The following is a 71821-nucleotide window of genomic DNA, read 5'->3' as shown; positions in this document are numbered from 1 at the left end:
TTGGTTTAGCCTGCTCAAGCCTTAGATTCACTTGGTTAACTTTTGATTTAGCTGTGATTATTATACTCAGGCATACAATCATCGTTAAGCCAGGTATGACGGCTGTGCCTAGGTCGGTGGTTAGACATGAATGCGATTGTGCTTGTTTAGACACGCACCATTCGATGGTGCGACGTCTCTTGTGTCACAGGGAAAGCGCAAGCGCTAGACGTGCAAAGAGACGCCGCGAACAGCGCCGAAGAACAAACGGACAGGGCGCAAACGCGGTTGCTACGTTGATCTCGACGGTGTGACGCCTGTTGCATTCCGGACCTTCTCCAGTGAAGCAACTCGCCGGGCGATATCCGCGGGGTGGTCAGACGCCGCTTGGCGACGACGGCACAAAGCCTCCCGCGCAACGCTCGCGGCGAGTCACGTAGTCAGGCGGCGGCTAGCCCACGCGGCGACGCTGGAGCTGGGTGTGGGGAGTCACGTGATGCGTTGCCAAGGCGACGGCGCAGCTGCGGTCAAGTGAAGGTCAAATTCGCGGCGACGGCGAAACTCGGCTCGGCTCGGCTAGGTTAGTAAAGCTTTTGCTTTAGAAAATGAATGGGGGGGGGGGACGACAGTACGCATAGAATTGCGTAGACGTTAAGCGTAGTTGTAAACGTCAGTAGGTAAGGTGGGCGAGTCACCGAAGAATTCGCGAGGGACTCGTAGTGGTGCCAGACCTAAGCTCAGTGGCGCTGGTGGAAGAGTCACTGCGAAGAGTGGTGCGGATGCCAGGCATACCTAAAGGAAGGCGCTCGATCCGTGATGAAGGAAGAGTCGAAGCCATGAGTGAAGTCTTCAGTTGGCGGCGAAAACGTTCGATGATACCATTATATATCGAGTGGTAAGAAATTGTCTTGATGTGATTGATTCCGAGTAGCCAAGGTATATTGGCGAACAAGGCTGAGCCGAATTGAAAACCACGGTTAGTCGTAACGGTGGAAGGGACACTTTAGCGGCTAATCCAGAGTATGATGAGTGCTGGAACAATCGACTCCGCCATTGTGTCCAGGAGACGCATCGCTTCAGGCCATCCGGTGGGTCACCACCATCCCGCCCGGGTGACCAAAGTGTGCGAGGAGGAAAACCAGACAGACCCTGGTGCCTGGCGTCCACAAATTATATTTTAGCCGATCCCGTTCAATGAGACCGAAGCCTGATTCCGCCGATTCCTCTGCTTGCGCACCGTCAGTGTGCTGGGCGCGTCTACGTCGTCTTTCGTGACCGCACCATTGTGTCAAGTAGTAGTGCGCTACATCGTCAATCAAAGCAAACACCATAAAGAGGTTTTGCGCAGATTGATTCCCACAGTGCGTGGGAACCGCAAATATATTATAAATAATATAATTATAGATCGGGTTACGAAGGTTAACGGGCGGAGGCACCCTGGGGCGACGAGATTGGATGAAACGGCACATTTAGACGCCCCGGTGCGATTCGACGAATTCACCATTAGTTTCCCCTTCACCTTTTTTTAAAGCGAAAGCTTTACGGGCCGCAAACTTGCGATTTCGCCGTGTCAGTGCTCCGAGGAGGCGCATGACGTCACAACGCGCGCTTCGCCGCGGATATTTTTTTCTCTCACTCGCTACCTATTCACTACTGCGCATGCGCCACTAGTAGCACCGAGCCACAGGTGTTCCGCTACTGCGCAGCGCCGCGCCTTTCCGGTGCCACCATTTGGTATGACGTCACACGTGTTCCTTGTCGTTGCCCTCGCCTCCGCTTGCTTCACCAGCTGCGTCGCATGCCTCGTAACGTGTCCGAGGATTGAAAAGGAGATCTCGCGTGCGCCACAACCTCAGTTGAGGCGGCAGTATGGACGGCGACAATTCTGATAAGCAGGAGGAGGCCTGGAATCGACACTGGAACGAGATGTCGAGGAAACGAATCGCCCAGGAAACAGACGAACAGTGCGTCAAACGATTGGCTAAACGCCGAAAGATAGCTAGACAACCAGACTAACCTGAGCTTGCAATCAAGATTAACCAAGGCTAACCATGCTATGCCTTCGGTTTCGCTACGTATATCCTGGCATAGCCGAGCTAAGCCACTGCCAATTTTTTTTTACAGCGGAGCTGCACATGTCTACATTCTCGTACATTTTTTAAATCTCCGTCCCTCAAGGCTTCCACGTCCTTATGAGGACGTGAAGCGAAACAGTAAGGCATGTGCTGACACCTGGCGCAGCAATAGAAAAGCTAAGAAGCGACCCAATGCAGTTTCATACAATAATTACAAGAGGGAACTCTGCCGCTAGTGTCTACGGCAGCTGCTATCGGGGCGGATCAGGCAGCCATAGCGGCCAGCATGGGAACTGTGGGAAGTGCTTGGATTTGCCTAAGCTTTGTCCTTCTGCCTTTAAACGTCTGTCTCTTCGACTGCGTAAATTGGTCATTTTCAGCCAAGTACTGTGTAATGAAGAATTAAATAACCATTGTTAGGGTCACCCGCCAGCACGATTTGAAGGATGCGCCTATAGCACAGAGGCGCTACATTGAAACCACTGCACCCTGGACGCATGCATCGACAAGGGGCAAAGAACGCCCTGGTGAATTTCTTGCGGGCAAGCAGCGTATTGATGCGCTTGGCGCGGTTCAAGTTGGACATCTCGAGAGGTTGAGTTGCTATATGTAGCGAGTGTACGTGTTCGCAGAGTATCCTACAGACGCGGAAGAGAAAAGCCCCAAAATAAGCAAAATTTACATCCAGTGTAAATTCGTGGGCTTTCTCTTTTTTTTTAACAGCTCCGCTGGTAGCCTGCCTTCACAAAGTGAAACGGCTGCGCATTCTTGTGCAGTTTTTCGGTTAGCCCGCGTTAGAACATCGCGGATGAGACACACGGGACTGCAACTGATACTGTTCCCGCAGTTATGACAGTATAAATCTTCTTCAAAATGCAGGAAGAAGAGGCTTTCTGTTCGCCTTACCTGGCCTCCTTGTCCAAGTTTCTGCACCTACACCAGCCGGCTATTTTTCCACATGTCGAGAGCTTCGCACGCTCTGTGCTCGACGTGCGTCGCACCATCTCCGACGAGCCGGAGGAAGTGCTGGACGCCTTGTGCACTCAAAGCAAGCAAGCATATTGCTGGCTCCTGGCTTACCAGGTTAGCCTGAATCGATCGATTGCCCCTTACGGCGTTGAAGTTGTCCAGGTGCAGCCGGGATCCTACACCCTGCGCCACCTCGGCGGCACATTTCCCAAGCAGGCCACTGCAGAGTCGATCCGCCAGAAAGCGCGAGGAATGTTCATAGATAATGAACGTAAGTATTGTGTCGCGGATTTCTAACTAAGTCCTTAAAACATTACATCTAATAGGCAAGCTTCATACATTCAACGTATATGTTTGAATCTGTGGGGAGCGAAGATTTAACGGCATTTGATGGTGTTTATTTTTACTGTACGCAACGTGCAACCTTATGAAATGATTTCTGACACACAGCGAAAGTGGCGAATTGAATTTTATGCTACAATGCCAGGCACAGCGCAAACATTTTCATACCTGAGCGGTTTAGTGCCTAAATTGGGATCACCCACACTGAGGCGTGTAGGCATGGATGCCATCGCCACTAAGCCCCGTATTCTAGAATGCTCCTCCACCCATGATTCCACCTTGACTCAATAATGATGACGGTGATTTATTGGCATTTTCGTTTAAACCGTTTTCGCTAAAGCAGGCTACGTGATCGCGTAGGCTGCTTGAGCTAACCCGGTGGTTTGTGCATGCTTATCCGTGTAGTGTTCTGCTTACTGCTATGATGTACTGAAATGGGGCAGTGTGTCGTGCATATAGCAAAACAACAGGAGAACTGGGGACGCTTTTGCGATGACGCCACCGGACAGGCGTTGCGATCGACTGGTGGGCTAGCACTCGAAATATATGTTGTGCAGAACTTCCTGCATTTATAAACTAAAACGCTGTCAAAACCCCTATGAAATGAGTTGCAGAAGGCAAACAAGCGATCATCTGCTGGTTCATTTGGGTAAGAACGCAGGTGTTCTGTTATCAAAGTTAAGAAAGTCCACGACAACCATAACTGCTGATCCCGGAGGCCCCTTTGTTGCCTCATTGTGGCTCCACCTTCCAGCACTAACTTCAGGCTGCAGCGAATCATGACGCTGCAGTATATCGGAGTGCTTTGGCACCCAGGCCATCACTGCAAAAAAAGCCACGTTTTGGCCCCGGGGAGACACACTGCGCTATTCCAATACAACATGCTACTCCTAGCTAATCTTTTTTTCTTTATTGAGAGCTCTAAATTTACCTATGCCTACAAGAGATCTGGACCTATCGATCTCCTTCCTTTCTTTTCTGCCAATACTTTAAACATTGCTTCTCTTCGCTTTAAATCCCTGTGCGTCTTGAAGGTGAATGTTACCTAAGGGTCTCCTTGGGCAAGTACCTTCGCAATAAATTAGGATACACTGAGTTGTCTCCCGATTTGAATGCGATTCGCATTTTTGGGGTATTTCAGACTCTTTGCGGGGCTAACTGCTTTTACATCGACCTATCTATCAACCTCTCTCTAACCGTCTTCCCAGAAGCCTGGGTCTCTGGGCAGTTTGTGGCAAAATGTGTAGCGTGTCGGGCCACTGTGCTGAGGGAACAGGGTAGAACCAACCGTCAGGCCCACTGGGGTTACTGCGTGCGTGGCACTGTGTACCGAACAGCTCTTCAACGAACCTCTTTGATGCCAACGTGGGTCGCAGGGTACGCGGTATGACCGCCCTTGAATGCGTCTCTAGCTCCGTCTTGGAGCACTGTGTAGGTGCCACTCTGTGTGTGCTGCTCTTTCTTGAACCTCTTTGATGCCAGCTTGGTTCACAACGAATGTGCCAGGTGTGTGCCGCTCCTCATTGAACGCCTGAATGACGACATAAAAACGTCATAAGCCTCAAGCATGAAGGGTAGACCAATCCACGTACAGTCGCATGCAATGTGACTTGCAACACCCTTGTTCGTGGTCCAAGGGGCTCCAGGGCTGCGCGGCGGCTCTGACATGCGAAATAACGGTTTGGTAAATGCTACTAATCGAAGCTGTGTTTAGGTCTGGAACTTACCCTGTGTATGCGCACCCATACAGCCCCATCCACCACGGGCACTGGTGTTGCAGGTCATATTGCGCGTGGCTGTACATCCTACAACTACCGTGGTAGGTTAACAATCGCAGCACCACCCGCCGTGTTAGCGCAGTGGCTTTTGCATTGCGCGGCTAAGCCCGAGGGTGCGGAATCAAATTGCGGCCAGTAGGCGAGACTCCCATGTACCGTGTATTGAGGGCCCGTTGGAGAATCTATTTGGTCAAAATTATTTGGGAGCCCCCGTACAACGTCGTGCCTAATAATATTAACGTGATTTTGTCCCGTAAAACTGTACAATATAATTTTTTGATCGCAGCGTTAATGTTCCCTTTCATAAGTTTTGTAGAAACCTTTACGCAGGTGGCGAAGCCAAGCGCATGACTATAGAGATAATAGCGTGTGGTGCGTTGTCGAAAGATACATATATTCCTACATAAATTACGAGAGAGAAGTTTGACACTGGCGTTTGCGGGAGCGGTAAGTATAGCGGTCAATCGAGCATTGCAATTATGGTTATTGGAATCGTGTACTGGCGGCTCACGGCTACCTTTGAAAGGCGTACAATCATTACATTATACCGGTACTAACATATGATGGAGGAATGGGTCGGTATAACGAAGAAGCTCGGGAAGAAAACTGACGGATCGCACGCCAGGTGGGAATCGATGTTATGCGAAGCAGTGTGCTGGGAGCCTACCAAGACGTAGGCGGCTGTTTCATGACCTACATAACACGCCTGTCTTGACATTCATGTCATGACCTGTCATCTATGTTCATCATACACTCTTGTCATACTGTGCCAGCTCAAGAGACAGGAAGATGTATGGCGAGTGTTGCAGTGTTTCCCGCTTGAACTTTGCCAGTTTTATGTTAACGACATCAGCGACGTGGGGACAAGCATTAGTGGAGCAAGATGACCCCATTCCTCAATTTCCGCGTCATTTCTTTTTGATTGCAACACACAGCCGACACGACGTTTTACAATATCCGAAACGATTGAGTCTCTCTAGGTTTAGCGAATTCGATCAGTTATGGTCCCTGACGACCGAAAAAAAGTCAACAACTTTTCGGCAGAAATGACGGCCTTCAGTTTTCTTGGGGGTTATGAATTGAAATGTTTCCTCTGTAAGCTTTGCCGTCGTCTTTTAGGCTCGTGGTAGTGGCACCACGATTCGTTCCCGTTCACAATTGCGCCATAGTAAAGTGGCGGATCGCACATGAGAAGGGTAATTGGAGATCACTGGGAGGAGCCTTCGTCTTAGCAGTGGAGGTAAACAGTGGCAGTTTCGCCCGAAAAGCGAAGCATGGATTGCGATAGCAAATTAGTAGACAGCTATACGAAGTAAGGACAGTAGTTTTATTGCATGGCCGTATACACTTGTAACGGTTAGCTTACTATTTAACTTAAGAAGCATCTCGTCACGCGTGCACAAGCAAACATGAACACATCTCATCCGATGACCACGTACACTCTGTGACAAGACGCTGAAGTGAGGAAGCGCCGCAGCATCTGCGAGCGAAGTGACATTCGTGCCGTCTATCGCTTCAACCCAAAGTGAGCGCCAAAAACACACAACACGCACAAAGCTACGAGCCGCCGACACATTTAGACTCCGCCCACAACGCGGATGGCTCTCAAGATGCGGTCACGCGACCGCGCACAACTGCCACATGCGCAGTCGCAGCCGGAGTAGAACGCCTCCTCCTCTCTCTCGTTGAAAGCGAGAGGAAGCACCTTCGTGCTTCCTCTCGCTTCAGCGCGAACCAAGCGGCGAGAACAAAGCGCACACGAAGCTATCAGCAGTCCGCGCACTTAGTCCCCATCGCAGGTGGCTTTCAAGACGGGTTCTACTAGACGCGTGGCTAGACGCGTGACGCGTGGCCTAGACGGTACTAGACGGTAGATGGTACTAGACGCGTGGCCGCACTAGACGCAGCCACCACCGGTGTAGAACCTGCGCCGCCCCTCCCCCCCCACCCTCGGTGCCTTACGCACGACGGTGTCGATCCACCATCGTCAGCTCACCCTCCCACGCTTTCACTCGCACATAGAGACTACGGCGCACGGCTACGATGTTATCGTCTTTGAACTTTATGCGGAACATCACGGCGACGCCGACGCCGACGGCGCAGGCAGAAATGCGCTTGGAGTGCCCATATAATTGCTATCATAATGATAGGCTGAGGATGACGACATAGGTTAAAAAGGCAGTAAGAGAGGACCTTCTCTACCGAAAGTGTTCCTTCCGCTCATACGTCCGTACCGTGGCGCCGCTCTTAGCGCACATGGAAAGCGTTTGCACAACCCGCTATGCGCTTCCTTGCAGAGTTTACCCTGGAGCGAGAATGTCTGGTCACGTGGATGTTGCGAGTGCATTGCTGCATTCGGCGGCTGCACCTTGACCTGACTGCGGTGGCAGAGTCGCCCGGTGAGTTCTGCCGACGGTTTCGACTGCGCGAATGCTACAGAGCCATCGAACTTGGTGTCAGCGGAAGAGCGTCACCCAGAGGCCGCTTCTTTTTCCCCTTCCTTGGTCGCGTGACCTACCTCACCGAGCTGTCGCTCTTCGGGCTGCAACTGCTCCACCCGGATGACAACTTCCGCCTCGCCGCTCTCGTCGCATCTAATGTGTTGCTCAGGAAGCTCTCCTTGAGGCGGTGCCACATAGCCGACAGGTAACACAATTTATTCCCTGGGGTAGTGCATGTTAATACGTGCAGGACCTATGCGCTCAGGTGTTGTCGCTCTGATGAAGTTACCACTGAGAAGCGACGACTGCTAGCACCAGAAACACGTATTCGTTGCAAGCAACAAGAAATGAAGGAGAAAAGCGTAAACAATGAGATTTAGTAAAAATTCAATGAATTCATATGGTTAGGAACGACAGAACATCCGAATAAATCAAGTGTCGCAATCATGTAATTTTGTCACGGCATATGTTTTCTGCCGCAGACACAACGGCCTTTGTCGTAACGAGAGTTAAGGCTGGCTCAAGGCACAAATCGCGTTCGCTACGTTAGTATCTAATTCCTGGGAGAGCAGCGCTTCAAACCCCGTAATAAAATTTGTGGTCGCGATGAACGTAAAAACGACTGTAACAGCTTTACAGGCCGAGATTAGGGGCCCTTTGGGAGGGAATGATTTCTGCTCTCCTTTTGGAAAATCTTACATGTAGTCCAGCTTTGTTGACGAAGCAAAACGAAGTAAATTTTTCCGATCTTCCCTTGCATGAAGGATGCAAAAAAGTGCTGCCATCTTCTTGCGTGTATACGGCAACACTCAATATTATCGTGGTAACAGTGTATATATTAAAACATCTCAACGGCATCTAAAAAGTTCGAAATATAGCCATTACTCATTTACGTCTTCCCGCAGAAGCCGATGCTAAGCTTAAGTGTATAACGTAATAAGGAAGATATACAAACCTCAGATAAGTGCACTGGCTTATAACTGCCTTACAACTTACAACTTTACGTTGTTAGGCACAGGTACCTACACACCATCAATATTTTTGTCTCCTGCCAGTGCATCGCTATTTATTTCGGCACTGATACTCAAGTATACCCAACATTAGCCAGCTTGACGTAAAATATATGGAAGTAGACGCAGTAGTCATGGCTCATGCAAGAATAATTTATATTTAGGTTGGCTCGCCAGGTGAATGAAAGTGGACCAACGTCTCAACGTTTGCATTCTTTTCACTTTCAGCAACTTGGCCGGACTGATCGATGCGGCTATGGGTCTACCTTTCCTAGAATATTTCTCGCTTTCTCTGCGCAACGCTGGATTATGGTTCAAACGAAGCCAACAGCTGGCGCTGCTGCTGGCAAGCGCTGGCTGTAAGCGACTAAGACGAGTTCAACTCCGAGTTGCCTGCGACCTGAAGCCAATCTTGGAGCACCTAAGTGAAAACAAAAACGTCGTTGAAGTTAAGATTAGTCAAGAGCTTGCCACTCCTTCCGAGCTCGTGAAACTCTGCGACCTAGCCGAAGTCAACACTTCTCTGAGGCGCCTTGTTCTTTCTGTGGACCTGGAGTCAGCCCTTCCCAGCCGCTACTACCAATTTATACTGGCCAAGTTCATAGAAAACGCGAAAATGGGGTTTTTAATGCTGGAAAATTCTTTCTTCACGACACGAGGTGCTAAAGCAATTGCAGGAGGTCTGAAGAAAAATGGCATTCAGGAACGAGCGCGCCCCCCTTTCGAAGAACTTCCTGCTATGAAAGACAAGTCTGAATCACGGTTCCTAAAGGCGCTCTACCTCAGAAGTTACAACTTTACTTGCGAGCACCTGAGTATTCTTGTGGAAGCACTAAATGCCAACGACACCCTCGAAGTGCTTGATGTGGGACAAGTTCGGGCTTCGCCATCCGTCAGTCACACAGACGTGACGCAGAAAATCATCGATGACGCCATCTGGCAGCATCAGCGGAAAACTATTTTCCAGAAAAACTGCTCTGCGCCTATTGTACGTGTCAACAAAGTGCACTATGCGGAAGAGATCCCGCTTCTGACCTCCGCCATTCGCAAGGACGTAACATTCCGCAAGTTGAATCTCGCATTTTGCGATGTTCCCAGAGATTCCTTAGAAGCTCGCTCCCTCCAGTTCAGCTACTTTATCGCCGTGCTACCCTTTTTTCGAGCATCGGACGCGCTCCAGTCATTGGAGATAGACGTGCGTTTGCCCGGGATCCGTACCCACAGCTTTCTGGGACTGTCTCTGCTCGCTGCCACCAGCAAAACCCTGACTGAACTGAGCATCAGTTTGGCGGACACGTGCTGCGAATTCACCTCCGTCCTACTATTCCAAGGTCTCGCCTCGAGCGTTTCGATTCGCTCTCTCACGATGGGCGGCTGGGGACTGAACCATCCGGCGTTAGTCTGGTTCTGGTATTTCAGCCGCATGAACCAGACCCTCCAGAAGCTCCACATTCACGTTACCAGTGCGCAAGGCGAAGAAAGCGAAAGCCTTGTGAAATGCCTGCCCAGTATTATCAAGGAATGTCGCTGGATCGTAGACTTCAGACTAACGCAGGGAATGCTGAAAGAGCCAATCGTCATTCCCGAAGTGCTCGCTCTTGTCAGGAAGAACCAGAAACTGGAACCTGTAGCAGTTGTACAGACCATAACGGCTGCCACGGCACCCCGCCTGGTCATGCGGGCTTTTGACGAGAAGCTAACGGTAGACCTAGGTGTTAGACTCCGTCGTTCGTTGGACATGTCAGGATTTAAGGAGGCCCTCCTGGAACGGACAAACTGGTACACGGAGAAGATTGACAAAGTGATAAAGTTCACCAAGGGCTTGATTTCTCACACTTTGGGCCACCGTGCTAAAGTTCAACGCCGAGGCAGCGCATTGGGGCCCAATGTGGAGGGAAAGGACCGGTGCACGCTTGGGGAACTGGACGAAGTCACTCAGGAACGGATTTTTAAAAGCCTCAAAATTCCCGACGCTTCTGCATGGCATTGCTCAGATATCAATGCCGCTGAATACGAAATGCGTCTCTCCGAGGTGAGCCATGCCGTCAGGACCATTTACGACGAAGAGCACCAATATTATGCCTCCGCCTGCAACGAACTGCAAGAATTCATTAGAGGTTTTAGCATATAATGTCGCTTTGAAAGCCCCGTCGGCTTCCTTATTGGGTCCATCAGCGACGACTGATAATAATGTGTCTTTTGTATCGTATTTCTGAGGATTTATCACTCGCAACGTGTCGGAGTGTAACTTCACTCTGTCGAATTTTTATCGGCCGCATCCTCCTAAATTTACATAAGCATAAGCCTATGGACAATAACGCTATTTATGAAAATGTCATATGAATTCATGACGCTGCAGTAAGGCATCAAAGAACATCCTATCTCCGCCCATTTACTATTTTAAGAACGAAACTCTGTTTCCACGCCCGACGGCTTTTTATAGTGTAGCAGCGCTGTGTTGTATGCTAAGCTGCGAAGATTTTAACTGTTTTTATGAAATGGTCAAGTCAGTGTTTACCACTGTAAAGCACTTTAAAGAATTAGATTGCTTTTGTAGTGCATTTATGAGATCGTGTATGCGTGTAACTGTGTTTATAAATCACATTGACCATCGACTTGACGCACACCTTGTTGTGAGAAGTGAATTGAGAATGTGTATTGGCGCTTTTGGTACGCCAACTTCTTGGCATTCAATCCGTCTATGCCATTCGCTGTTCGGCCTGAGTAGAAATAAAAACCAAGGAAGACTCCTTGTTTGTCATCTACATTGACACGTGTACATGTTTATCTTTATCGGGTGACCACGTTTCACTGCCTAACAGATGTTATCGCACAGCGCAGGACGCGCCTGTATGTATAGGAAGTTTCTGGAATGTTATCGATGGTTATATCCGCTGTCTGTCACCGAACCTCGTGTAATCTGATTGCATGTATGCGCGACGCGAATGGTGTAGAACTTTGCGGAAGACACGCGGGACCCAGCGATTTCTCTGGAACATTCGACCACTGATGTATAAATGCCAACGCGCTTAACCTGCTGATCAGATTTTCGACGATCGCCGACTGTGTTCGCCGCTATCGTTGTGCTTTAAGTGTAGTCTAGTTTTGAGGGCACAGGTTCGCCCAATAAAAATTAGTTTTGTAAGTTTTGTCTTTCACACTATTGCTGCTGTGTTCTTTAACGTCACTATTGCGTGACAATATGCATAATTAAAGGGGCATCACAGGAAACGTTAAGCTGGTTCTGTAGATTACACTTCTTGAGCTTCAAGCAGGTCGGCTGAAATGTGGCGGAAGGTTTGCTAAGCCAGAAACGGGGCATGCGTAAGGACTAGCGGCGACTCCTATTTCACATTTACGCACTGCACTCACTAATTTGGCGAATTTCAACAGATTTCACAGTATGAAATTCCATGAAATTCCACTGCTTTTGAAAATAAGTGACACCGCCGTTTGGAGCTTTTAAAAATGTTTAGCACACTGAGCGACGTATCCGCGAAAATACCTTAAAACTGGCTGTATAGAACTTACGTCATCGCCGCTGTAATTTTTACACAATATTCTCGAAAGGAAATAGTCAATTAAGTGGCGACTATTTCACCCATTTTTCTGAAGAGTACAGATTGGGTTTTGAAGGAATGTTCATGTTGAAGTTGATACACGCTCCAACATTCCAGAGAGTTCATTTACTAAAAACACTAGCTTAAACACTAGCATAATGGCAGTCGGTGGACTTTGGCACCACGTACGATGATTTATAAGCAGACGTATTCTGACCTTGCAGGCTTCCACGTTTTCACTACACTGCATTAGAGTGAAAGCTCAACCAAGATTGGTTCACATTAATGTGAAGACATGAAATGAATAATAATGGCCATACAAGAAATGTCTCATAATCGAGGCTCGTTAGAATGTGCGGAACCACTCCGTATATTGCTCCGTATATTGGGCGCAAGGCCCCCCGCTGGAGATGCGGGCGCTGCAATCGTTTCGACGATTGGTTGGATTAGTTTGACGATCGACGTGGCCGCGCCGACGCTTCTTGCTGGCGCAAGAAGTACCGGCAGCCACGTCCTCTTAGTATCCCATTTCAATCGCTGGGCAGTGTTCGTTGGCCGCAACCCGCCAGAATAACATTTGTTTTTTTTTCGCGGCAGGGTGGAATCAGTCGTCCATAAATTTGATGACGATCTTGCTCGATCGCCGAAAAGACACAATGGGGCAACCGCATAAGATTCGCATATAAGATAGCACTCTCATAGAGGGAAAGGGGTCACTACAACCACTTTCCCCCTGTTGAGCTCTTTTTCCTCTCCCGCTAGGTCAAGTGGCCCCTTGTAGCGAAGTCCGACAACGACCGCACAGGGTCCGCATAAGCAGCTTGGCTGTTAGAACGAGGGGAGAGGGGTATCCAGTCATGAATAGCAAGGGATCCTAGTAATGCTATCGTATCGAAGTTGCCCCGCTGTAGCATGCGGACATGGCCACATCGGCTCTCTTTTTCTCCGGGTTTGGCCTTGGTGTGTTACCGAACAGGTTGAGCGGGGCGGGTGTGCGGGGGAGGGGGATCTCACACAGCCGAGGCACAGAGAGACGAAAAACAACAGAGCCATGGGGCTTGCCTGGAGGAGTTTATAGAGAAAGCACATGCGTGACGCGATTTCGTTAAGTCACAAATGGTGTTTGTGTCCACCTAGATCTATTTGTGAACAGATCTATTGGGAATTTAGGTAGATCGCGTCTTCGCAAAGGCTGTAGGCACGTTGTACGTCGAGCGTTATGTTTCGAACTACCCATTATACACGCATGTACTTGCAATTCTACGTAAACCACGAGAGCAACAGTGTCTCAACAGTGTCTTACACAGCAACACCGAATCACACTGAGCTCCGCGCATGTCGTCAGAACCTCTTCGGCATCAGCATATTCGCAGCCTTCAACATTTACTAAACGTGACTGAGACAACCTATAACTCTACAGCATACAGCTTCGTGCCTCATAATCGGATCATGGTTTTAGCCCGTAAAACCGCATAATTTAATTTTAACAGAGCTTCCTACAAAATTGTCTAGAAGTCTCTCGCGCAAGGCCTTGGTGTCTTTAAGTGTAAGAAATTCGCCTCCGGCATGGAGCTCATCTTCATAGTTTTCTTTCGCATGTGCAAGTAAAATTATTCTAATAACTGTGTTCCAACACTTAACAAAAATGATGACAGCTGGAGGCTTCTGTAGGCTGTTGCAACTTACATTCGTTTGGTAAAAATACGGCGCTTGGTAAAAATGAGCTTACAATGTTGCAATGTTGATGGATATTCCGTTACAACATAGCAGGAAACTTGTTTCACTGCCCGCATTCGTGACGAGGAAATAGTTCATCACATGGAAAGAAAGGAATTGGCTCTGGGTGATAGCAAATGATTTCTTCGTAAATCCGCGAGGTGGGAGAATTTTCACGAAAGGTAAAGTTAAAATAGCCATTTACCCTTGCATAACGAGAAGCTGCAAAGCTAAGGCATAGGGGTGTCTCAACAACGTTCGCTGCTGAAGAAAATTTCGTCGTGGTCTGAGGATTGGACACGTGGCCGACACATTTCTGAGTGGTCGCTCTGCCAACTGAGCGAACCACGAGAGTAAAAGCTCGTTTGTAGTTCGACGTTATCAATGCGCCAGACGCGTCGGAGCGCGTGGCCACGTCCGGTTACGTTGGCTGGTCAGTGTTGTTAGCCATCGGTCGACGCTGTTTTCGCCAACGTGAGGTAACGTGTGGGCGGGCTCACGCTACATGGGACTATATTTAGCCCTTAGCATATCGAAATCATAGGGCGAGATAATCGATAACTCAAATAGGCATAGTCAGTTCTGCGGAAATTCTCTAAGTGGAGGATGTTTCTGTTTCAGTTATACTTGAAGTAACTAGATGTAGGATTAAATCGTGTGCTTTATGCCATAAATTATGATGTAATTGCTTTATAGAAAAGCGTCGCTGGTTCCTTGATTACTGACAACTGGGCGACTTGGTTGATACGTTTCCACGACGAGCGACCACAGAGCATCGCTTACACACGTTACCTAAACATGGTGCGCGGTATGCAAGCATTGCAAAGGTGAACAAACACGGAATTTTACCCGAACTTACTTCCACAGTTTATAGATGTAAGCATACATTCGATATTTCACCGAAAGCGTCGCAGATAGGGTACAACTGCACTGAGAAACACAAGTCGTGAAACTAATACGACTGCACTAACTGCGTGGCTTTATCAGCGTTGCGTGCCAAATACTAGGCGAGTGGGATCGACATCGGAGCTATTAGTGGAAGACGAGGAGCAAGTACGCGAGAGCCCGTGGCTGGGTACTCTTGTATTGATCAATACTTTATCTCATGTATTCCCAGTTTATTTTTCATCTTTGATTATATATTGATTTTCCTTTTTTGTGTTATTGATTTATTGAGCAATTTCTTTTATTTATTAGATCATATTACCACCCGATTCGTGGCCTATCCCCCATAGTGGGTTTGTGCTATGAATTGAGGTTTCATCATCATCATCATCATTGCGCGCGGCTGGCAGGACTGGGGCCTGTTGGCTTGCACTACGGGACCGTGCCTTTCCGACATCGGCGCCCAACGTGGGGATGGAACCCACGAACCTGAGCCGTTCTCCCATTATGAAGCGGAGTATAGATAAAACAAACCATTGCCAACGGCTCGGAAAAAGGGGCCTTTTGTAGGTAAAGTTGGTGTCTCTCTTTCTTACCCGCTAAAACAAGCACGTTGATACAGAGGCTACAATGGGAACGCTTTCGGGACCAGCGTTAGGCAATAATGAAAATTGTCTATAATTTTTTACCCCAGCTTGCGGTTGCTGAGTTAAGGGTTACCCTCTTTTTTCAATGCAGAATTCTTCACGATTGTACAATGTATTACGTTACCAATGCGTATCTATTTAGTTCGGTGATATAGGCCATCTATATTTTAATCAACCTTTTCGGCCAGTGCCCTACTGCAGGTATATGTTTTCTTAATAGACGTCTGAAAACATTTAGGAGCTCGAAGAGTCAAAGGCAACCCTCTGCTCTGAATGGCAATAAAAACAAAAGCCCTGAGAAGAACAAAGGCATAGCTATGCAAAGAGCACTCGAGGACAAGTTCGTGCGAGTAGTTCGCGTTTCCTGACACACAGTCCACTAGTTCACAAGCCATGGTTACAAGAGAAAATGCAAGGCTAGTGTTGTCCGTGTAAGAAAAAAACAGATGGTGGTCATCCATTTTTTGAATATGAGTGGGCGATGTTAATGCAATCGGCACGCTGTGCTATGGTGGGAGTGTAATTGACATGTTTTACATACTATGATGATTAAAATGAACTGCGGCACATAACAAGTTGCATGTATCCAGTGAACGAAGTTGGCGAAAGAGAGAGAGAGAGAGAAGCTCTTTATTCGAAAACAGATTTGTGCCTGGGTGCATACAAGAGGTTTATTGAAGAGCGGGCCTGGTCCTGTGCCCAGGCACGTATATCCAGGGATCCAAGTTGACGTAAAGATTTTCGACGAAGATGGGCAAATGCCCAGCACATACCTCGTGACCCACGTTGGTACGAGGTTCATTGAAGAGGGGCATATACCCAGCGTCACTTACCGAGCGATCCTGGTTGGTCCGACGGTCCCTTTCGGACTCGTTTGCCTCAGCACAGCAGCTGGATGCTCTGTCCATTATACTGTGGAGCACCTGGTGACCCAAGTTGGTGTGAAAGAGGATAGCCGAGGATGAATGGATGACACACAGACGTACGGACCGCAAACTTGGTAAAGTTCTCAAAGAATTCTAATCGAAATTAAAATATAAAAATAAGGAAAACGTAGCGATTACCATACGCCACACACAGTAGGATACAAGAGCCTACTGCGACGAATGAACATACACGAATACATTATTGGAATCGTGAGCTTTGAGAAATCACAAGTGTCGCAAGATTTAGCGCTCATGTCTGGAAAAACATCAATAATGTAATAGAACGACCAACACATTCCTAATTACCTGATCGTCTATAAAAAGCTTTCAAGGTGCGCGATTCTTCATAAAAATGCCCATATTTGAAATTTCTTGGTTCATGACTACGCACCCAAGAGTTTCTCTAACCACAGTACTCTTCAAGCAAGCACCTCCAGCTTTGTTCACAGTTTCTGGCGGTGTTCCGAATATTCACTTCATTGTAGAAGAGGTGTACATTATTTAGCGGATTCCTCATAGAAAGAAATTGGACTTAGCGAATATGCGTAATCCTTGTTTCTGCTTTACCTTTGGCCCCGGCGAGGACTCGGTGGCCGCGGCATTATTGTGGTGTGGAGAAGGGCCTGGTTTCAATAACCACAGCTACATTCCGATGGCGGTAGAACGCAAAGAGTATGTAGTATCCATGTGCTCATAATTTCTTTGTGTGCGTGCTCCAGTATGTGTGCGATTCTTATTTAGATATGTTATCGCATTGTATCACTGCACTAAGGGATGAGGATGGCAAGCAATAGGCTTAAAAAGCGGTGTACCAATTTCGGCAGAAATAAATATTTCATTTCACTAGGAATATATTCTCCAAATGGCATGGGGAAATGTGCGCTATAAGTGCTTCAAAAGTGGTGCCGAAAATACTGGCTGCCTAAAAAGTCAACTCGTTAATACAGCACTTTGTCGCAACTCGTTTTTCAGATAAGCTAAGAAGTCGCAAAATGTTTGTGTTTTTCTCCTTTTACATTAAGGATGCGGCCTCACAACCAATTCTAAGTTATTAGCATTTTGAATGTTCACCGGAAACGGCATTCTTGACCAATGATGGCAGCCCGCTTGTTTGCACATGAGCAATCCTGTACATCATAGTTGGAATTTTCAAATTTTTGTATATACTAACATCGTTGTCGCGTTCATGTGTTTCACTCAGAAGGCATGGATGCCTTGTTTTTCATCAATGTTTAGAAATAGCGCAGATTCTGTGGAAATCCGTATGCTAATCTGCGTCAATAACGTGGTCAACACACGCCTCCAAGGGCGGGCCCAATAAAGATCACTGGTGTCTCACTCAGCTGCTCAAAAGCAAGTAAAAAGAAAAAAGAAACAGTTATAGTAACTGACAAAAAGGAGTTTGCGAAGGAATCCCGATTAATTTATGCTGCTAATTGTCCCATGTGCATTTTAAGCTCGGTTGGTCACAAATGAACACCTAAACGCGATCTCCGGACAGCTCTTTTCGCGATAACATAAGGGAGATTACCTCCATAAATAAAAAAACAACAACTTTGCGATGAGATATTGTTTAATTGATGTAATTAGGGTAATGTACCTACTGAACTAAGGCAATTGTTGTCTCAGTAATACATTTTAATAAACACATTTTTCTTTGCGAATTGCGATAACAATAGTATGCCAATGTCGAAAAATTTATTTTGATGCAAATTTCAATGCGAACATTATTATTCATTGGAAAGCACCTATTGCGAACAATATTTATCATAAGTTCGAACGTTTTATTTGCATTAGTTAGCTTTTATAGGTTCCTTGAACAAAGTACAAAGACAAGTAGATATCAAAATTTATAATTCCAACATTTCTCAATATCTTAATGTAAAGCTTGGCATAGAGAACGCGCGAAAATTTTAATTATGTTTATTCAGAGGAAGTTGAGAAAACTGAAAAAAAAACCCATAAAAATCATGTATTTCCTGCGTATTCCCTTGAGATGTGTATAATTTCCATGAAACGTGGAACATCGTCACCTTAAATAACCTTCGCGCGTTTGCAGGCAACCAACGCAGGTAAGTATATGTGACAATTTGTTAACGTGTAACTGTGTCCTTCTTAGCTCTAGGTTCAAGCAGCAACCTACGGCACCGAGAGCGTAGGCTACCATCATTTCGGCCAAGGTGTGGGATGTGTGCAGTTGACATATTATACTTCTAACGCACGTGCTTCCAACCGTTGCTACGAGATCAGCTTCAGTAATCTCCCGCGTAAGTTGTGACCTGTGCTTTTTTAGCGTGCCATCTTTGTGCATATCTCCACAGGAAGTAAGATTTCTTGATCATTTCTTGACCTTGCATGACAGAATTGCGCGTTCTGTGGCTCATGGTCGTGTAGCCTTCTATTGGTGTGACGTTTTGTGAAGTGCTGTGACGAGACGTTTTGATGCTTTCTTGTAGCTACATATTTCGTGCAACTTGCCAATAAACCATTTGGAAATCAGCGCTCTGTTCTTTTATCTAGCCGGCTCGGCTTGTTTCTTCATTTCTATGTTGCGCTGTACCAGATTTAGAGTGTAATACCAACAGGCCCAATCCTTAGCCTTGCGAACCATTGTTCCTGCACATTTTGCCGACTGATGTCTACGGGCTCTACAAACAGCACATATGAATGGATGAGGACTACATGTAAACCGATGTATTTACATTGGTTGCCGGCATTTGTTGCAAGCATGCTATAGGTTTGCTACCAAAAGCAAAACAGACTGATAAATGTTTTTGGACAGTTTATAGAGCGGTGAAATTAATTCACGGAAGATTTATTAGTGATGTGTCGCCATTTTTCCTCACACCTGCTCTGGAACATTACTGAAACCACAAAAGAGCGCAACGATCTTTTATCTTGCGTGGCACCTCCGTCATCTACAGAAATTAACTTTATCTGTGTGGAATCATGTTCAGATAACAGGTCTTCAAGAAGACCTTCCATATCTCACATACAAATTTCAAGGAGCGCCCCCTCAAGCTAGAGCTGTTACTGTGGACCCTGCGTTTCACAACATTATTCCTCTGGCCCTATGTTTTTTAACACAATATGTAATTTATTGCTTCCAATAAAGCAGTTTCTAAACGCCTTCATCACCTTGTCCTTGCTTTTTCTTTTTTTTTTACTGTTCGCATGACCGCGCACGCCTGGGAAACGAGAATGAAGAAGAAGCTGTCAGCTGTTCGCCGCTGTTCGCTTGATTGAGAAACGCCTGAAGTTAATTATCCACTCGGAAGACAAAGTGAGTGCGACGAGTTTGTTTTTCTTTGCCCTGTGTATTTCATATGATATGCTGAAATAATTTTTGTGGGCGAAATCTATTCGGCTATCTTGCTCGCCAGAATTACCTTTTGTGCGCTGGGCGACTAGGTTACGCCTAATGATGGCCAGGAGATGGCTAGTGGGAATTTCTGCAGTTCTCGCATAAAACCAAAATTTGTTTTGTTATCGTTATCGAATTTTTTTCAGTTGTCTGAAGCATGCAGCTCTGTTCCATTTGAGCTACATGCTTCAGCTGCATGCTTCAACTTGAGCTGCTGGCTTGACGGAATTACCTTTTGTGCGCTGGATGACTAGGTAACGCTTAATAACGGCTAGAAGATGGCTTGTAGGAATTTTCGCAGTTCTCCCCTAAAACCCAAATTTATGTTTTTTATCGTGAACAAATTTTTCCAATTGTCTGAAGCATGTAGCTCTGTTCAACTTGAGCTGCATTCAATGAAAGGTGGACACTATTTGCAGAAAAAGTTAGTATTTATAACATAATTAATGTCAAATTATCGCTAAATCTTACATTAAAATGTTCTCTGGTGCCCTCACCGCCATTATATAATACAATCTCTTCAATCGGTTCATGGCTGCACCTCTGGTTTTACTGTCAAAGAATGAGCCAGCGAAAATTAGTGCCATTCGCATCCCATCATCTTTCTCCCTCCCTTGGATTGTGTATTGGATTGTGTACATAATTATGTTCACCAAGGTTGTGCATCAACTGCAAATGCATTCATGAAAGTAATGACATTTAAAATGTGCCACATGCATCTGAAACACTTCTGAGTGGAATTGTGCTGCAGGTTTGAATAACTTGTCCAAATGCTTTAGTAAAACGAGTGGGAATGCAGACGGTTGGGTATTTTTACTTGGTTGAGTAAGTCATTCTATGCAGTGGGTTCACTTCTTTTATTGCTTTTTTGCAATTTGTTGCACAAGGAACAATTTTAAAGTGACTTGATAGGTGTCTTCCAAGGCTGGTCGAGATTAAATAATCTATGTTTTCATATATGATGTTGCTGAGTGAGTTCTCGCATGAAGTTATCATTGTCTAATTATTACAAAACGGACTAAAGGTTTTGAATAGCGTTAATCTATTTGGCAGTTGTACAATTTTTATGATTCCGAAATTGTAGGAAATGCGGTGGTGGTAAGTTTTAAATCAACAGAATCAGTTAGTGCCTGAAAAGGTTAAAACCACGGAGAACCTTAGTTCTGCTTTGCTTGTGCTGTATCTTCCAGCGAACATGTAACTGTTCTCCCTTTTTCAAAACAGCCCCGCACATCGTGTCATTTACATAGTTATTGCAGTTTCACATGTCTTTTTGGCTACACTATCGCTTTGTACTTATTCGCCTTACCAGAAGCCATTGAACTAGGGAACCGTTTTTCAAATGACGCTGTTTGCATTCGTGACCACAAGAAGTTCAGACATGAATAACAGCTACTTATGAATAGCAGAATACTTCTATGGTTCAGTGCTCATTCTTTTCACTCGAGTTTTGTTTTAAGGAGTGTGTAATGTTGTGCCCTGTGCTCCTTTTAAATTTTTTGTTCCGCATGACTACTGTTTGCGAGATCCTTGCATGTTATTTTTTCTGTTTTTTTGTGTCGTTAGCCAATGCTCAAGGTTGTGCTCTTCTTTCTTTTTGAAACAACTTTGCATCGTCTTTCGCCTAATACTCCAACCCTAGAGCCTGTGAGCTATGCAAATAAATATGTTAATTGTTTTTTGGTAACTATTTCAACTTGAGAATTGTCGCTGGTATGTTCGTAAGTCATATTCACTTGGAATAGATTCTGGAGGTGCCACCAGTTTTGAGATACGAGTCCCCATAGTCTGCCGCGAAAAGCAGTGGTGTTCCAGGTACTCGTGAGCTTCAGTGTAGTAACAGGCGTTTTGATTAAAACGTAAACGCAACAACAATGCATTTTTACCACAAGTTCGAGAGCTTTGATCTAAAAACTAGCACTGGTTATGAAATTTGTTCTTTGTAGATGTGCCTTGTGATATCATTGGCTTCGAATCCTCAATTGTATTATTTGCGCTTACTTATTCTTGCGAACCGGCCAACGAGTAATAACCGTTGGTAATATCCATGTCGTAATAGTTAATCAACATTGTAAACCATCGTATCTTATTTCTTCACTTCCAAAAGGCACAATTCAGCAGGCTTGAAACGCACACATGAATTGAGCTTTCGGTCACCCCCCTCTCTTCACTCCTCTCTCTCACTGGTCCTGCAGTGAACTTTAATTTCTGGCTATGGAGTAAAAAATAACTGACTTAGGTATAGCTGGAGGAATACAAGGCCGTAATATGCCGTGTCTGGAACGGCGAGTGACACAGCTATGGGGCCCCAACAGCATTAGCTGGTTCGGAAGAAGCTCAGGCAACCCTCGAAACATTATTAAACAAAGCTTCTGGGAAAACTTGCTTGAAGATCTGTGATGGAACAGATAAGCTACCGCCTGCAAGTACCACGTGTTGTATTCAGTCCCCAAGCAGACGGCTTTGAGGAAATTACACCACTGCTTAAACCACAAGTATTCAGCTACGGCGTTCGATTGCCCTAAACAGAAGCGGCGGATGTCGTTGCCGAATGCAGGAAAGAATGAGAGCCAGCTCAAGGCACAGAGCATCCGCAGTGTGCGACGACAGTCGAGGGAGCCAGGTATCGGAACCGCATCCCATCTACTTTCGACATGGACGACCACCTGCCGGTAAGTCTGGTGTTGACGCATAGAAATATCAGATTCACCAGCTGGCCTGTCACCAGCCATTAGATGTACGTTAAGGATCTACAAGAGGTCAACATAAATCTGGAGTCTAACAACCAGATCGCGCTTATGGCACGTAAATCTGGAAAGGGATTATCATTTACTCACCAGTCATTCACGGCATTCATAAAAACAGTGTCGTTTTCTGTCATGGTCGACCCATACGAAACTTCTTACCAACGGTGGATGTTGGTAATGGTCCACCTTTAACAGCATCACTTACAACAAGGGTGAGCAAATAGAACACACCGTAGGTCATGTGTTCTCTTTGTTCATCTCGCTTGAAATAGGGGATGTTTAAGATGGGACCTGTACGAAGCTGAATTTCCCGCGGACGAAATTATTTTTGCCCAGGTCCTGCCGTACGTCAGCTTTCCCACTTCCCGGCCACGTGGTAGATTGTGGTGCATGCTTGCGAACAAACGCGTCGTGACATCGCAGTGTCCCGCTGAGTGTCACAAACCTTGGCGTAACAGCGCATGTGCCCCTAAACACAGCGAGTCATGCGCAAGCTGCATGTTTCCTTTTAAAACAGGCGAGTGTAAGGGCCAAGAAAGCAGTCGATTGCGTTGAAATCTCTCGCTGACGCAGTTTGCCATTTCGAGCAACAGTATCTCCAAAGTAAAATTTGTAACCTTGGGTACGTCTGTTAATCTAGCTTGCTGCAGTGTGTGGAATTCAAATGTATTTTTGCCCATGTGGATTGCGATGGCAGTGCCGCCTTATCTTCTTCGCGTCATACTCTATACAGTTTGTCTCCATGATCCATTGCGGAGATTGCGGTGGTGCGACATACAGTAACAGCCCTGTCCTTTAGCTAACTGTCACGGGTGCTCTTTCTTCTGGCATTGCAGGATCTTGGCTAAATAATTGCATTACTCACCCTGCTCACTTCTAGTGCTCAGGAGAGATGTGTAAGCGATGTGAGTGCCTGTACAGTCGAGGAAAATGCAAAACGAGGAGACAGGTGTTGACAGTGCACTTACATGCGTGCGCGTAGAGCTTTGCTACGTCGATTTGTCGCTTTGCGTCGCCTGCACGTACTGTTTCATTGATGTTTCCTCGGAAATGTTCCAGCGCGCGTGGAAATTCTTTTCGATGATCTTCTGTGTAGGAAGACATTCCCCCCCCCCCCTTCCCCCCAAATTGTAGAAAACTCAGGCTAGCACACTCAGACTTTGCAAACCCGTTCATATCCCACTCCTCGGTCTGTTAACAGGATAGACCCTGCCCACTCACAGCCGTGCCTCAAATCTGGTCACGAGTGCTCATTTGATCATGTGCTCTGGCTGTGCCCAGCACTTAAAGCCTCTCCACCCATCACGAAAGAGCAATGGGAGGAATCCCTCAAGAGCAGCAATCTTCACATTCAACTCCAGGCTGTCCAGAGAGCCCAGGAGATTGCGGCGGGACTTCGTCTCCCGATCCCATCGTGAGCGGAAATACCAACTTGATTAGATCTCAGTTTTTCAGGACTCAAATAAAGTTCTTGCCAAGTCATTTCATGCGTGGGACCTACTGTGTTGAACACCTTATATTTGCCCCATTTTTTCACTTTTAGTTTTCTTCTGAGCTTAAATGATGGTGCAATCATTGGCCTTGGTTGGTTAGCAATGGACAAAACTATAAAGGAACTTACAGCATTCGAAATCCTCCACACACACATACAAAAAGAAACTGTGTGTGATGACGAAGCAAAGGAAATGGGAGAGAAAAAATGACGCATTCTGCAGAACGAAATAATACATCAAATAATACAGCACCTACTCTACAGGAAAATGCAGATTCCGTCTGTACTTGGAAAGTCGCTGCTGTATATTCTATTAGTCCACTTTTTCCTTTTTATTCTTAGGTTCCCCGAGTTTGGAAGGCGGGATCCCACACTTCTACATGTAAGTTATGCACTTTCTGTGCTTCCCATGTTTGCTGCTACGGGCATGACAATGCCGCATTGGTACAGGAAACGCGTTCGTACTGATATTAAAGCGTAGTTTTTTTTTTGCAAATCTGGCCGGAATTTACTGACCGTGGCTGCCGCTGCTTTCCTGCTGAATAACTTACGGACGAGGTGACGCACATGTAACTATGTAAGCGTAAACTAAGTCACCATGCGCACTAGCACAGCAGATTTGCAGGTGACCCGCTGTGCTCTTTCGAATGACGCTAGAAACCAACAAACACTGCATAAATATTGTCTCACTGCAACAGATAGTCGGTTTCAAGCGCATATTTCCTTCATTAAAACCAAACATTCTACACCCTTCTCACTCCATTTGCCTCGCTTGCTTAGTCGGTTTCTCGCCCAGTAGAACGGGCCGATCCCGAAGACGCTGTAATCAGGTGTCACGTGGGCAGCGTGACTGGCGTCTCCGTATCTTGCCTTCTTGTCAGGAAGTCACGTGATCGCTTTGCACCAAAACGCCCGTGTTACATGAGGAACAATTGTGTAATATTTACTTCCCCGCTTTGACATGACCGTCTGCTCGCATGTGGGCTTAGACTGTGAACAATATAGCTCATAAACATAAACGTCGCAAGATATTACCCGTTGCTGAAAAGACAGTAGAGAAGCACGCTTTGTATCTAGTATTATTACATTTATGTAAAGGCTTCACGAAAGCTTCGCATCACAGCAGTTACGACACGGGCATTGCATCAGCATGCCTTCTTTAAAGCGTAGCTTTCTTTGCCAATGTTCCTTGACTTTCTTGACTGTACCTTGGGGCTGCCATCTGGGTGAATACATACATCAGACAAATATCGAACTTCGGTCCCACAGCATAGCAGCCTCAACAATTAGGACGCGATCGCGAGTATAATTTTCTATCTTTGCCAACGCGAACTATGTTGCGGCAATGATCACCGCCTTTGTCCCATTGCGTGCCACGGGTACGCGACAGCACAGGTGCGCACTTCAGTTCCTTTTACGACAAAGACGCAGGAATAAATGGGGGGATTTGTAGCATTTATTTACCCGCTTGAAGAAAGCTTCGCTTCACATATAGGGTGTTTCTTTATTTAACTTCAGAAATATCTGAAATATTTAAAGCAGAATTCTAACCCTAGAGCTAAATTACACTATAAGACGGACAATACTTCCATGAGCAATGAAACGCGGAATTGCTTAATTGAATAATTCAGTGGTTAAGCGTAACTAGGAGACCTATTGGAATCTGCGAATTGTAGCTAGCGAGTTTCCCAAGGCATATGGACTTGGAAAGAATTCTGAAGGTGGCACCGGTTTCAAGGTAGGAGCCGTCATATTTGCAGTAACGATCCACTGTTGTTCCACTTACTATTTTATGAAAACGCTGTTTTATGCATTGAAACACAAAAGTAACTTGAACGAACGTATTTCGTGGGACACTCTGAAAATTTATATCTCGAAACTGGTATAGTCCTAAAAATGTGCTCCAAGTGGATGGGCCTCGCGAACTCACCAACTACGATTCGTGAATCGCGATACTTGCCGTAACGTAACAAATGAAAGAAGGTAAATAGTGCACCTATATTAATTATTCAGTAAGGCAATTTGGTGCCTCTTAGGAGTAATGCTCGTTTCACCGAGGAATTTAGCTCAAGGCTTAAAGTTGTGCTATTACCACACGCAACCTTTAAAAAGTTCACGTGCAACTAAAGAAAGACACCTGCCGTATGTTCCAAGATATGCTTTGGATGGTCATAATTTTTTAACATTTCAAAATTGTGAAATTAAATTTTTTTTTTTGCGTTTGAGAGTGTGTGTGAGTTTAGGTTGGGTGGGCGTCTAATAAGATGGTAAGCATCAAATATACGTGTCATGGCGGTGGCCGTGCGGTTGCGGATTCGGGGAGATTTCCGTTTAACACGAATACATGACCTGAAATGGAGCACGTAGGTTGGCAACACTATGGCAACAACGGATGTTTTCAACGAAGTCGCAGCAGTGCACCAACAATTCCTCTCTCTCTCTCTCTCTCTCTCTCTGTGTGTGTGTGTGTTGGTGTGTGTGTTGGTGTGTGTGTTGGTGTGTGTGTGTGTGTGTGTGTGTGTGTGTGTGTGTGTGTGTGTGTGTGTGTGTGTGTGTGTGTGTGCGCACGTGTGTGTGGTGTGTTGTGTGTCTATTTTATTCACATGAAAGCCTACAGAGTTTTTTTGTGACAGTTGTTTCTGTTCGCAGTGGGATGAGATTGGCATAACGCGCGAGCACGTCATCCCAATTCTGTATAGATGAACGACAATCCCACATTGCCACTCCCGTTTATTTGCAGGTTCCGCCTCTCGCACGTGGGTCTCTGTGCTGGCATCATCCTCCTCGCCACCTTCGCCCTCCTGCTCGTGTGCGCCATCTTGTTTCCTGTGCTTCTCAACCCAACCCGTACGCAAACCTATCTTTACCTGTCTGTGTGGGTGCGTTTCAAGGATCCTTGTGGCAAGAGTAATAAATGATCAGCTTTTGAGTAGAATAACTGAGTGCGTTCTTTCGTTGGGCTAACGACCATTTCAGGTTAGTATGAGACTTGCCCACTTTCATTTTTGTTTATTCAAATACTCCATAACACCTCATTCGGGCAACAGTGAGGCTGCTGCAATAAATTAAGAATGATTGTAGCACACATCCAAATATATAATGCAGATAAAAACAAACAAAGGAACAAGAAATTACTTTCAAGAGTACAGTGAACTAACTGCTAGTTTAAAACAGAACAGTGTGCACAAGAACCATTGAATATGGTAATGGAGAAAAGAATTATTAAGAAATGGAGCAGAAGCACTTTCTTACTTTGATTAGCAATAAGAATGAGTTGAACTGGTGCACTTAGGTTTTACAGCACAAAAAAGACAATAGCAACGAAAGCTATAGAGGCAACTCGAGTGAATCATACACTTAAATATATTGTTAGTTATTTCAATCACGCAATGTAGTGTTCTACATATGATCTCTACTCGCCAAAATAAAGTGACAGTTCACTTTCCCTACCGTTTCGCTTGGCTTCATTGCCTGATGTGTACTTTTGTTTAGGCAACATGGTGCAACATACTACAAGTTATTTGTTTGTTGGCTTGGTGTGTTTCTTTCTTCTCCTTATTACCAAGACATACTGGACGCTACCACTTTGGCGCACAGATACCTTAACAGGCAAGAGCAGATGCATTTACGGCTTCGTTCTTTATCCTCGAAATTTTGGAACCGAGTCAAAATAACCTGTTATAAAATTTGCAGAGCTGCGAGTGATTATACTTTCGTCTATTTGGTTTCAGCTGAGTGCGCGGAATCTTTGCGCACTGTACAGTTTGCAGCGGTACTGCTTTGATACTGGTCTGTTGTAAATGTGCTCCGCGAAGTATCGAAGGAATAGCTAAGTAAACAAAAAGGAAGTCAGCCACAGTTACCTAAATAAAATAAATGTAGTTCTCAGTTTCGTTGTTAGTACCGAGGAACGAAGGTGGAGGCCGATGTTGGAGAGGGTTTCTGAGAGATGAAGGTTTACCTACAAATTGTTGCATTTGGTCACAGATAGCAGCCATATGCCTAAAGTGAGGACATTTTGTTGTCCTTCCCCCAACCCGACGCAACACACAACTGTTCCATTTGAATTCAATGCGCGCGAAATAACCGCGAGAGGCGTTAAGAAAAAGTGTGTCATATCTCGTGCACACCATGACAAATTCATTGTGGCACTTAGCGAACAACATAAAAATAAGCAAATAAAGAAATTTATTTTAAATTCTTGCTAAGCTGCATAGCAGTGCCATGTTGTGTCGAAATAATGGCAAAGCTAAAAGGGCTAGAAGGCATTACGGAAACGGGTGCTCTTGTTTGTTCGAAGACCCATTTACCTATTTGTAGGCTTTCTAAACTACGTGATCTTAGTTCATTAGATTCTTCGCTTGTTCCTTTGTAGCATAAAATCAATTAGCTTTTTTTTTCAATTTCAGACCCCCAGGTACGAATTCGAGGAAGAAAAGTTACCGGTAAGGATGCAGTTTGTTATTATCTCATAAGACTTAATTTCTGTGACGATGCTTCCTGGCATAATAGTCGGCAGAGTAGGATATGCGTGATTACAGGCTTATAATATGTAAAAGCAGTAGGTTGTAGAGATGTAACATTAAGAGATAGAAACTCTTTATGAACCTGAAGGTAAAAGGCCGAAGTGCGGGTGTTTGTTTTTATAGTATATCAGGTAATTTATGTGTGACACTTGATATAGAAGCCGAACCACAAGACGCTATGTTTAAGAAGGTGCAAATGAGTATTAGTGCAGAATCTTTCTTAAGTTGCAACACAATGCTACGTCCGCCCATTTATATGTATTTTCTTGTACACTGAAGGAAGCCCTCCTCGAATAAGAAAACAAGTAATAGTATATGACCAAGATTCTATTTATCCCAAGAGCTTCAAGTGTTGCGCATTCGAAAAAATAGTTCGCAATGTTTATGAGTCGTATTCGGCTATCTAATGACAATCATTCAAATCTGAAGAGCAGTATTATTGAAACATTCTACGGAAAAGTTTGTATCTTAAAAAAGTCACATGTATGTCGACCTAAGAAAAAAAAAATCCTTGAAGTTTGTTTAGTGCTTTTATTGAAGCTAGGAGTGTTCCTAAGAGCCCGATTTATTCACGCGTGCGTCAAGTGATTGTGTAAATATTATACCAGGTGTTTCACGCAATTCGAGCCAAACTTAAAAAAAAAAAACCTACGCAAATGCTACGTAGCTGGACCGAACCAAGGTAATGTTGTTTGACGTCGCTTGCACATACTAATACTCTTTTTTTGCAGTCAACATAATTGTATAATTAGTCTTAATTATGGAATCAACTTCTCCAATTATATAATTAGATGAAATGTATCAGCGAGAAAATTGTAGAGCAGCATGCAAAAAAACTACCGATACAACTTTCTGTTGCTCAGATACGTGGTACATAAAAATGTTTTTTTGCAAGCGTGAAAGAAGGCCGCAACTACATGCAAAATTTGCGGCGCGACTGGCCGATTCAAGCACTTCGCGTGTATTCGTGGGCCTTCTGAAAAGAAAAAAGCACCTTCACATACCACATATTGAGCAAACGAAAGCTGTACCGGGAGTTTTTTTTTTTCATGTTGCTCTACAATTTTCTCGCTGATACTTTTCATCTAATTAAGTTATTGGAGAAGTCGATTCCTTAAGTAGGACTAATTATACAATTAAGCGGACTGCAAAAAAAGTCTTAGTGTGTTTAGGCGACGGCAAACAACATTACCTTAGTTCGGTCCTGCCACTGGGCATTTGCGTATTTTTAAAATTTTGCTCAAATTAGGTGAGATACCTTGTATATTGGTGTGCTTTACACAATAACTATTAAAAATAAGACTAGCAGTACATGACCAACCTTGCAGGCTGTTTATGTAGCGCTACATAATTTCTTGTTCCCGTTTCAGTCGTGGTTGCTCAGTGGCTACGGTGTTAGGCTGCTGAGCACGAGGTCGCGGGATTGAATCCCGGCCACGGCGGCCGCATTTCGATGGGGGCGAAATGCGAAAACACCCGTGTACTTAGATTTAGGTGCACGTTAAAGAACCCCAGGTGTTCGAAATTTCCGGAGTCCTCCACTACAGCATGCCTCATAATCAGAAATTGGTTTTGGCACGTAAAACCACATAATAATGAAAAAAGCTTAAGATGAACGTGTGTGAACTTCTCGACGATAATTTGTTTGTTTGTTATTCGACTGAGCTAATTAATACTTTCCAGGACGCGGTGGCCAAGAGGACGAGTTCGCGGACGCCACCCGCATCGCCACCAGCGCCGGCTCCACCACCAGCAGCGTTCCGCCAGAATGTGTGGAAAAGCCGTGCCTGCCCGAGTGTAAGTTGGCTGGAGTGGCTGTGCGACGATACACACACGCTTGCGGATTCGTTTTCCTCGCACGTGAATAGTTTCGGCCATCGCGTGGCCCCGTGGTCAGCGTAATCGTATTCATGCTATATACAGGACGAACAACTCAAATACAGGTACGATAACGGGCTTTCGTCCCTTGACGAAGCCGCTGAACCGCTGATATATTAGGGATACCGGAAGCTTGTGCGCCATTTATTCGTTTTAGACGTACACAGGTGAAGACAGAAAGGTCGTGCCAGCTACTGTCTGAGTGGCAGTAAAAGCTTGTAACGAACATTACTGTGGATCATAGTAACCGCGCTTAGTAACGGCACAGATATTATAGCATTTCCTACCCGGAGAAGCTGACGCCAAGAAAACGGATCAAGCAGTAAGAGCTTACGAACCATATGGATAGTGATGGCGCTGGTATGCCTTATGTCCGCGCAGTATAGCCACGCTTATGACATCACCAAGAATAAGCACGGAAGAGACATGATAGGTAAGAACATTAAAGGGCGTGTAAAATATGGCACTATGCAGAAATAAACGATAAAGTGGAACAAAGCATCAAAGATTACAATGAGTGTCACACTTCGCTACTCGTTTCCGAATACAACCCTATATATATGTATGTACATTTATGGTCACTGCTTGTACTGCTGAGCCTCTATGCACTTGGATAAATAAACAAGCTTGTGAACCGAAATTAGTGTGACGTGCTCTTTGCGCATGTCTGCACCAAGAGGTAACATGTAACATGCAACTATTATTGCAACCCAAATATACGAACCTAAATACAGAAACAAGTTTATATATATCACATTCAGATGGTCACTACGCAATATAAAACACCCCGTAAACCGAGGTAGTTCGTTTTACCAAGTTTACTTCTGTGCATTCATGGATCTATATCGTTAGTAGATAGTTAAAGGCTAGTAACTGTCTGTGAAATGTAGTTATTACCTAATAAAGGCTGCACTTACTAAGCGTAAGTTATCGAGGGAAGTAGAAAGCTATTGCCTAATAAATAAATTTTTACGAAGTTTTTCCTAAGATTACAGCCAGATACAGATGCTACAGTTTGTTGGTCGGTAACAATTGCTTCGCTATACCCGAAGCAGAAGTTGAAATTCATTCGCCTCAGTTTTTTATTTCTTGTACTAATGACACCACTTTAACATACGTTTTGGAGTAGCCGGACACTGTCTTGTTGCAGAATTAGAAAAAAAAAATAAATACACTGTACGCTAAGAATTGCTGCTACTGACGCCTTTGCAGCATCAGCGAAGTAGAACTTGGTTGTTCGAATAATAGCTATAGTTATCATTGACATAAAGTGGCGTCGTCAACATGGGTACGCAAAGCGGCGATGAGATGCGGAGGGGACCGTCAGAGACACAGGTAATTTACGGTATCATTAGCTGAAATAGAATGCTCGATTACTATCTGATTCAACTGAAACAGCTCACATAGGCTAGGTGATTATTTGCTCTGCTGTATCACTTTTATCGACGCATGTCCCGCTCTTCATGTATTTCGCCAACTGTAGCATCGGGCACTGTAGACTGAAGGCACGGAGAAGGCTACTAGTGGGCGTGTTAAAATTAGGAAGCGCAGTAGTGCCGTATTATCAACTGGTAAAGGAAACATGTAGTCAGCAGTACACTACCGTTGATTATTGCTGAGATGTGGCAATAAGCTCACAGAGTAATTTAAGTTTGTATGCGCGCGCCAAAATGATTGCATTAGCAGTTTGGTTTTCGATAAAAGCGGGGAAACGTTCCAGCTGTACTGAGTTCACTGCTGGTAAAGAATTCCAATTAACAGTGGTTTGCTCTGTTCATGGCAGTAGTCATATGGTAAATAAATAAAAAAAGTTCAGCTATGATACCGACTTTTATCACGGATGCGTGTCGCACGATCTTTAGTACGTAGGTCAACTGTTCGTACACAAAATTAAAGCATAACATAGCATCTGAGTTGACACTGGGTGATACTAGTTCCTAATTCCCCTTCTTTCTCGTCAAGTGCTTTTTTTCATCTTTTAGTCTTCGTTGTTGGCAGCCCAGCCGAAGTTTACAAGCGATATCTGCGCTAACGTTCTGCGTCACAATGCCGTTACAGCTTTGTACTTCAAGGCCAAGCCTCAGGGACTGTTCAGCTGGCAGGTGCCGCCATGCAGCGATTTCTACAGCTTCGTGTGCACCGAAGACCTGCTGAACCGGACGCACCCACAGTGGCTGCCTTACAAGCATGCCAGCGTCAGCTACCTGTACCGCTCGGCCTTGCGCTACATCCAAGGTGCTTCGTCGTGATTTCTCGAACACCGATTACGCTGAAAACGCCACCACTCTAGACAGGGAAAACATTTGCGATTATATCTCCGACTGCGAGTCCGGGTCGCAATCGCATCGTGGCTAGACCTACTGCTTAAATGCGTAATGAGGGACCGACAAGAACGCAGACGAGCTTAAGCGTGATAATGGGTCGTTACGCTAACCCGGCCCTCGTTACGCGTTTATGCACCGCGTATGGCCATGTTGTTTCACCAACAGCCCCCCGTCGCTGCATTACTAGCATATTCGCACAGAAAAGAGGGTTATGATGTTTGCGTGTTTATAGCTTTCAGCAGCCATCTAGAGAAGTCATTTGCTCTTCCATGGGTCTTTTCCAGAGCTATGCAAGGGAAGTACTCTCTGCTGTAGTTGAGTGGCTGAGTGAGACATGCTTAGAAAATGAGGAAGCATATATGTTTTATTTGTACTGGTGAGGCATTCCTCAATTATGTGTGAAAACCCATGCTGCCAGCCTCTCCGCGGTTCGTTTTTTAATGCAAGATGCAACTGCAAATAAGTAAATAAATAAATAAATAAATAAATAACTAAATAAATAACTAAATAAATAAATAAATGAATTAATAAATAAATAAACATTTTGATATTGGCAAAAAAGCTTCAGTGTAGTTACGAACTGGCAACGTTCCGCACCTCCCATCGTTTCCTGTTCTCAGTTGTGCATTATTTAGGCAGCTTCTTGGTTCTGTTAGAACACAAATTCACCCAAATGTTCCTGAGAAGTGTCAAGCCGAATTTGATCATTGAATGCAGCGGAAATATGAAGCAAATAAAATGTGTTGCCTGCCCTCTGAGACCACAATGTCAGCGAGATTGCCTGGATAGTGGTAACAAGAATAAGGAAAACAATCTGGCAATCTTTGTAGGAGAAAACGTAATGTTTATCTTCGTTTTGGGCGTCAGCTTTTTTTTTTCTAAGATTGTATTTTTGTTTTGGCACGCAGAAGATGCCAAGAACATCCGGACCATGGACACCGCTCTTGCGGAAGTGACTACCTTCGTGCACAACTGCTCCTCCACCCGTAAGCGGTTACATATATATACTTTTTTATTGGCTATGAAGCGAAAGCTATCGTGGCGAAACTCCTGCACATGTTTATCTACGCGAAGCAGTCCAGGCGCGCTTCACGCCGGTGCCAGTTTCTGCAACCTCGCATAGCTCCTTTGGTTTTGTAAAGGGGGCGGTCATGAGTTCCGTATCGGCTCAACTGATGCCAACTTAAACGTTGCACACAATTCGTTGATTTTGGTACGACGGTCACTCGCTACACAAATTGGTCATCAGACTCCGGGGAAAGCCGACAGGCAGGCCAACAGGGGATAAGCACTCATTAGAAGATGCGGACGGCATTTTGCTTTTGAGGATAGCTAAAAATGTAGGGCGCGTCCTCATATTTCTTTTCTTTATTCAAGAATGACCCCGCATTGCCCTAGTGCATAACAGCAAGGGGGGGGGGGGAAGTGTTACAGCATAGATTGACACCTCTTCATTTTGGGAACGTACATGCTCTTCAAGCAGCTCAATTCCATTTCGCTATGCACTTTGTAAGAAAGTAACTAGCGAAAAGGCACGTCCTGGATCGGTATTCACATAATTTTTATGGCATGATCGTTGTGCTTGGAAATATAAAACATTTACTTTAGGTATGCTTTCTTAATAATTTCAACTTTATTGTAGTGCACATATGTACACAAAATATCGAATGGGCAAACAAGAAAGAAACTAAAGCCATAATGGAATACTTACTTACATTACGTCTCGTTTCAAGCTACACGTTGTAGAAAATAAAATATTTATATTTTTATTTGCAACGTTAGGAAAGGCGAACGAAATCACGAGACTAGTTCTAGCAGCGGTACCACAGGTACGCTTCGGTGCCGTAGGGCGGGGGATCGGTCGAATTGACCTGCATTCACGGCTGCAACAGCGTTACTGGACAGAAACTAAGAAAAAGAAGGTGACACCGCACGGCGCTATCAAATCAAACAGTATTGGCTTGAACAAACCTTGAACAAACAGTTGGCTTGAACAAACCAACAAACAAACAAACAAACAAACAAACAAACAAACAAACAAACAAACAAACAGACAGACAGACAGACAGACAGACAGACAGACAGACAGACAGACAGACAGACAGACAGACAGACAGACAGACTGACTGACTGACTGACTGACTGACTGACTGACTGACTGACTGACTAACTAACTAACTAACTAACTAACTAACTAACTAACTAACTAACTAACTAACTAACTAACTAACTAACTAACTAACTAACTAACTAACTAACTAACTAACTAACTAACTAACTAACTAACTAACAAATAAACAAACAAACAAACAAACAACGAAGTGAAGGGCACGTAAGGTCAACGCTAAACTAAATCGCCTTGGTGACGGAGCTCAGGCAGCGCTCTGCCTTACGCCGGACGTCTTGTGCACTAGCGCTTCTGTTGTGACACTGTGTGTATGCACTAGTTATACACTTATACTTAACATCACGCTAACGTTTTTTAATATTGAACTGGGCACTTATTAACGCTGGTGGATTCCCATCATCTCGTGCACCACTGAGGAGCGACGCCTGCGACACCACTTGCGGCGCTTTTCATCACGCTAACGTTGTGAGACGCCTGGTAGCTGCCAGGGCGCTGTTCCTACTGCACAGCAGTTGTCTTGCATGCTGCGTGCTATCAATATGTCACGTTCACGTATAGTTAAAATTCCGTATGAGGAGCAGTTCAAACGGTACTTTAAACCTTGCTATCGCTGCCGAGGCTTCGTCCTTTGGACAAATGCGCCAATTTTTTTAGTATGAATCGCACTTCACTGACTCTTCGTATTGACACCGCGAGAGTATGATGAACGGATACGGCGGTGCCGATCGCATGAGCGCCCTATTATCCGCCATTGAAATATAGCAGTGGAGGCACGCTAGCTACTCAAGTAAAATAAATGCTTTTTTTAGGCTTCGTTGTCTTCGTTTAGAGAGAATTATCGACGTTTTACATGAAGGCCATATTTTTGACCCCGATAGAAGTGAGGATATTTTATGCCATGCTTTACACACGCTGCGCGCTCTACTGCCAATACGACCGCGGGGCCGCCATCACCCAGCCCATGTGACCCACCTGACCACATTAAGGACCTCCCTACATTTGATTACGCCACTTCCGGTATCGGTAAAGTTCACTTTTACACTGTCTACGACATCTGTCCACTTTATATGTATCCGACAGAGCCGACATACCGAATTCGTGGAAGAAACCTCCAGTAAGCTTCGTTTTATTACACGAATTATGCGCTTGAAGGCGGATCGTTCTTGTGATTGCGACATTCATCTATCGTTTGTTCTTAGATTGCATAATTGCTCAGGAAACATAGCTGGGTTACGCCGGGCTCTCTACAATTAGGCTGTGTTGTAGAATTGTACTATGTTGGCGTTTTAAACGAATGAGACAGGCCACAGGTACCCTTCCAGTGAATCAGGACCACATCAGAACTGACAAAATCTGACAAAGTGAATCAATTTGACCATCAAAATAGCACCACCGGCCATTGAAACATCTATAAGGGTAATATAATGCGAATAACGTGCTTGGCATGTGTGAGACCAGTTTCTTTCCAGCTACTTAGCTAATGTAAAAATATAGGCCACCGATGTCTAAAAGAATGCGAGCGTATACCGAAGGTGGTGCAGTCTAAAAATGTGGGCTGATCCCGAACTCATCATCATCATCATCATCGTCGTCATCATCATCATCATCATCAGTCTGGTTACGCCCACTGCAGGGCAAAGGCCTCTCCCATACTTCTCCAGCAACCCCGGTCATGTACTAATTGTGGCCATGTTGTCCCTACAAACCAAACCGAACTTAGAGGCCAGTCTAAAATGAGTGCCTGACCCTGTTCACGGCACTGTTCAATGAAAACAAAATAGCGATGGAGCCACCATTTGGAGGAGGTAATTGGCGAGGGCATTGTGATTAGTAATCTATCTTGATGGGCGTACAATTGGCGGGGATGTCTTATGTGGTATAATGGTTGATATGAAGAGCGGCGTATACCCAATGACACGTCACCAGCGACCGAAAATGGTGTCACATTTGAGGTTTATTGTAGAGCGCCACGCATCCAGGGACCCAAGTTCGCGTGAAACATGTTCATTGAAGAGCAGCATGCACCCAGTGGCAAACACACAGTCACCGAAGTTGGCGTAAAAGTGGTTCATTGAAGGGCGGAAATAGCCAGCAGCACACAGGCAGTGCCTATAGTGTACATAAAGAAAGGTTAATGGAAGAGCAGCACATGACCATTGTTAAATACCCACTGACCCACCTAGGTGTGGCAGTTGGTTTCGAACTTGGTTACCTGAGCACGGCAGCCCACTGCTCTACCCACTAGACCAAGGAGTGCCCAGTGACCAAAGTTGGCGTGATACAGGTTAGCTGATGAGAGAGAGAGACACTCAGACAGACATACCGCAAACGTTATCCATTAGCCCCTTTAATATGTTTATACTGATGTTCAGTAGATTTTCTAGAGTGTCCATGCAGGTTTAGAAAAGTAAGAAACATTTTTTTAGAGTTTAGCAACGTTTATTTTTCTAACGTCTGCCATGGTGTGCGATGACGCAGAGACGGCTGCCCGCACCCGTGAGTCGTTCCTGTTCGCGCTGGAGACCCTGGGCCTCGGCGGCTTTCCCTTCACTCACGAGCACGGCAACCGGTCCTGGAGGCTGGACGAGGTGGTCGCACTCTCGCTTAGGCACCTGGACGTTGCGCCCTTCTTACACGTCCAGCTTCCCGACGCCCACGCGGAGTACCAGGAAGTTCTGGTTAGCTAGTCGTCACCTCTGAACGTTCCTGCTAACTTCAGTTGATTGTTTAGAAGCAACTTGAGCAATAGGTAATTAAGTGCAAGTTCTGCGTTCAAAACGTAGCGGCGCAAGTGTTGTAGACGGACAAGAAACTACAGAAGTGCTGGAATAGGGAGTGGTTGACGAATTGAATCAAGTTAATCACTTAGGAGCGCAACGAATTGACGCTTACAAGGAGAGGCGACAGAAGCGCTTCTAGGTGTCTGTTCATTGCACTGTGAAATGAAAAACGTAATCCATCTCGCCCAATTCTCTATTCTTGTGCAACCTTCAGAGCCTAGACGTCCTTTCGTGGTTACCTTAATAACAATGTAAAGTTGGAGTTGTGCACTGCTCCACGACTATCCTTCTCATTATGAAGCTTCTCATATGCGAGAGTTTTCCAATTTTAACCAATCATAGTGGGTGCTTTTACAAGTTGCATTTGAATTTCTAAAGTATGTGGACACGAATATCTGATATTCCCTGTGGGATATTGTGCCCATACATTGTTTTGTGGCGGCAGATTGCGGCTTGCTTTATGTGGTATATGACGCAAATGACAGTCAGTAAGCACGTATACGTTATTAACTAAGTGCCTGCATTTGGCGTATGTCTTGGGGCAAATTCCCCCGCAAAAATAAGCAATAAAAAGAAGCGTCTTGAAATGGTGTTGCATTTGACGAACTAATATTTTTTTCACTTCTTTGTGTATCCACTGCGCAGAAGGTCCGCGCATTGTTTTTGAGGTATATTGTGATGAATATACAGTAAATCCTACCTAGGAGGTGGGTTTGCCGAAGTGTGTTGTCAGAGGCACCTTTTTCCTTGCTCCATCGATTGGAGTTAATGAGTCTATTTATAGGTTGAATAACACTATTTACATCTGTAATATTTCTAAACAATGGTACACAAATACTGAGAGTTCTAGACCAAAGTACACTCAAGATTTTGAGAGAGACCGGCGTCCTGCTTACAATACAGCGGTAAAGGGAAAGGTTATACAATTTCAGTCTAATGTGTACAAAACTGCTGCTTCAAGTACGATTTATTATGTCAAACGCGGTTGACAGATTTGTTACAACTTTATGCACGAGTAAAAATTTTTGCTTGAGTCCTTTGCGTAAGTTTTTGAATAATGATCGCCTTCGTATAATGTAAGGACTCAGATTGCATATTTGTAACTGCCTTGGGTCTAAAGACTCAATCGTTGATATAATGAAAATTAGGTATGAATATCATAGTTCGGCATACAGTCATTAAAACTTAAAAACTAAAGAACAAATGGCTTTATCTTTTGTAGAAAAAGAAAGGCCCATCATTACGCGCTGCCAAGCAAAACTCTAGAGAGGCGTTACCAAAGAAATTGTGTACTACGCCTTGTTTATCTCCGTTGATGACGTATGAGGGAAGCGCACTCCTGACCCCCGAGCCGTAATTACTGCGTCGAAATAATAATAACAAAATAAGGTCGTCTGGCTTCCGGTTGGCGCCTACCATGAGACGTCCGACGTCGTCAACAGGTGACGTTTCATGTGCACGTGGCTTCCTGCGCTGCTCATGCTTTCAATTTGGGTTTTGCAGCCAAACAGCGAGAAGCTTTCTCATGCTGCCGGGCCTGTACGAGAAAGTCTCTTCGCTCGTATTGAAAGCTGATGTGAGATAACCTCTTGAGTAGCTGTGATGTTTACAATTTCAGTAGCCACGTACTAGTTCTGCATAACTAAATTAAGTATTTTATTTGCCTAATTAGTGAGGCAATGAGAACACGTAGGTTGATTTGTCACGTTCGCCGTTCCCAGTAAACCGGTTTCTAAAGAATCTCATCCCTATCTTGAGCTGTTTGAGTAGCAGAAATTTCTGGCAGTCTTCGAGAAAATACTAGCTATATAACTGACGTCACACCAGATCAAGATTCGTAACTGCACACTATGCTCAAGACATCGACTGTCTTGAATGAAACCTGACGCCAGAATCCATCGCGTTCACGCGTGCGACGTGCCTTTTCAAATTAACTCTAAACTAACTTAGCATGCAATGGTTTCAAGTCGTTGCTTTGGGTAGATGAAACACAATACGTGTTAGTTGCAGACGCAGCGGCGTGAGCCTTTTAGTTTTATTGTGATAGCAGTTACAAGACACTCACTGCGTCGGCGTCCATGTCGCTGGGCTCAAGACATCGACTCTCTTGAACTGAACTTGATGTCAACATCGGTCCATTACAGGCGTGCGATAGAATGTTTTACAGTTGTTGCAGACTGCGTATTGCATGTAAATTGCTGATGAGGTGTTCTCTGCAAAATTAACTATAACCGATAATTGATAAGTGTTAAGTCTACAGACAACATACCAGAAAACCTTTTCTTGCCGAGTTTCGGTATTGAGTATAATGTATTGAGTAGAGAGTAAACATATCGCGAGAGCTGGCTTTACAAATTCCAAACGACGCTATAAATGCCTGCGGAGAAGTACAGTTGCAGTTTTCTGCCTCGAGTCTCCCCCAATTGTAGAAAAAGGTTTCGCACAGTATTTTTTTTAGTAAGAAATGCTTATTCACAATTTTTCTTGTGCATCTAGATAAAAAATGAGCATTGTTTCTTGGTATTTGTATCTGCCGTCATTAAGGAGATAGCATGTGTTTGCTTGTGTTCATAGCTATATAGGACTGTTGATGTACGGCTATGTTTACGCACCATGTACACAGATCGTAAGAGCTTTCAACACACTGCTTTGAGATGTAATATGATATCGCATTCACTGGTCGCTGCAGCTGACAAGGCACAGCCCATTCGTGCCCCGTCTAGAGTTGTACGAATCGAGCAAGCAGCTGGACCGTCTCATCAGCACCTGGTGGACGCTGAGGACTCTGATGCCTTCGCTCAGGCAGCAGACAATGACTGACGTGGAGGCCACCCTCAGCATCTTCAAGGACATCGGGAGGGTAAGGGAAACTGGACAGGTTGTAGCCAGCAATACAAGCGCGAGCAAGTCTTGTATTGACGCCAATGGCACTAAATGTCTTACCTGTGGATAGGCTCAAGCATTATTGGAAAAACTTCACTCGAGGCACAGCAAGCTGCAGCAAAGTTGTAGAATAACGAAGGTACAAACCTTTACAGTGGTTTGCTGTGCCTCCGCTATGTACAATTCATGTTGCATAACAAGTAACCACCCTATTTGTCCGTAAAAGGTAGAGGCGGTTCATTATGCTTGAGGTACTTGTTTTTATTCACGTGCTCATTCCACTACAGAGATGTTCCTTTTGGAGCAAACATTCAACTCCTTGTGAAATACAACTCTCTTCTATAAATTATAATGGTTGGAAATGCCACTGGACAACCTCCTGTGTGGTAGCAACCTACTGCTTCTGCAATGTTCTTAATAATAAAGAAAAATATCCACATTTCTGATGATCCGTGCAAGCTGTCCCTGCTGTGATGTCCCAGAAAGAGTAAACACGATAAATGAGGGGAAGCAAGGTGCTCCAGTTTTTGTTAGTAGCAACAATACGAAGGCAACGCCTAAAAAGGGTCAGAAAAACGAAGTACCAAATAAGCTCAAACGGATAAAGCATTCTTTCAAAACTACGTGTCCGTTAATGTAATGCTAGTATGTTCCTCCTTAAAAGAAAAAAAAACTGAAATTCAGAATTTAGTTTTTTTTTTCAATTCCTTGCGAGAAGAGCAGTGCCGACCAGCGCGGTTTTGAAACCACCTTTTCCTATGCGTACCGTCGTGGCTCAGTAAAAGTTACTGAAACGTGCCAAGTTCACACTGCGGATGTTTTAGAATATCTTCGCCGATAAAAGTGTAACTATATGGCATAAGGAGGAGGTATAAAATAGCAATGCTGTCAAGACAGCCGGGCGATGAAATTTTAACGCCATCTCTCCATTATTGCGTTTCTTCTGGCCTCCTCACATGGTTAGGGGGACAAGGGCGACATTGTTGGTATTCGAGAAGTGCAATTTACTGGTAAAGCTCGGATTATTTTTCTGATTAGTGTTTCTTTAGGTGCGATAACTTTTTCTTGAACCAAAAAAGTAATTTGTCTTTTCGTCCGCATAAAAACTAACAGCGGGTAAGTGCTATGCTTTGGAAGCACGTGACCTACACCCATTTCGCCTATGGATGCGTGCGCGATGACTATGCTGACTGAACAAGCTTAGCAAGTTGAACCGAGTCAACTGCGTGTCACCGTCGGAACCGCACATGTGTTACCGGCATTGCAGTTGATAGCATGCATATGAAATCTCAAAGTTTAGAGCGACAAGTGCCAATGGGTCCGTAGTCGCAGTTGAGAAAATAACGAAGAGCGGGACTTACTGACCCCGCCACTGTGGATTCGAACCCAAGCTATCTTCGGTTTCAGTAGCTCATATCACACTTCGCGAAGTCAACTTTGGATATTTGCATCCGCACACAGTGGACTTTAAATTCACGCCACTGCTCTTCTTTCTTTCTCAGGCGTCTGCCAGCACTGAAGTTGTCACAAGGCAGCCCGTGCGCGCTGTTGTGAAACATCTACCGCCCATACATCACGTAAGTTCTGAGAAGTTGAAAACCATAGCTCATTTAGCACCCTTAGAGACGCGTGTTGCGGTCGAAGAGCTGCTTTAAACGGTCTTTGAGAACGCTGAGTCGTGTACGTCTGCTTGAAATGGTGACATTTCCATAGCTGGCGCTGCATTACTTCAATGTTCTTTGCCATGAACGTCATACCCAGTGTTCTCACCTGAACCACTCTTTTGCGTCTCAATAACGGCACTCCGTGGTCTTGAACACGCGGGCCGGCAGCAGCATTTATCTTATGAAGGACCGCTCTGGAAAATACATTTCAGACCTCAATGCCAGTTCTATTAAAGTTTCTTTCTTCTCGTTAATCAAGAAGCTACAGCCGCAAGAGTGTTGCTAATCCGGAAAAGCAGATTCCGATCGCCACTTGGGCACAGGGTGTTGAGGATGCCGAAATTCGCGTGGTCGAGAGTATGGACATGACAATGACCATGAAATCCTAAGGACGCGACCCATGGCTGATCTTGCGCTCTGGTACATTGCAGTGGGACTGGGAGATTTTTCTCCACACCGTTATGAGAGGGGCCCGCATCTTCGACCAGAACTCGACGGTGATGGTAGAAAACATGCGCTACCTGCGGGAAATGGCTGTGCTCATTGGCCAGTACGAACCGTGAGTAACTTCTTGCTTGAAATTTAAATCAGTTACATGCCAATGTAGCGCATACGTTGCGCTGCTGTCGTAATTTTCCAAACAAGAGAACGTGTTCAGAGGATGATAGAAACGTAACGCCAACCAGTGGGTGAACAAGTGAATTCTGAGCCTGTAGCCAACGTACTGTCAAAGGAACTTGGCCAGACGAGTGTAAGTGGTGTTTTCGAAATCGTGGATGTAGCCCGAGGCCTCGCTACTACCCCCATAAGGGAATACATGCTGAATTCGTGTGTTGTCCACCATCGCGAGCAAATGTTTAGAGATCACGGCAGCAGAGAAGAGTCTAAATGTTCTTGTGATGAGGTGGGACAGCGCGGCTACGAATTCGCGCACGCACCGAACTGCTTGAATAAATAGAGGCGCATTGTGCTGCTTAACTTTTTTGCTTGATATCTAGATTCTGGTCAGGAGCTAGGGCTACTCCAGAAAAGAACCTTAGATCTGCCCAGCTACTAATGTGTCAGGGAGGCTGTTACCGGCGTTGGCTCATGAACGACAAGTTTGGAAAAACACCACGGCTATATAAGCTTGAGGAGGGCCTCTATACTTGTACTGAAATACACTCTATAACAGGGCAAGCGTAAGGAAAAAATATCTTAAGCTGCACCTTGTAATCATTTTTATGACTATTGTATACGATCCGCTAGCGTATAAAGGCACGAAATGCAGTACATCCGCGGGGGAAAAGGATACGGCTATTTATTTTCTGAATGAAAGCTCCTGAGTGCATAATCTCAACCCTTGCGCTGTGGCTTGAGAGTTTTGCGGCAACGGGCTTGTTCCTCGCCCTGGTGTGTGCACTCCAATTGATCTACACGGGCTCGAGTATCCAAATTTTGCAGCAGGTTAGAGAGAACACATGGCGATAAAGAAAAAATAGGGGTTGCAAATCCTTGCTACGTCAGCTTTCATAGTCCCACCGTTTCATTTTGGGACTTTACACAGAGCGAATGAATCAGTCTATCAATAACTCAGTCACTAAATAATGAATGATGGCAAGAATCAGTGATTACTGTCGTTGCCCGATAATTCCGCCCTCAAAATTCAGCAAATATTGAGATTGCCCTAATCACTCAACCAATCTTTCAATCTGTCAAGTACGTGATTCATGTAATAACTGTATAAAGAATAAAAAAGGATAGATAATATTAGTCACCAAATTGACTGATCAGCGAATAATTGAATCAATTAGCGAATAAATGATTGCATCAATCAGTCAATAGGTCGATTCATTTATCCACGAGATTATGACTGATCACATAGGCTAATAAATCAATGAACCACTAACCAATTAATTAGGAGAGCTCTCTAATCAGCAACCAAATAATAACAAACCAATTGATTAACTAATTAAACAATTACACATTTCCGTAAATAAATAATTAGAAATTAAATGAACTAACCGACTACCCAAGTAATTAAGCAAATAAATAAGAACTTATAAATTTAGCCCTTCATGAGAATTATGCATATTCTGTCTGTCTATTCGTGGTGAACATACGTGGCAACGTTCTCCCTTTGTCACGCGACTCGTATCTGGGATCGCAGGTGGCACGTGCTCAACTTCATGGCGCTGTGCGTGGCCGACGAGCTGAGCGTGTTCTTCCCGGAGCGCCACGCGCGGTCGACCAACACTGCGCGGTTGCCGTACCGCGACCGAAGCCTTCCGACGAAGCCCCAGCTGTGCCTGCGCTTCGCTGAGCGCACGTGTCCGATAGGCGTGGAGGCGCTGCTGCTGCAGGCCATCGCCGGAACCAACGTTCGCGAGGACCTCGTCAGGGAGGTCAGGAGTGGTCTTGAGGGGAACTCCCTCTCAGTACAGTCTTGACGCTGTTACAGCTTCTGGAACCCGCCATGGTTGCTCAGTGGCTATGGTGTTGGGCTGCTGAGCACGAGGTCGCGGGATCGAATCGCGGCCACGGCGGCCGCATTTCGATGGGGGCGAAATGCGAGAACACCTGCGTACTTAGATTTAGGTGCACGTTAAAGATCCCCAGGTGGTCGAAATTTCCGGAGTCCCCCACTACGGCGTGCCTCATAATCAGAAAGTGGTTTTGGCACGTTAAACCCCATAATTTAATTTTTTTACAGCTTCTGGAGGCACCCATATTTTTGTGAATTTGCTTACCAAATGTAGCTACAAATTATAATTAAAAGAATTATGGGGTTTTACGTGCCAAAACCACTTTCTGATTATGAGGCACGCCGTAGTGGAGAACTCCGGAAATTTCGACCGCCTGGGGTTCTTTAAGGTGCACCTAAATCTAAGTACGCGGGTGTTGTCGCATTTCGCCCCCATGGAAATGCGGCCGCCGTGGCCGGGATTCGATGCCGCGACCTTGCGCTCCGCAGCCCAACACCATAGACACTGAGCAAGCACGGCGGGTCAAATTATAATTTGAGCGAGCAACATATTTTGCAGCAAGTTGGGCACAGAATTGCAGCGCGGTGTCCTCGGTGTGTGGAGCAGTTTCTGAAGGGACGTTCCTTGACGCACACGCTTGGAGTGACGTCACAGAGAGAATACCTAGCTTGTTGTTTTCAATGTAGGATTACTAGTGACTTGTGTTGTCCAAGCTAACTCATTATATTTATTGCGAAGTCATTCAAACTTCATTAATGTGGAATGCCTGTGCGTTCGACAGGCTTCCTTATGCAAATCTGGGTGACGTTTTTATATAGCTCCCTGGACACATGGTAGAGATAAGTACGTGTGAGATGTAGGGCGCCCGCAAGTATCACGTGAGACGAGAGAAAGTGTGAAGGATGCTGTTGATAAAGTTGCGTGAGAAATGCTTGTTACTGCGGGAACTGTTGCCGTAAATCACACCTAACTGTGTTCTAGGAGATGTGAAACTTTTTCTGCGTACACCAATGCCTTGTGCGTAGCCACACTCGAGAAAAGAGATTATTATTGCATAATAAGCTAATGAAGGCCAAAAATTAAATCATTTTTAGATTTTAGCCTGCACGTTTTGTGCGTAGATCAAGTGCATCGCACTTTGACGTCAGATACTTTTAAAGATTTATCAGGTTTTCTAGTGTTCATGACAGATGAAAATGCTCAATAGGTCAACTTGTCCGGCCATCAGGCTAACAATTTCACTTCCTTAGCTGCTCTTTTTTGAACTGGTAAATGATGTCTTGAAAACCTATACAGCCCGCCAAAACCTTTCAGCAAGCACTTGACTAACCCACTCATAGGTCGTGACTGCTGGTAGTCGCAAGAATATGAAATACTCTAAGCCTGTACTAACAAACAGCTCTTGCTGTGTCTTCTGGCTGATGTAAGGGCAAAATTTTCCCTAACAGGGCAATGGTATGTTGACACTTGTTCTTTTAAGATACCGAAACTACCTTTCTCTGGCTATGTCGCTAGCCTCTTGTGTTACACTAAAACGTAACTACCTTCCGCTATGGCGCTCAGCTGTTTACAGCGAAGCAGCGGATTCTATTTCCTACCGCTACGGCTGCATTTCAGTGGTAGTGAAACTAAAGCGCTCGTACACTTGTTTACAGCTGCAGAATAAAGAAACTAAGGTGGACAGACGAAACTCGCAGCCATCCACTGCGGCGTCTCGCATGCCTCCCGCGTTGCTTTGGGGCTGTCGGTCACCGAAATCTAAAACACAACTTTTGCCACCATGGGAATAGAGCTGAATACGTGAAAAAAAAAATTGAAAGCGCGAGGAGAGCCAAGGGGCTTACCTCATGATCCGACTCAGCTACGTAACATATGCTAAAAGAATGGTACTTTTTGCTATTTTTCCTGAAATTTTCCAACGTGTATCTATTCTCTTCACATCTTTCGTACGTTCATCTTAATGCTGCAAGCACTTTTTACACAGTCATAGGGCCATTTCTTGGGTCTTTTCTCGCACACGCTTGCTGAGGATGTCCGAATTGTGCATGGTGTTGTGTTGTGTCTGAGGAATTTTTAGTCGCCGGATTGTAGGTCACGCTGTGCCTGAGAATGACAGCACCGTTTTGGTAGCCAACTAGATTTGCGGCTAAGGCCCCGGAAATTCTCACCAAGAACAGGTACGTAGTGCGTTCATGATCCTCGTTACCTTTCTGCTCTGTTTAATGCACGCAGTTCGCCTGGTGGATACCGGAATTCAGGGATACTCTGGCGTCGTACGCCAAGCGGCTCTCCTGGCTGGGATCCAAAACGGCCTCGGAATTGGAGAGCGTCGTAAGTCAAATAGACTTTTCCTGTCAGATTGCCAGTGTCAAAAATGCAGGTCGCCATGTCACGGTGTGCCAACTGCTATATGATGTGCGCCGCCCCCCGCCATGGCCATAGTTGCGGGTTTGGCTGCATAGCCATGACTGCTGCATTTTGATGGAGGCGGAGAGTGAAAGTGACCGTGTGTGGACTTCGGTACACATCGACAGAGAACAACAACAACAACAAAAAAACCGCGGCACATCAAAACAAATGTGAAAGCGTCCGTTACTGCATCCGTGCTGATGCTTGGTTGTAGCTTTGGCCAGTAAGGCAACAATATTTTGCTCTGCATTGTATAGCCGAATTTACGTCAACCGAATAACGAATCATCGCACTAATCGTTTGAATGCCAACACTATGTCGCACTCGTCCCTAAGATTCTGTGCGCACCATTTATACTTTACTGGCCAAGTCATACTTATGGGAGGCGTTCTGGAAAACTGGGTCTAATTTCAATACACTCCGGAATAATGTGATACCGGTGTCAAGATCAACTCGAGAGCGATCAGGTGGGGCTCCGTTGAGGAGATACGTGCATATAGATCCTGATCGAAAAGCGTTGCAAGGCCTCTGAAAAGGAGTTCGGTAACGCTTTTCGCGTGGCGATGAGGGCCAGCTTGCCACGACGTCACGACCCAAGAATTTGCTTTGAAACGTAATGGAGTTTGAATGTGGTGTAAAATTTATGTAGATTATATCTCGCTCAGATGAACACCCCGTTAGATGCGCTCTTTTGAACCGTTGTTTAAACCTTTATGAACTTTCAAGGGTGTAAAATATTTTACAATCTAATATGGGGGCGCTATTGCGTAAAACTATTCCAAACTTTTCTATTCCAATCCTGCAATCGGCCCACCACGATTGGTCAAAAACTTTTTTGACCACCCCCACTTCACCTATCTTTCACGCGACGTCACGAAAAACGCGATAGCTCCCCATAAGATATGACGTGCACACACTGATTATGCATAATTTGAACGAACAAAACAAAAATAGTTATTTCTGATTCGACGCCTTTTCGCCATTAGCCTTCGGCTATTGGTCAAAAGGTTTCGGGCTGCTCTCACTTCACCTGCCTCTCACGCGACGTCACAAAACCGCAAAAACTTACCGCGTCAAAGTGACGTCTACGCGTTAAAGATGCATTAATATGCCGAACAAAAGGGAATTTTCTTCTGAGTAGCGGCCGGCTGCTCCGTTCCGAAAGGAATAAAAGATGGCTGCCGCCGATCGCTCCGGCACTGGTACTCGCCCCTGCTGTAGAACATGGGTTTATTTCCCTGTCATAAAACTTTCTGCATGGCCGTGTAGCGTTTTCTAGAACTTTAGGCACGTTTACGACCTCGTTCTGCAGACTCTTCTTTGCTGAGGATCCGCTTTAGCGTCATTCTTAAGTTTCCATTGCATGCCGCCGCGATTGTCGACGAGCCATCGCCAGCTAAGTAAGGGAAAGCGGACCAATCACACACGCCGGCAGCACCCTCTTCATCTGGTTATCGATATTCAGTGCAGCGGCTCGGCGCCATCGAATCCCTCTCCACCTGAGTATGCTCCTCGCCTATTGGGAGCCAATTAGATAAGACAAGCCGCTAAGTGCAGCAATGTTACTCGTTTTTCGAGCAAACAAAAGAGACCTCTTATGTACGAGGGGAGCATTTGATTGGTTTGTTCAGACAACCTTGCGGGTGTCCGCCCGATGCTTGCGTCAACGGTTACGCAAACTTGACGTCAGGAGATTGTAATAAAACATATTGGAATACTTTTACTTTATACGGCCCCGTAATTGTTGCTTCTAAAGTCGCATTTTACCGGGACTACGTTGAGGCCTGCTAGAAATCTGCACGGTGGGAGTTGATCGCATTGGCCTGCAACGCAATCACTCTGGGAGCCCTGAAGCAGGAGGTTGGTGATGAATCGTCATTAGAAATGCCAACAAAGACACGCTTAGTGTTTCCGAAGAGTGTGAAATGTCGCTTATTCAGAATCGTTGTCTCTGATGTTTATATTGCTAAGATTGGCGTACACCTGCGAATAATCGTTTGAATTAGCGTCTAGAGGAAGGGCGTGTTTGGCTGCACGGACTTCGTATTGTGCGTGTATGAATTGAATATCAGACATCAAAGCCTGCTTTCGTTTTCCTGCTTTAGCGTGTCAGGAAATTGTGCAGTATACTGGCTGTGTATCTTCGATGAAGAGATACCCGTGGGAGCACATGAAAAACCGGGCGGCCCATGACGTCACAACGCTGTAGCGTAGTGTTGTTTTAGTGTTGGGGTCATCGCAAATCAACCCCCATTGGAGAAGACTCTTCGCGATATTAGAAAAAGTAATTTCAGATTGATTACAAGAAATAGGATAAACTAAGTTCGTAAGCTCAGGTAGTATATGTTTGCAGTAGCTAGGAGGTGCTGGTGAAGCAAAAGTAAACTTCACATGTCATGGTTTCCTTAAAACTACGCTTTCTTGCAGATTAATGGCCTGAAAGTTGAGATAATGTTCTCCGACGCTCTACTTGGAATCGGCGAGGACCTGACCGAAGTGGAATGCGGCGTGAGTACTGCTGTGAATGCACTTTCTAGGCTTAATTTACAAGTTCGATGTTTAAGGGGAACGTATTCAGCACAAGGCTAAACTGAACCGTGTCGTCGCATGCAATCAAACCGTGCCTTTAGAGAAACTTGATTCGTGGTTATCCCTCTGCCGGCAATCAAAATCTGCGTCCCTAAAATGCTTATGATTGAGACATGCTTGTCACGTTCTGGAGTAATTACCAATATAAGGGTGTGGGGCAGTCTGACCAGAGAGTCTTGTATTTGATTGGCACAGGCTTCACAGACATTGAAGACCCAATACGAGCTGAGCTGATGTAGCGTTCCGCTGTTGAGCACGATATCATGGGTTCGACTCCCTGCTTCGCCCCCACATTTCCTTATGGACGCAGTGACAAAAAAGACAGTCATGACACGTTTAGCAGAACATTGAAGGCGCACTAAAGAGCAACACTGGATATGTCTTTAGTAGGGTAGTGTTTCGGATATTTTCATTGATTTATTAATTGAGAATGCGTAAAGAGTTGATTACTAGTGGGAACGTCACATTTGCGCTTTTTTATTTCGCGCCAAAATCTTGGAGCTGATACGTTTTTGTGACGTCACTGATTTAAAAACGTTATCTTGCGTTTAGGCCTTATTGGTGCCGGAAATATTCTGGGAATTTGCAAAGTTGAACCTGTCGTTCCTTTAGATTGCAACGTAGACCTTCTTTACAGGGGAAGAATCAACCACACTGGTAAAAGATGACGTAAACATTCATGACGTCGCACCAAAATGGATTTAGTGCGCCATTGCCATGTGTTTCATTCTTGAAACATTTCCGCTTTACCCAGTCTTACAATATGAGCCATTGTTTTGCTGTTACAAACGCTTAATTTACCAGTGCAGATTCCTTTAGTGTCTCTTTATAGAGGAAGTGTAAAAATGAATCAAGAGTCTTCTATTGCAGAGTTCTTTAAACACGCAGCGCTACTCTGACATGCCCCACCTGACAAATATAAATAACTAAATAGTCAATCATTTTATGAATTGCAGGTTGCTCATTTCTCAATGTCACCGTTTTATTTCGCCCCAGTATGACAGGAATCTCTACAGGCACCACCCTATGCATCAGTACACGGAGGCCTACAAAGCACGACTGGACAAGTACTATCTCAGCGGCAATTCGACTCCTTCCTTTCGAAAGTGAGTGAAACGCGTGCATTTCGCCATGTCTGATGCTTGAGAGCATCTTGGATATGTTAGAATCAGAGTCCTGAAATTGCAGTCGAGATTACGAATCAGAACTGGGGCTGAAAAGGAGTTGTACCTGGCAGAATTGGCCTGTTGGACTTGTAAAAGAGTGGGTGCCAATGTATACGAAACCCAGTAGAAGTGAGCGACACTTGGTGGCTTGATAATATCAGATCAGGAAATCTGCCGGCACACACATCGGAGTCTGTACATGCTAGGGAGAGTAGAACTTAGAAGTGAAATAACAGGAAAGGACTTCGTTCTGCCAGTGGACTTAATAAGCAGAAGTCGAAGAAGAACAGAAGCAGAAGCAGACGCACAAGAAGTAGCACAAGCAGAAGTAGTAGAAGAACAAAAGCAGAAGCAGACGCACAAGAAGTAGGACAAGCAGAAGTAGAAGAAGAACAGAAGCAGAAGCAGATGCACAAGAAGTAGCACAAGCAGAAGTAGAGGAAGAACAGAAGCAGAAGCAGACGCACAAGAAGTAGCACAAGCAGAAGTAGAAGAACAGAAGCAGAAGCAGACGCGGAGCAGAGCAGAGCTCGACTCTGGCTTTTTTTACTCCTGCCGTGCACCCTTCATACAATACATACAATGCACCAACTGGCCAAGTTCAGCACTTTGACTCTTTGCACAATTAGAATTGAAACTTAAAATTTTGAAGCTGCACAAGCTCTCGCAGTGCCGGAAGACTCGCAAATTATTAAAAAGTGATATTCGGATTATTATTCTCATTTTACAATTCCTTTTCGTTCAGTTGCATAGAATAAAATGTTGTTTCTTGGAAACCAAAACTCCGCCAATAAAGGGCTGTCTTTCAAATGCAATCACCTATAATTACTTTTGTTTATCGTCATACCTCTACATTCTTCTTGCAAATGTTCCCGACTGAGAGCTACAGATTGCAACTTATTCGTGTCCTATAAATGACTCAGCAGCGTCGTATTGGTAGGCGATATGTAACAGTGCCGTTTCTTTGTGCTCAACAGGTATCCTCCTGCCAGCAGCTTTGAATACAGCATTGTTTACGACGAATACTCAAACGTTATCTGTAAGTGTTGATCTCGCCTGGAATTTGTATTATTGTGTAAAAAGAAAGAATGGTCCATTCTGCCTGTAAGTGTCGCATAAATGCTCAAAAATTTCATTAACAAATAACGATCACTAGAAGATGTTATAGAAAGAAGGTTGACGCACTCTGACTTGAAAACAAAATAAATATATGTCGAAGTTTTGGGAACTACATATCACCAAGTACTTAAGACACACTCTAACACAGCTTATTACGCTTAGCACTAAACCCACCGTCATTTTATAATCGAATCTTTCCAAAACCTAAGCAAGGTTGGTGTCAAAATACGTTAAACTGTAACACACAGTTTGATCTTGTCCATTTAAAACATCGTCTCAGGTTTATACACATTACAAAAGTGCATTGTGTGTTGCGGAGTTATGGATCGTTAAACAAGTTTAATTTTCTGTCATTGGCCTTACATTGGTTTTATTATGATGTTGCGAGGCGCCACCCATATCTAAGAAGCGTCGTTGTTTTAAGGCATGTGGTACGTCTTTTTTACAGTCATTCCGCTCAGCTACTTCGGACTCGCCTTTCAAGCCACTCCGCTGTTACGGTAACTTTCGTTTCACATATTCAAACCATCGGCTCATCCACTCTTCTGTCAAGCTCTATTTGATTAGTATCGCTTAAGTATGAATGACATTTATTAGGGAAACTGTACTTCTTGGAAGATTTATAGAAGATACTCGGCATGCATGTGCGATAGTCGAAATGGTGTGTTTGCATCGTTCTAGAACCAAAAAGCATATATTTGTGCCATTTTAGTAAAAGGTGACACGCTTGGGCTAAACTTATTTCTCTATAATAATGAGGTTCAGCTTGAAGAAAATTCGCGCCACCAGTTTCTATTGTTTGTGTCATTTGATTTCAGAAAGTTTTATGTGGTGAAGATATTACCCGACCTTGTTCGGACCACCGCGAGGATTCTGGCCAATGCTCAGGGTGAGCCCATACATTGTCCTAGAAATTGTCCACCATTGACTCTTGCTTTCACTGATACCTCGGCGCTTTTAGCTGGGACATTCGCTGCGAGAAGAGCCGTCACCAACAAGGTTTTTAAGGCGTGACTACTTAAGTGTTTCTTACTTATCTCAAGTTACACATGTCAAGTTACTAGATTTCAATTATTATTTCATTTATTAAGTTAGGGTTTCAAGTATACTTTCAATCATCTTCAATTATAGTTTGTTTTACTTTGGCGATTCTACTGTTTATTGTGATAACAAGAGAATTTACTCAATAGCTTAGGTGACTTGCTCGATTCGTGGGCGCTGCAGTCTCATTCCGAGCTGGGTGGAGTGCAGCAAGATGTTGATATAGTCGAACTAATAAAAGCTATCCACTGTGCATTGCTTCATATTGCTCATCAATATATTGGGATTATAAACAAATTAGATCAGTTAGTCGATACATTTATAAAGCAATCAATATTGTCCACGAAGATTGGTTTGCAAAGAGAAGCATTGCCTGGGAATTTAATTGAATTCGGTGATTTCACGTGCCAAAACCACGATTTCATTATGAGGCACGTCCTAGCCGAGCACTCGGGATTAATCTTTAAATCTAGGGCACCCTTAACGTGCCGCCGCAATGCACAGGACACGGGCGTTCTTGCATTTTGCCCTCATGTAAATGCGGCCGCCGCGGACGGGATTTGATCCCGCGACCTCGTGCTTGGCATCGCAACATTATAGCCGCTAAGTCACCTTAACAGTCACGTACAATATGCATTGTACGTGACTGTTTTCGCAACCACAAAGGTGTTTGGCTTTTGCTTTTGTTCCACTGTTTTATATGGTTGCTTCAAAAGCATTGCGATGACTGGTTGGGAAAAAAAGCTACACCGCACTTTTCTTTCATGCTCTTTTCAGATCCAAACAGGACGGCCATGTTCAATGCAAAACGACACTGCGCCTTGGGTGCATACATAGCGCATCCCATCCCTATCCTTTTCGAGGTAGCGTTTCAACGCGATTACTTGTTCATATCGCAAGATCAGTCTTTTCTCTAGGACATTCAGCTGAGACGTTATGCCATCGTACTTCATAATATCAAGTCATACGATCACATGATGAATACTCAAAGAAGGTAAATTCTTAGCTGACAAGTGCAGAATACTTCGCGCTCGTGGGGATCTTACTACAACTGTCTCGATAGCGGTGTATGTCGCGTTGTTTCAGTGTTATATCTTGTTGGAAGGACCAAAAATTGTACTTCTTTTTAGTCGCCATAAGCACATTGGCCATTAGGACATTAGGCGCTACATTCATTTCCGCAAATACTGTGGAGACAATTACCCATACCTTAAAAATGTCAGACTAAACATTCAGGAGTCAGTCTTTATGAAACACTAGTGTTATAACACGGCATCGTACGCGGTGGCCCTAAGAAAGAGACATTTGGGAGGTCGGTAAAGAATAAGCCTGTAGGAGGAAGTACATTGACATCGTATAAAAATTCATGCATAACCCACAGGATAGCGCAACCATGCGCACATTTTAGACAAGGAGTGCAACTTGAAACGTATAGTGTCATTTAAATTGCAAAATAAAATTCATGGCGGAGGTATGGTGACGCATGGCCCCATTTCGTTTGAAATGGGAACTCAATAATAATTATCATCATTACCACCCCACCGTTGCAGCTACCAGCCACTAGGGCTGCAAAGAAACGACTTATCTCACCACCAGAAAGACTTCCATGCTACGTCAGCCATCTGAGTTATGCACCCTGGTTAAGCTTACGAATGTTCAACGGTCGATTTTCAGCAGTAGGACACGGGACACAGAAAAACACATCACAATTGAACACCCTGTTAGGAATTTGTATACTTATAATCTCGAGCACGATCATGCTGAGTCGCATGCAAAACGCACGCACTTCAAATTTGTTGCCTCACTGTAAGCGACCGCCAGGTGTCACAGAGAAAGTGTGCATCGCCGTCCTTCTTCTCATTGTGATTCCGTCACTTGTCTATTCTGGCGCTTCTTTTGCGGTAGCACTTTCCAGCTTAAGCTTTTCTTAGCCAACGAAAACGCAGGAATGATTGTTGAGCAGTAAATAAATGTTCTGCATTTGCGTTTATTAGCAAGATTGCGTTTATCGCCATAACCTTTCTCATCGTCGCATGAAAGTTTCTGTAGAGTGAGGGCCGATAGCTGTATAGAAGCAGGCAATGGTAATTGCTTGATGTGTTTTGCAGAGAATGGAAGGAATGAATCATTGGATGTATGAAGACATCATGGCCGACCATCTGGCACTGGCCCCTTATCTGCAGGTACGAGCGAGTCTAGTTGCACTTTTTGAGATATGCAATTTGGTCACGAGCGCAATGTCCAGTGGGTTTTGAGTGTCCGAGAATGTCTTCTAATTTAAAACTATCTCCATGATGGTTCGTGCGTAACCGTCTCTCGGCATAATATGCGGTGTACTCTGGCAAGGTGGTGAACACAATTACAATTGTCGAAGTTTTTCTTGACAGTATGTTTATTTTTTGTTGAAGCTAACTCGTAATCTCAGACACTGAAGTGTTAGGCGTGAGAAACAAATGGTGTTTTCTAAAAAGCATGCCAGGTTACTATGTCAGCGCATAATTTTCAGCGTCTACTAAGCTTTAAATCAGGTGAGAGGACCGTTTACATTAGACTGGATGAATGATATTTCAATCGCCCGGCTTAGTTCACACTCACAAAAACAGCAAATAACGCCATCTTTTGAAGCTAACGAAGCTTAAAACTGCATGTTGGCTGGAGTAGTGGCAATTCAGACGGCCCCCTTACGATACCACATTGGGATGCAATGGCACCAATATACTTGTACATTCGTTATCAGTTGTCACGCAAATGTATGTTATCCATTCGTCCGTGCCACTCTCCAACTATGTTACCGGATAAGTTGGCCGCACTGCCTTGATTGTACCAACGTGTATGTGTAATCTTTTGAACAGTCGTGACTCATGGCGAATGTTGAACTTGTATCAGTATCAGTTGGAAAGCATTGAGAGTATATGAGGCAAGCAAGCAAACAAATAAATAGATGTTGGCTGCTCGGCGGACACCGGCCGCTTCTAACGATGAGTAAAGTGTCATTGGACTAAACTTCAAGGGTCGAAAAAAACTGGCAGCCCCATGAAGCAAAGAGCGCGTAAGCAGGCTCTCCGTCAGAGGTCTATGTTGAGAAAATGTCTTGAACTAAAACAGTTCGTGCGGCATTGTTTGATGAAACATACCACTCTAATGATCCGCAGTTTCTTTCTGGAAGTTTGTTATATGACTTACTGTGACCACGTGGGGATGTAGAACTGGCCATTCTCTCTCTCTCTTTCTCTGCAGCTTTTCCTTAACCTGAGCCAAAGCGCTGCCACTGACCCCTACCTCGTCGCGCGTGGATTCGCCCCTTACGTTGCCGAGCACGTGGCATTCTTCTTCTACGCTGAGGTGCTGTCATTTTGCTTCTCCGCTTTACAAGCAGACCACAATAAGTACGAGCCGTTTGAAGGCTGCATGAGTGAACGCGAAACGCCCAGAAACTCTGTTAAAAACATTATGGTATGTTGGTATCTTGGCAGGGCAAACTGACTTTCACTGATATCCTTATCCTTTATGGAAATTTGCTGCATTTGTTTCTTGACAGCGATATTTTCATTATGATATAATCGGAACAAAATATCGCATGTAGTCACTACGTGCGAGCATCGCTTCATACGTACTTGCATTCCCTGACTGCAACATCTACCTTTGCAGTCATCCTGCGAACCGTACACCAACCACGCCGGAAAGCCCAGAAGCGCAGCCCTTCCTTCCCAAACCAGGTCAGCTCTTCCTACACCTATTGATTTTATTGGAACACGCTGCGCGCTGATCCGCAAACATAGTAGCATCATTGTCTAAAACTTGCTAAAATACTCAATAACAATGAATAACATGCCTCATAAATAACTATAACAACATACTGATGGTTAACTAAAGCACAGGGTATGGCCTGGACTGGACAAGCGCAGTCGCACACATCCCAACCAAATAGGCATATAAAAAACGTGCGAAAACCATCAATGATTAAGGTTGATGTTAGCTAGTAGCTGAACGCTTCCAGCAAGCTGTTTGCGAAATTAAATGAATTATGAACCCGACGATGTATCTGTGTTGCGGTGACGACATGAAGGCTTCGTTTGTTGCTTCATTGCATGATTCCTCAGAGAACAGACCCGTCAACCAGCATATCTGTAGCGGTAATACGGTATGTCGCCATACATATATATCGATTCGCCGCGTGTGTGTTGCCTCCACCGGTGCAAGCGCGGGCGTGGAAGGCAACTGGCATCTTGCTCACTCGCGCGGCAGCACGCTCCTCTCAAAGAACTGTTGCAGTTTAGCGTGTCCTCCAACCATGGTAACGCGACAGCACACTTACATTTCCTACGAGCATTTCTATCGACGAGGAATGTCTCACCACAACCGACCACCACGGAAACAGGTGAAAGGGCCTATACAAATTGCAAAAATGCGTCTCTTAAATTGCAATGGTAATACACGGCAGTTCGTAGCAATTCAATTCGATGTGCCACCGCTCACAAGTAGCACATCAATCTTCCATCGACAGCGTCTGAAAGAGGTTGGCGTTTTTTTTTAGAGAACGCGCATCGGGCATGAGTGGATGAAATCAAGCACAAGCTTCCCACTGTCAGTCTCTCCCCATCGACGCGTTGTGCTAGCTGTTTGCCTTAATTCGCTACGGGCGACTTAACCAGTTCAAGTCATCAGCGCTTACGGCGTCAAGGTGATACATCTACCTTAGGTATATCATGCTCGTTACAATTCGTGCTATAACGCTAAGAGTGATTATGTGACGTGACGCTTATTCCTGCCTCTACGTAGCTCACGAAAACGATGAGTAAGAACAATGATGTGACTTGCTGCCGTCGCATACGTGTAACTGCGGCCTATGGAGTTGTGAGCGCGGAAATTGATTTTTTTATGTTGCCATGCTGCCAAAGTCTAAATGTACGCTTTACGGCGGTATTTCTTTTATGGGGTTTTACGTGCCAAAACCACTTTCTGATTATGAGGCATGCCGTAGTGGAGGAATCCGGCAATTTAGACCACCTGGGGTTCTTTAACGTGCACCTAAATCTAAGCACACGGGTGTTTTCGCATTTCGGCCCCATCGAAATGCGGCCGCCGTGGCCGGGATTCGATCCCGCGACCTCGTGCTCAGTAGCCCAACACCATAGCCACAGAGCAACCATGGTGGGTTACGACGATATGATCCCTTTGGGTATTACCAGAGGTTGCCGGAGGCTACGCTAGTCTTTAGACCAGTGATTGACAGTTTTCTCGCTTCACGTCCAATGTGCGCAGGATCAATGGAGCCCTCTCCCAGTACGCACCGTTCGCCGTCAGCTTCTTCTGTCCCTACGGTTCTGCATTGGCCAAAGAACCATGCGAGCTGTACCGTCGGAACACAAGGGCAACGGACTTATAATTAAAGTGAAACCATTGCCGATGATCATAAGATGATTAAGAATGCGGGCGTTTTTTTTATTCCATACCTGGTTCACATGTGCAGGATAAGCAACGGGTTAGTATACTTTATCCGTTTCTTACGCTATTATATAAATGAAGACAATACTAAAGTCTGTACACAATGTTTTTGAGGCCATGTTCTTTTAATTTTCTGAGATAATCAGTTGCTTCACAGCGTCATAACGTCGCAGAGAGTGGCGCCAGCCATCATCTATACCCCCCAATGACTATGCCGACATCATCTTGCAGCAGTGAAATGAGCCAAGTCGACACTACCGGGTTCGCTCGTTTTGAATTGACCGAGTATAAAGAACTGCTGGTGGCAGATGCTATCGCGCGTGCAGTCGCAAGAGTTCTTTGTGGAATCTGAAGCTTTAAATGGGGGGCTCGCGGGCGGCGCGATGCCGTGTCCACTCCATGGTCACGTTATTTCGCCAACTGTACTGGTAGTTACGGGGCCCGTTTTTGTCGACAAAGCCCGCTGCGAATATCTCTTTGAGATGCGCTATTTCGTACTCAGGCCAAGTGCAGCTTTGTGTGATGTTAAAGTGAATGCTCAGAGGTGTATGCAGCCTTCGTCGGATAAAGAAGCGCAGAACATAGAGCAGCTGCGCAGCCGTTTTTCGTGCCATCGTCGCCATGGTGTCGTGGTTGAATTGCCATCATACTGTCCTGGCAATGCTGTTGTCAATGCCACGTGCCCGTCGACATCTCCATATTCCTCGCGCCGCTGTCCTTAGGCCAGTGTGGCCGTTGTAATCATTACGTTGTCATGCCAACTAAGAAAACATGTCTGCAATAATTTGTGCCGCCATCGTGAAGCACCGCTATCGAGGTCTTTCTTATTTTATTATTTGTTTCTACACAATGACTTGTTGTTATGCTTCTTTTACTAGTATTTATAACAATAGCAGCTGATTTAAGACCGTAAATGCACACACACCTGACTTCTGTACACTGTTCGGTGTATTTATGTTGGCGTGCTGTACTTGTTATGCGCCTTGTCTGCCAGTATTTGGGGGTGCAGACCTCGTCAAGCCTGATGAATGGTTTTTTGTCTGCACCCACCAAATGTCTTTGATACTGAAATAAAATGACTGACTGATTGACATTGATTGATTGATTGATTGATTGATTGATTGATGCAGTGCTAATGTGTGCATTTCATTTCTGTAGGCTTGTTTGGCTATGATAATTCATAGTATTACAGTGCGTTAAAGCTGGTGAAGCATTCCATGGCATCGATGCGCTAAACGCAGGGGTCATAGGTCCGAACGTCGCTACCGCCAAAAGTTTTTCCTTTCGAATATATTGACACTTGTACTTGTTTGCCTTTTTCACCCGCCGTGGTTGCTCAGTGGCTATGGTGTTAGGCTGGTGAGCACGAGGTCGCGGGATCGAATCCCGGCCTCGGCGGCCGCATTTCGATGGGGGCGAAATGCGAAAACACCCGTGTATTTAGATTTAGGTGCACGTTAAAGAACCCCAGGTGGTCGAAATTTCCGGAGTCCTCCACTACGGCGTGCCTCATAATCAGAAAGTGGTTTTGGCACGTAAAACCCCATCATTTAATTTTTTTTGTTTGCCTTTTCCGGCTGACCGCTTGCCATCGCCTAACAAATGTTATCGCACAGCACAAGACGCGCCTGCATGTATCGCAAGTTTCTGGAATGTTATGGATGCTTCTATCCGCTGTCTGTGACCGAAACTTGTGTAATCTGATTTCATGTATGCGCGACGCGAATGGTGTAGAACTTTATGGAATACACGTTGGTCCCAGCGATTACTCTGGAACATTCGACGACTGATGCATAAAAGCCAACGTGCTTGACCCGCTGATCGGATTTTAGACGATCGCCGAGTGTGTTCGCCACTATCGTTGTTGATTGAGTGCAGCCTGCTTTTGAGGGCACAAGTTCGCCTAATAAAACACTAGTTTCGTTAATCACTGTTTTGCTGCCTTCCCCGTCACTGCTACGCGACAATATTGTTGTATTTTGATGATTAATTTCTACGTAGCGACTGCCGCGGATAAGTTAGAACGCATGCTAGAGCTTGCGCGAACGAGGAACGCATGGTTAACCCAGGCTTCCGAGAGCGAGAGCGAGGACGACCTGCCGTCGCGGCGAAACACTCTCCACTCGCACAACGCCTAGCGCCAGCGCGGCAGCAGGTGTACCTTTTCGTCCGCTCTGCTCCGTCGAAACTTGCACATGGCGTGGCGTTGCAGCCATTCGGTCCGTGCTGGTCTTCATGGATCTCTTAGGTGCCGACTCGGGTCGCTCTAGATGTGCCAGTTGGTATGGGCTCCTTTATGTTGATAAAAAAGTTGATTTAAAGTTTTGCGATGCTAAGCGGATTCAAACCCCTATCACAAGGGCTCTTCGAGGACAGCAATCCGATGCCATAGCACGCTGTGTAACAAACGCACTTCGCACTTGTTATGTGCCACTTTTCAATAGACGTCTTTCTCGTCCAAGGTTAGGCGAGTTGCGCCGTGGATGCACAGGGTATGTGTCGCTCTTCAATGAACCTCTCGCCAACTTCGGTCACTGTGTATGTGCCGCTGGGTGCGCGCGAAGCCAAGAAACTATTATCGACGTTCGCACTGGCCGGCTTGCCACTCCTCTCGCCTCGGTGGCCGCGCGCAGACTTCTCGGCAGCACCACCACACGGCGCAGCGTGTCCAAAGATTGCGCGAGGGAGGAACACGGATGCCACATGACGCGTTTGTAAGTGTTCGCACGCACACGTGTGCCGTGCATATTAGAGACTTTTAGCGTGTCCGGTATTCGGGCAAGCGCGGGCGGTTTTCCGGTTTAACGGGGGCGTCAAGGTGAGCGGCCAGACTGGTGGCGCAAAGCTCAACCACACAAACACAGAGCTAATTACTGGTTTTTGCTTAGCTGCTGGCGTAAATTTTCGACAGTGGCGTAATCGTGTTCACAATTACGCCGCTGCCAAAAATTTGCACGAGTGGCGAAGCAGGATATGGTGAGTTATTGCAGTTTTAGCTGTGCGTTTGTCTGGTTGAGCTCTACAACACCAGGCGGCTTCACCGCTCACGTTTACGCCCCGACCATCCGGTAATCCGCCCAAACCGCTCCCGTTTACCGGAATAGCGTACAAGCTAAAAGTCTCTATTAAAGGCCACGCGCAGGCTCCGCGGTGACGGCGCTAGATGGCATCGAGTGTTTCTATGAAAGCGCGAAAGAGGAGTCCCTCTGCAGCAAAGGTCTCATGCAAAACTTGTTTCGACGGTGTCAATACGTTGTGTCGCTATACTAATTCAATGCTGAACGCATTACCGTCGATACTCGTAGCGAGATGGGCTCTGCCGAATTTCGTTTCAGTGTGTTCGCAGAATTAGTTTGGAATCTGATCGTAATTGAGCTAGTTCTGAAAGTAAATGTATTTAGTTTTTTTAGTGAGAGGACACCTTTTATTTCGAGAAACGTTTGGTGCATCTTAAGTAGGGCCGGTCTCCAGCCAGTGGCTAATAGAAGATGGTGGGCTTGAATTTGTTCCGTTTCTTTTACGTTGAGGAACTTCGATCTCGGACTGTTTCTAACTTCCTCATTGAGGGTCTGCACGAACCAACCGTATGCTCATTTATAATGTAAGTGAATAGTTGACATATTTAAGCAGATATTTTTGCCTCGAACTACAGTTGACGGTAACAATCTTGATGAACACGTGTTCTTTCTCGGAAATTTCTTTGCTGTAGTTCAAGAAAGTCTGGAACTGGTCCTGTACAAGTCATATCTTTACTCATCCCTTACGACCTGACAATGGGTCAACAGTATAGGCAAAAGTCATTTGTGAACCACCGCCGCGCCAAAACTATCGTGCCATGGAAGCGAGGCAAGGAAGAAGAGGAAGACAGCTCGCTCCATCTCTCAGACGAAGCCAGCAATCATGGACGAGGAGCTCTCGGAACTTGAAAGCGGCGCGGTGATGAGAGACCATGTCCTGGATATGATGAACGTTTGCTATCTCGACCTGCTGGACCAGTCGCTGCTCAAAGGCGAACAGCAGCAGGTGGCCATGGACACTGGCGCTGAGTGGTTGCCTGACACCACCACGCTGCTGCCGATGGCATCGGAAGGGAGCCTACCTCCGCGACGAAAACCCTGCCACACTGCGCTTCCCGGTGAAAATCAGCGACTGACCGATAAACAAGGTGAGTGGAATTACACGACCAACAAAAGTACTTAGAGTTAGGCGCCGTATGGACTACTCAATACATGTTCCGAATGATAACCGTAAGTCAACATCCACGTAGAGGACGTTAGATGAAGAAACTCACATTTCCCTACGATTGTTAGAGCAGCGGTGGTGCGTTCTTCTTGCGCGGCTATTACAATGCGCGGTCGTGAACAGCTTAGAGCAGAAGTATTTGCCTATTCACCCTTACGATCCTATGCGCGAGTTTCGCAGGCCACTTGGTCTTGAAAAGCGCACGGCATCGAAACATATCTGCACTGTATTGAGGCATATGTGAATATAACATACTTCGCAAAGAACTAGGCTGATGATGCTGCCACTCTTCCCTATGTTCCGTGCGCGAGAGGCATATGACATCTTTTGGGATCTTGTAGCCTATTTCATAGTACTAAAAATTGGCCTAATGTCCCCAATAAATGTACATCAGAGACTACTATGTATTGAGTTACTTTATGTGTACTTGGTCCATAGACTCGCTCCTCCAGCGAGCCCCTCGTAACGAAGCCAGTTTTAACGTTCCTGTGAGGCACTGGACTGGGATACTTTTATCCCTTTTTTTTTGTTGCATGTGGCGCTTTTTTGTGTGTTGTCTGTGTGTGACGGTCACTGTGCGCATCATTTCTCATTTTATTTGCGGATTGGCGTACTTGTGAAGTATACTTCTGCAGTTATAATTGAAGTTTCTTAACACATTCTGTTGGCTATCTTAGAAATGTAGATTGGTTATAACGTTTTTACCTCTAAAAGACAGGCGGGTCATTGATTCGAAAACGAAACGTATTTCTGTCAGGTGTGGTCCAATCATGTTTGGCGTGCTGGAAACGGCGATTCGGCCCGCTATTTTTATACATGGTTTACTGCATATCAGGCAGTATTGAAATTTTGAGTTTATGCCGTGTGCGAGACACCGTGAGTCCTGGAGGATAGCCTAAATGGATTAAGAATGACAAAGTTGCATGAAAAGTCAATGCTTGCGGTCGTGTAACCTCCTATTGCATGTTCAAGTTCAATTCTATATGTTAATAGGGACATCTAAAACATTAATCGAAACCACCTTATTATTTAAATTCAGATTCTGATACACATTGCTGTATTCTTAAGTATCTCCGACAGTATGGGTCTATTAAAAATGACCCGCCGTGGTTGCTCAGTGGCTACGGTGTTGGGCTGGTGAGCATGAGGTCGCGGGATCGAATCCCGGCCACGGCGGCCACATTTCGATGGGGGCGAAATGCGAAAACACACGTGTGTTTAGATTTAGGTGCATGTTAAAGAACCCCAGGTGGTCAAAATTTCCGCAGTCCTCCACTACGGCGTGCCTCATAATCAGAAAGTGGTTTTGGCACGTAAAACCCCAAATATTATTATTATTTCTATTAAAAATGGGATATTAAGATATTAAGGTGAATATGGCAGGTATGTTGAAAGTGGCTAGTCGATACAAGGTGCTCTTTTCTCAAAATTTTTCTCTCTTTGGCCTCGTCAAATATTGATCCGGACTTACTTTGTCGCTTACTTGAGCGGTGTTTCAACTGGCATATGCATTATGGGACCCTTCATTGTACGGCCTGTTAACGCTTTCGAACAAACAAGTGACGCTGTCGCAATGTTTTTTTCTGCAGGCGACAGTGCGGTCACGCCGAGCAAGTCCGGCGAGTTGAAGGCCAAGGACGGATGGCGATCCTTCCTGAGCAAGGCTCCCCGGCCTGTGGCCCTCATCTACATCGTGCTGGCTGTAGCCATCGCGATCCTGTTCGCGTACGCGATCATTACCACCGCCCGCCTTTCTCCCGATCGTGCCCGGCAGGGCCTGGTGCAGTCATCTAACAACACGGATGCCGCTTCGGGCTAAAGAATGCGCACCAATGCGCATGAAAAATTTCATTTCTTTTCGAAATACACTTTGTAGAGATGAATGTGATCGAAGACGCATCCATGTCGTGTTCCGAATAAGGATAGCACTTGACTCGAAGATGCTGTAACCAATCAGGATTTATCTGATGGCGTTCACAGCGAAGGATATATTAAGTGTCGGATTACAGAACTTGGAGTATTTGCTTACAATATTGTGCTTTTCTTAGGAACAGTGGAAGTTGTTTTGGATTGGAATGTTTGAATGTTTACCTTGCCTTCATTCTTCGCTTTTCTTACCTGTAACAATTATTCGCCGTAAGAACATGATAGCTTTCGCGGGAGAATATTCTCATATGTTGGGTGGACTGTAATACTTATTAAGGTTTATTATTTGCTGGGCCATTCAAACGTGTCCAGTGTTATTTACTTTTAGAGGCGAGCAAGAAGAGATTCGCCACTACGGATGTTGATGCAGGTAGTGCAACCTGTGAACCGCCATCCCAAAATGTTTAGTTAACAACGCTAATCCCGGTAATTAGTGCTGTTCTTGTAAACTCTACAATAATAGATACTTTTGCAACGAAGCATTTGAAGACTTATGATTACACACAATCAAAAAGGAAATGAAACATGTAAAAACACTAACAGCTTTGCTACAGAGAGTAGCTGAGCCTTTCTGGAGTCGACGACCTAATATCACCTGCTGCCTACGGCACACAATCACCACAATTATTTAAAACATTCACCGCCAATCCACTACGGTGAAGGTGGTTTGTCAGCGAATCTGTAGATATGTTGCGCCTAATGTAGGGCAACTTCTCAAATACTGATCCCATGATGTGCTCCCATTACGCACATTGCTCTTCAAAGTGATATATGACACAAACGCTGATTTCAATGCAGTTTACAAAGCCTTTTTTATTTATTACTTTGAAGTTGCTGCTATAGCTGCTTTGTGGCCGCTATGATACATACACCTGTATTGCGTTGTTATTTGGGAAATTATCTTGCCTAGAATTAAATCGTCATGACCCATGTACGCTAGATGGTTGAATCGCATCATTGACCTAACCGAGGCCAAACTCTTCCACGAAGTGGGTGAATCACTGCTTCGCTTCCGCTTATGAGATTAGTGCTGTGTAGTTTCCGACAACGACTGCCGGCGAGGGAATGGCGGCAACCTACGTTGGACCAACACGGAAGTGCACGCATCTTGCCATCGGTCAAGTGGTTTTATGTTTTTTTTATAGTTTGCGGTTCGTATTGAAACCAAACCTGTGCTGTATGTTCGCTTCTTGCTTCTGCCTTACGGGGCTATGAGCCATAGCTACTGGGCCTGCGATGCCACTCGGATCGGCCCACTGGGCTTTCTGTCGACGTGACGGACGCGAGAATGTCCCGGGATCCTAGCCATAGACAGCATTGCTCTAATACCTTCGATTCTGTGGTCGGTTTCAGCTTTTCTAGACGGTAATTTTCGCACAAAGAAACTATCGTACTAGTCCTGCCCAACGCCCCATTTTTTTTTTCACAGGAAAGCGATGCTCGAGAGATAAAGCTCGCACAATATTGAACCGAACAATGTAGTGTGGCTGAGCGGCAAACTTTAGTTTACTTAAATATTTTGCACATGTGGGTCCACTGCAGGCCGCCACTTTTTCTGTTGCCTTCATGTATGACATACCATCAACGCCTTGGCTAATTTCACTTTTAATAATCGCAATATGTTCCATATACATTTTCAAACAGATCCATCGAAGATAATCTATTTTTCCGCCAGTAAGATATATATAGATGGTACGCTTTCTTGCCGTCTCCTGGCGGCTCACGCGAAAAACGACAGCTAGATAAAGAATAAAGATAGTAACCGTAATGCAAGTATCTGTTTTTCACTGTTTCCCAGATAACGTAATGTACTATTCTCCACTTCACACCTTGCTAATGTCGCGTTGTAACTAAGGATAAGGTTTATACAAACCGCAATTCATATGTGTGCTTCGTATTTTGCTTCCCCACTTGGGGGAAACTTTAACTGAGGAGTTAGCATTGCGAGCTTATATAAGTACACAGCGCAAGATTATATTTTTTGCCACTTTTGAAGATGTGACGTTCAGTACTTTTAAATAAAGAATACTATGTAAGTTTCCTTGGTAAATAAAATTAGTATGATTGTTTATTATCCAAAGGTATTATACTGTAATACTCGCCAGCCCATATATGGTGTAATCAAAGTGCATAAGAATGTGGCAGCACAGGCCGCCTACACCATCTTCCGCGAGTCACAGTTGCGAAACGCCTGTGTATTGCGGGGCCTAGCTCCGCTCGGAGTCACCAGTAGCGCGTTGCTGCTACTGGTGACTGCTAAATGCAACAGTAACCTTCTCCATCTCGCGATTAACTGAGGCTAAATTTCATGCGCCCCCACGAATAAACGAAGCCGGAACCGCTGCTTTGTGCACCATTGCGTATTTGTCAAGAACGCGGTATTCTCAAGCGGCGTACTGCTTCGAAACCAAAATATTCGCCGAGCACATCTCCTCTTCTCGCGGCGATGTGCGTTTCAAATCTGAGCTGCGTGTCCTAAACATTTGCTCATACGTTCTCGAGTATTCGACTGAAGCATCTAATACAACCTTGTATTGAATTGCTATACACCGGATTCGTAGCGTCCACAAGAAAACGGGTCTGAGAAATTTAAGCTCAGGTACTAGTGTTGTTCACCAAAGCTGATAAGCGTCCATGCACGCAACTAGTCAGCACGGTGGTTGCTCCATTCGCAGTGCCTTCTTGCTTCGAGCGTGCGCACTGAAACTGTGCGAATCAGGTTACACATGCGTGTCCCTTGAAAAGGAAAAACAAACGTGATCGGCAGTTAGGTTCAGGGTCAGGAACGATTCATTCTGGGAGAGCTGTTTTGTGCAACTAGCAGCTGCAAGTATGAAATTTTCGTAAGATATCTGCTGTCGCGGCGGTCAGCCGTGTTGCTCAGGTTAGAACTCCAACACCAACTTTGGGCCGTCGAGCAAGCCATGGAGGCCGTACGGGACTGACAGCTCCCAGTGGCCATCTACGTGGGCCCAGGTCCGGGCCTCCCGATCACCGGATTCCAAATGAAGTTATGTCACTCATTCACATATAGCGCGTTGCCCGTGTTCTCTCCCACTCGCGCTCCCCGCACTGCTTAACACATGTAAATTACAAAATGAAAATAAGTTTCCCGATGCTATCCACGATTCCACTATCTTATGGATTCACGTGGCTCTGATTAACAAAAACCGGGCCCTTCGGTTTCCCCTCTTCTCGTTCATCGCAACTACTAGAAGCGCTGGTTCCTGCTCGAGCGTCTACGGGGATGAATGGGCGTCAGTGTGTGAGGCCCGTTTCGGCACGTTTACGACCTCGCATGCTCCAACTCTTCCTTGCTGAGTATCCGTTTTAGTGTCAATCTTAAGATTCCATTGCATGCCGCTACGATTTTCGACGAGCCACCGCAAGCTAAGTAACGGAAAGCGGACCAATTGCAACCGGCTGCACCATCCTCCGCATGCGGTTATCGATTTTCAGTGCGCTGGCTCGGCCCCATCAAAAGCCTCTCCACTTGAGCGTGCTCCTGGCCTGCTGGCAGCCAATTAGGTAAGACAAGCCGCACAGTGCAGGCAATGTTATTGTTTTTTAAAGGAAACAAAAGAGACATCCTACAAACAAGGAGAGCATTTGATTGGTATCTTCAGATAACCCTGCGGGTGACCGCCCGATGCTTGCGTCGGCGGTTACGCAAATTTGACCTCATGAGAGTGGAATAAAAACATATTTGAATAGTTTTACGTTATAGGGCCCATGATCGCAATTGAGCTGGTTCTACACAAGAAAATATTTATACTTTTTTTTAGTAAGAGGAAACCCTCTTACTAAAACGCCTAACGTTTGGCACGTCCTAATTAGGGCCGATCTCCAATAAATGGATACGACAAGATTGTGCGCTGGAATTTGTTCTGTTTCTTTTACGATGAGGTAACTTGGATCTCGGACCGTTTCCAACTTCCTTGTCGAACGTCCGCGCGAACCAACCGTGCACTCATTTATACGCGAATTGTACGTGAATAGTCAATATATTTAAGTAGATATTCTTCTGTCGAACTACAGTTGACGGTAACATTCTTGATCCGCACGTGTTCTTTCTCAGAAATTTCTTTGTTCTATTTCAAGAAAGTCTCGAACTAGTCCTGCATAGGTCGTATTTTTACCCAACCCTTACGGCTTAAGAAGGGGCCAACAGTATAGACAAAACTTATTTGTCAACCACCACCACGCCAGAGCTACTGTACCGTGGAAGCGAGGCAAAGATGAAGAGGAAGACAGCTCGCTCCATCTCTCAGACGAAGCCAGCAATCATGGACGAGGAGCTCTCCGAGCTCGAAAGCGGCGCGGAGATGAGAGACCATACCCTGGATATGATGAACGTTTGCTATCTAGACCTGCTGGACCAATCGTTGCTCAAGGGCGAACAGCAGCAGGTGGCCATGGACACGGGCGCTGGTTGGTTGCCTGACACCACCTCGCTGCTGCCGACGGCATCGGAAGGCAGCCTACCTCTGCGGCGAAGCCTCTGCCACACTGCGATTCCCGGTGACAATCAGCGACTGGCCGATAAACAAGGTGAGTGGACTTGCACGACCACCAAAAATGCTTAGAGTTAGGCGCCGTATGGACTACTCAATACATGTTGCGAATGATAACCATAAGTCAACATGCACGTAGAGAGCGTTAGATGAAGACACTCATGTTTCTCTACAATTTTCGATCAGCGGTGGTGCCTTCTTCATGCGCGGCTATTACAATGTGTGGTCGTGAACAGCTCAGAACAGAAGTATTTGAATATTCACACTTACGATCCTATGTGCGAGTTTCGCAGGCCGCTTGATCTTGGAAAGCGCATGGCATTGAAACATATTTGTACCGTATTGAGGTATATGTGAACATAATATACTGCGTAAAGAACGAGGCTGATAATACTGCCACTCTTTCCTATGTTCCGTGTGCGAGTGGCATGTGACATTTTTTGGGATCTTGTAGCCTATTCAAGCTACTAAAAACTGACCAAATGGCCGCATTAAATATACATCAGAAACCACTATGTCTTGAGCTACAATACCTATACTTGTTCCAGAGACTCGCTCCTCCAGCGAGCCCCTCGCAACGAAGCTAGTTTTAACGTTCCTGTGAGGCACTGGAATGAGATACTTTATACACTTTTTATGTTGCACGTGGCGCTTTTTGTGTGTTGTCTGTGTACGGCGGTCAGTGTGCGCATCATTTTTTGCCATTTTATTTGTGGATTAGCAGCTTGTGAAGTATACTTCTGCAGTTATAATTGAAGTTTCGTAACAGATTCTGTTGCATATCTTAGACATACAGATCGGTTTTAACGTTTTCTCCTCTAAAAGACAGGTGGGTCATTGTTTCAAAAGCCAAACGCATTTCCGTCAGGTGTGGTCCAATCATGTTTGGCGTGCTGGAAACGGCGAGTCGGCCTGCTATTTTTATACATGGTTTGCTGCATACCTGGCAGTATTTAAAGTTTGAGTTTATGCCGTGTGCGAGACACCGTGAGTGCTGGAGGATAGCCTACTTCAATTAAAGATCACAAAGTTGCATGAAAAGGTAATTAATCATGGGTTTTTACTTGGCAAAACCACTTTCTGATTATGAGGCACGCCATAGTGGAGGACTCCGGAAATTTAGACTACCTGGGTTTCTTTAACGTGCACCTAAATCTAAGTACACGGGTGTTTGCGCATTTCGCCCCTATCAAAATGCGGCCGCCATGGCCGGGATTCGATCCTGCGACCTCTGCTCAGCAGCCCAACACCATTGCATGAAAAGTCAATGCTTGCGGTCGTCTGACCTTCTATTGCATGTTCAAGTTAAATTCCATATGTTAATAGGGACATCTAAAACATTCATCGGAACCACCTGATTAATTAAATTCAGATTCTGATAAACATTGCTGTATTCCTAAGTATCTCCGACAGTATAGGTCTATTAAACATGGAATTTTAAGATATTCAGGTGAATAAGGCAGGTATGTTGAAAGTGTCTAGTCGATACAGGTTGCTCTTTTCCCAAACTTTTTCTCTCTTTGGACTCGTCAAATATTGATCCGGACTTATGTTGTCGCTTACTTGAGCGGTATTCCAACTCGCATATGTGTTATCGGACCTTTCATTGTACGGTCTGTTAACGCTTTCGAACAAACAAATCAAGCTGTCGCAATCTTTTATTCGGCAGGCGACAGTGCGGTCACGCCGAGCAAGTCCGGCGAGTTGAAGGCCAAGGACGGATGGCGATCCTTCCTGAGCAAGGCTCCGCGTCCTGTGGCCCTCATCTACATCGTGCTGGCTGTAGCCATCGCGATCCTGTTCGCGTACGCGATCATTGCCACCGCCCGCCTTTCTCCCGATCGTGCGAGGCAGGGCCCGGTGCAGTCATCTAACAACACGGATGCCGCTTCGGGCTAAAGAATGCGCACCAATGCGCATAAAAAATTTCATTTCTTTTCGAAATACACTTTGTAGAGATGAATGTGATCTAAGACGCATTCATTTCATGTTCCAATTAAGGATAGCACTTGACTCGAAGATGCTGTAACCAATTAGGATTAATCTGATAGCATTCACAGCGAAGGATACATTAAGTGTCGGATTACAGAACTTGGAGTATTCGCTTATAATATTGTGCTCTTCTTTGAAACAGTGAAAGTTGCTTCGGATTGGAATGTTTAAATGTTTACCTTGCTTTTATTCTTCGCTTATCTTACCTATAACAATTATTCGTCGTAAGAACATGATAGCTTTTGCGGGAGTATATTCTCATATGTTGGTTGGACTGTAATATTTATTAAGGTTTATTATTTGCTGGGCCATTCAAACGTGTCCAGTGTTGTTTACTTTTACAGGCGAGCAAGAAGAGATTCGCCACTACGGATGTTGATGGAGGTAGTGCAACCTGTGAACCGCCATCCAAAAATGTTTAGTTAACAACGCTAATCCCGGTAATTAGTGCTGTTCTTGTAACCTCGACACTAATAGATGCTTTTGCAACGAAGCAGTTGAAGCCTTATGATTATAGACAATCAAAAAGAAAATTAAACCTGTAAAAACACTTACAGCTTTGCTACAGAGAGTAGCTGAGGCTTTCTGGAGTCGACAACTCGATATCACCCTCCTACCTACGACACACAATCGCCGCTATTATTTTGAAAAATTCACCGCCAATCCACTGCTGTGAAGGTGGTTTGTCAGCGAATCTGTAGATATCTTGTGCCTAATGTACGGCAACTTCTCAAATACTGATCCCATGATGTGCTCCCATTACGCACATCGCTCTTCAAAGTGATATATGACATAAACG

The 71821-nt window shown here is 45.2% G+C and overlaps 3 protein-coding genes across 4 annotated transcripts in view; all 3 read left to right on the top strand.

The window, feature by feature from the left end:
• LOC135907355 (uncharacterized) overlaps positions 1-11359 on the top strand; it is a 31497-nt gene extending 20138 nt beyond the window's left edge. Inside the window, exons 6-8 of the mRNA XM_065439041.1 lie at positions 2934-3294; positions 7441-7789; positions 8823-11359. Of these exons, the coding sequence (XP_065295113.1) occupies positions 2934-3294; positions 7441-7789; positions 8823-10725 (2613 nt within the window). The 3' untranslated portion in view covers positions 10726-11359. The remainder of the gene's footprint in view (positions 1-2933; positions 3295-7440; positions 7790-8822) is intronic.
• Positions 11360-19528: 8169 nt separating this feature from the next.
• On the top strand, positions 19529-65448 carry LOC135907414 (uncharacterized). Of its 2 annotated transcripts, none has more exons than XM_065439100.2 (25): positions 19529-19611; positions 22250-22364; positions 24274-24313; positions 26672-26778; positions 28341-28376; positions 30141-30254; positions 32394-32570; positions 33568-33645; positions 37266-37465; positions 40257-40427; positions 41953-42027; positions 42546-42673; positions 44264-44498; positions 46812-46910; positions 49416-49496; positions 50574-50683; positions 51721-51782; positions 52311-52362; positions 52681-52751; positions 53681-53766; positions 55012-55086; positions 56141-56245; positions 56552-56619; positions 62058-62513; positions 64180-65448. In XM_065439100.2, exons 2-24 carry the CDS (start codon positions 22256-22258, stop codon positions 62272-62274), a joined length of 2496 nt encoding a protein of 831 aa, XP_065295172.1. In that variant the 5' UTR covers positions 19529-19611; positions 22250-22255; the 3' UTR covers positions 62275-62513; positions 64180-65448. The 2 variants fall into 2 exon arrangements, with proteins under 2 accessions (XP_065295172.1, XP_070384249.1); XM_070528148.1 differs by lacking the exon at positions 64180-65448 and adding an exon at positions 58166-58385 and having other exon boundaries at positions 62058-62168.
• A 3308-nt stretch (positions 65449-68756) lies between these two features.
• On the top strand, positions 68757-71515 carry LOC135907413 (uncharacterized). Its single transcript, XM_065439099.1, has 2 exons — positions 68757-69067; positions 70700-71515. Exons 1-2 carry the CDS (start codon positions 68803-68805, stop codon positions 70927-70929), a joined length of 495 nt encoding a protein of 164 aa, XP_065295171.1. The 5' UTR covers positions 68757-68802; the 3' UTR covers positions 70930-71515.
• The last annotated feature ends 306 nt before the right edge of the window (positions 71516-71821 follow it).

Source organism: Dermacentor albipictus, chromosome 10 (genome assembly GCF_038994185.2).
Source record: "Dermacentor albipictus isolate Rhodes 1998 colony chromosome 10, USDA_Dalb.pri_finalv2, whole genome shotgun sequence".
Taxonomy (NCBI): domain Eukaryota; kingdom Metazoa; phylum Arthropoda; class Arachnida; order Ixodida; family Ixodidae; genus Dermacentor; species Dermacentor albipictus.
This window is presented reverse-complemented; position numbering and strand designations above follow the sequence as displayed.

Coding starts and splice junctions, on each gene's coding strand:
- LOC135907414 (XM_065439100.2), top strand. CDS start 22,256: ATGAGAGCCAGCTCAAGGCACAGAGCATCCGCAGTGTGCGACGACAGT. Junction 37,466..40,256: donor CGGAGTACCAGGAAGTTCTG/GTTAGCTAGTCG, acceptor TGGTCGCTGCAG/CTGACAAGGCACAGCCCATT. Junction 44,499..46,811: donor GCGAGGACCTCGTCAGGGAG/GTCAGGAGTGGT, acceptor TAATGCACGCAG/TTCGCCTGGTGGATACCGGA.
- LOC135907413 (XM_065439099.1), top strand. CDS start 68,803: ATGGACGAGGAGCTCTCCGAGCTCGAAAGCGGCGCGGAGATGAGAGAC. Junction 69,068..70,699: donor GCGACTGGCCGATAAACAAG/GTGAGTGGACTT, acceptor TTTATTCGGCAG/GCGACAGTGCGGTCACGCCG.